This window comes from Ailuropoda melanoleuca, chromosome 15, assembly GCF_002007445.2.
Source record: "Ailuropoda melanoleuca isolate Jingjing chromosome 15, ASM200744v2, whole genome shotgun sequence".
In the NCBI taxonomy this organism is placed as follows: Eukaryota; Metazoa; Chordata; class Mammalia; order Carnivora; family Ursidae; genus Ailuropoda; species Ailuropoda melanoleuca.
Window position 1 is genome coordinate 80225875 of NC_048232.1, and position 70220 is coordinate 80296094.

Below are 70220 nucleotides of genomic sequence, written 5' to 3' on the forward strand. Positions count from 1 at the left end.
AGGGGTCATATTCAAAATCTGTAACCACAATTGTCTGGTCTGCGAGTGGGATCCTGCAGGCCCCCCAGTGGACCAGGCATTAACCCTTCAGTTGATGGATTGTGAGGAGCTTTGGGGGATCCAGGAGGTTAGTGGGGGTGGGGCACAGGCTCCAAGGAGCAATGCTTTTAAACAGGCTGGTTTCGAAGCATCTCAACATTTTAGCAATGGTAGAGCTATACCTGTTACCCCAGAAAGCTCCTTCCCCATCCCTGAGCCCTATTTGCTCCCCTCTCCCCGGCTTCCTCTGGCCCTGTCCCACCTCCAGCCTATCACTATTTGGAGGCTTTTATTTTGAAGCCTGCTCAGCGTCCGGGTGACCCGTTTTTTTTTTCCCCCAGAATTTGTCCACAGGGCTTGGAAAGCCTCCCTCCCCGCATGGCACTGTGGACACCCATCTGGCCTGGTTCTTCAGCTTAAAGGCCCCTTGCCCCCAGGGCTGCTCACTCAGGATGAGCACAGGGAGCTCTCAGCCTGTTTTTCTCATCTCTCTCTCTCTCTCTCTCTCTCTCTCACACACACACACACACACACACACACACACACACACGACCACATGACACAAACAGCAGGGGGTGGCAGGCAAAGTCATGATTTGACACCCGAGACCTTCATCCAAATTGGTTTGCAAATTGCATTTGCCTTTGAGACAAGAGTTTCGTAAACACGTCCAAAAGTGAAGGGTGCTGCTTGCTCCTCAGGTGGCAGGGGTGGTGAGCTCTTGGACTGGACGGGAGCTGGGTGACCTTGCACTGGCCTCTGGGTGTGTCCACGGATCAGGTAGGACACCTGTCTCCAAGGTCATCCCCCTCTGCTGTGTGTCTTCCTGTTCATCGTGGCCTGTTCTCTCCATAAGGCGGCACGCTGGGCCCCAGGCAATTCATTCTCCAACCCAAGCTACAGGTTGCTCATCTATGAAGAGAAGCACAATGTAAAGAAAATGAAAAAAATGTACATGGCCAGTTGGAAAAATGAAATGGCTGTCATGCTTCACTCCTGGAGGATGACTTCCTAGTCCAGGAAAGCGCCTCGATTAATTTTGGGTTTGTTAAAGAGGGGTAGCCTCCTGGGCCGAGTCTGGATGGAAGACGTTTACGCACACACAAAGCAAGAAACCCCTCTGCAGAGAAAAGGTAGGCTTTGGTGTCTTCTCCCTTCTGAGCATTTGCTGACATTGTAGAGAAACAGAAAAAGCATGATCCCGCAGACACAGAGGGAATAGGAAGGAGGTATCAAGAGATGAGAGATTGTGACACACTTTTGGAAGGGGCTTTGTTTGGAACGATGGTAACGTATTTAGAAAGGCCGAAGAAAGTCAGCAGGCAGAGGGCACACCGGTGAGAAGGAAGCAGAGTGAGCCTTGAGCCCCAAGGAGGTCCAGATGCAAGGGGAGCAGGTGGAGGGGATGATGGTGTGAGATGAGACCTGGCGGCCAGGGGCTTCCCCTCGAGCCTCCTGCAGGAGGTTTATGCTCTGGAGATGGTGGAGAGGAAACTCTCAGTACACCAAGGTCGCCGGCATGACAGAGGGCTGGGATGAGACATGGGGCTGAAAACAAGGTATTAATTGGAGGTCTGCATCTCCAATGGTCAGAGCATCTTCCTGGTCCTCCCGCTCGCAGGGCACCCTAGCCTGTTCCTACATCCTAAGCAGAGACTGGGAGCTGCCAGACAAGTTACTGGAGAATTTCCTAGAGAAAAAGACTCATGCCTGCTCTTGTAATAGGAGTTCCCAACAATATAGCTGCTTTTCTGTCCCAGCACCGAAAGGGACACCAGTCAGTCCACAAGCCCTTGCCTGCACTTGCGGGGCTTCTGATCAGCCTTTTTAGTACATTTGTGTTAAATGTTAGTGAACAGCCCAAGAGTATGAGACACATAAGGAAAGCAGCCGAAGCGACCCAGAGATACCAAAAGAAAAAGATAGAAGAAGAGCCTCGAAGAAACTCTGTCCCTCTAGACTGGACTCAAGAGTGAGTCACCTGGATCAGAAGGACTCCAGTCAAACCACAGACGCATGAGAAAAAAAACAAAAAAAAAAACCCAAAACTTATTTTTGTGTGTTGCTGGAGATTTCTGTGGCTCTTTGTTACATGGCAAAAGCTGACTGATACGATCCATAAACCAGAATAGGACGCCATGACAACTGAATAATCAGAAAACTGGAGAGAGGTCTCGGAAACTTCATATAAGGTAGGAAAATAGGAATTCAGTAGCAGATTTGAGAAGTATGTCACAGAAATAGCTTCCAGGCTATAACAGGAAGAAATGAAGATGGAAAATACAAAGGGAAGGAACAGGCTTAGAAAAGCAATCCAGGGGTGCCTGGGTGGCACCGCGGTTAAGCGTCTGCCTTCGGCTCAGGGCGTGATCCCGGCGTTCTGGGATCGAGCCCCACATCAGGCTCCTCAGCTATGAGCCTGCTTCTTCCTCTCCCACTCCCCCTGCTTGTGTTCCCTCTCTCGCTGGCTGTCTCTATCTCTGTCGAATAAATAAATTAAAAAATCTTTAAAAAAAAAAAAGAAAGAAAGAAAAGCAATCCAGGAGGTGTCCCATCTGACTTAGAAAATTTTTTGAAAAGAGAGAGAGAGAACAGAGAAAATTATCAAAAAAAAAAAATCCAAGAAAACTTTCCCAAACTGAAGGTCATGAGTGTCCAGATGGAGTTAGGCCTATCATAGAAATAGGAAAATGAGAGAGAAATAGCCCACACAACACACGTCATCATGTGAGCCCAGAAGAGCACAGATAAAGAGAAGTTTCCAAAAGCTTCCAAAGAGGAAAAAAAAAAATGATTTAATACCGTGCAACAAAAATGAGAACACTGAATCCTCATTTACCATAAGAGGCATCATATCTAACAATCAGTGAAAAATAGCAATATAAGCTTTTCATTTAGAAATACAGAGGAATTTAGAAGGAATAATGGAAGGGTTTCAGTAGTTCCCTTGGGGTGGGAAAGGGGGGGACTTTTCGGTCCTCCTCTTCCTTGGCCCGAACCAAGTGCCTGCATCCTTTATTCAGACACTGACAAGTCAAGAAACAGAAGTAATGGGCAGTCAGAGCCCCTGGGTATGGGGAAGAGTTGGAAGGGAAGGGTCGCACAATGGGCCCATGCTTTGGCCCAAAGACAGAGACAGCCGGCGAGGGGTTTCCTGCACCCAGAGTGTGCAGAGCCCCTCACCCTTCTGGTCATCCCTCCACCTTTCACTCTTCCCTGAAAGTCTATAAATGTGGTGTGGTGGGAGTGAGGGGAGGGGGGCATGCCCCACGTGGTACGCTGCTGGACTCAAGGAGGCGGGGGTTTGGGTGGGAAGGTGTGGCTACGGAGGAGAGAAGGCCCCTCTTCCTCCTCTTACTAGAGGAAGCGGACTTGTGGGAAGAGTTGGGGTGAAGGTGCTGGAGAAAGTCTTGATCCTACTATTAAGTGAAATGGGGACAGGATGACTGGTCCTCTCACTGCTACACTGGTCTGAGTGGTTTGAGCATCAAATGTCATCATGAGAGTGAAAGCAGCACTCAGGGATCATTGTTAGGGTCCCCCGGGGCTGTAGGCCCCCCCATAACAATCCCAACTTCCTCATCTTAAGCACCTACTGTGTGCCAGGCAGACAACACATTTCAATCCTTTGACATCTTTCCAGGGGATGGTAGATAGTCTTTCGGGAGAAACAGGAGTTGGCCAAGCAGAGAAGATGTGGGTGTCATGGGGCACCACCAGCCTGCAACATGGACCCGAGCTGGAAGCAGAGAGGGACGAGGCCAGAGTCAGGAGGGAGCCTGGCCTGGATGACAGCAAGCTGGTCTGGTTCTCCAGAGAGCGGGAGGATTGGAAGCCTCAGTTAGTTCTCTCTAGGAAGGGCCTTCTGCAGCCAGTGGGGAAGACAGAACGCAGGGCTGAGGTGGGACGGGAAGATCGGATAGGTGGCTGCTGGAGCCATGCAGGGAAGACAGGAGGCCGTAGGGATGGCGAGCAATGGGGCACTCGGGGGACATTCGGAGGTGAAACACATTCCTGGGGATTGGATATAGCAGCTGAGGGAGGACGAGGAGGCCACGTGACCTCCAAGTCTCTGACTGGGGTGAACGGCGGAGACAGAAGTTGCAGAAGGAGGGGTGCTCTGCAGAGCTGGGGGGCATCTGCGTGCGGTGGGGGCCCGGAGGCAGTTGCACGCACGGGCCTGGGGCACCTCTGGGGAGCAGCTGGTGATGGGACCGCAGGAGTGGATGAGAGAGCACGGGTGTGGGGGGAGGGGACTGAGGAAGCAGAAGGAGGAGCCCTGGAAGGGGCCCCCAGACGTGGGGGGGGAACTGGGGGGGCAAGTGGGCACGGGGAAACTGAAGCAACTGGTGGAGACCAGGGCTGGGGAAGTTCCCCGGGCGGGGTGCGCAGAGGACAGGAGGCCTAAGGGCCTTGGGGGTGGGAGCAGATTGCCAAAGGGTGAGAGGATGAAGGGCAGTTACAGAACTTCCAGGACCTCCTGTTGCGAAGCTGTCTGGTTCCTGGGTGTGCAGTTCCGGCCTCCGCGGCTCGCTGGGCAGGTGTCGCTCACTGTGGGCTGGGACAGGGGAAGCTCTTCCCTGGACCTGGAGGGCGGGGCCCCGAGAAGGAGACACAGTCTGTGAGCCCACCCACCTGCTTTGTCCCCTTCTTCACGCCCTTCCTCCACCATCCACACACTTGTCGGTCCCGTTTTGGACACTGGAGGTTCACCAATGAATGTCACAGTCCTTGACCCACAGGTGCTCATGGTACAGTCCTTAGCAGGAAGGGGTGGGAAGTCTAGGAGACTAGCTCTTACGGGTAGGGACGCCCAACCCAGGAGAGGTAGAGCTAGAGGCCACCCCCAGCCTCCAAAGAGCCATTGACCAGCTTTGCATCTTAGCTTTTGCCGAGAATCCCAAGGCTGAAAAAAAAGCCCATAGAATCATGGAGGTGGGGGGACAGTGGGGAGAACGCGCTGAGATGCGCTGTGAGAGGCTGAAGGGATCTGTAGGATCCAGAAGACGCAGGAGAGAGGAGGGAGGCATGCCCTGGGGGCTGGGGCTCCACGGAGTGTGTGCAGGGGCTATGGAGCAGCTGCAGAGTGGGGGAGGAGGGGTGGGTAGGGGAGAGGGGCTATGAGAAGCTTGGCATTCCTTTGTATTACTCCCAGGAGGCAGTCCTGGTTTTCCAATAGAGCCCCTTGCAGACATGGGACAACCCGGAGCTGCGGCTTTCCTGAAGGTTAGAGTTTCCCCCTTTTGGTGCCTTCAGGAAAGCCAAGTTCGGAAGAGTCCAGGCTGTGCAAACTGCAGTCAGGGGGCCCCTCCTCCCTGGGGGTCTCCCTCGGCCTCTTGAATAAAGTTTTATTGGAAGACAGCCACCCCCCCTTCAATTATTTATTGCCACGGCTGCTTTCAGTCTACAAAGCAGAATCGAGTAGTTGTGACAGAGGTCAGTGGCCCGCAAAGCTTAAAATATTTACTACCTGGCTCTCTAGAGAGAACGTTTGCTAATCCCTGCTCTAGTGTATCGGGTAGGACACGCGTTCAGCTGTTGTAACAAAGGTCAAAATACCAGTGGCTTGAGCACAATAGAGATTTCTTTCCTTTTTGTGAACAGTCTGAGTATAAGCCTTCCGGGGTTGCGTCAGAGACCCTCTACTTTGCTGTTTCACTGTCCTCTGTCCTCGACCTCCCTCCGCAGCCAGCAGGAAGGGGAGCAGGGGACTAGGGGACACACCCTCTCTCTTTGAGGGCACAGCCAGGAAGTTGTGTCCACAGATTTCCCCCGCATCCCCCTGGCCAGCCCTTGGTCATGTGGTCCCCTGCACTTGCACGGTAGATTGGTAAGGTAAATGTTACCTTTAGCTGGGTGCCCGCAAGTCCATTACCACTCCGGGACTTTCTCACCAAAGGAAGGCTGTGAGCATGAACTCTAGGGGATTTTAGCCGTTTCTGGTCAAGAAGAACAAAAGCATAGAGTAAAGAAGGGGAGGAATTTGCACCCCCCATAGGAATAAAATTTGCAGTGTGTGCCAGCTGGGCAGTTGTCCGTAGTTAATATAAAGTGCCTTCTTCTCCCAGTTCCTTCTGTAAATATTTACTGAGCCCTCAATTATATCAGGCTCTAGCTGGGTGCCTTTTGTAGAGAAAAAAAATGCTGGTCAGAGTGGTTGGGTGAGCTGTCCAAGGGCTCATCCTTCTGCTCCCAGCATGGGCTCCTCCTGTCTGTTGATCCTGCTTCCCTTGGGATGCCCTAGTCAGGAGCTGGGCTTGTGTCTTGCCAGACCAGCTGCCTGTTGGGAAGACAACACGCAAGTTATTTTCGCAGTGAGAACTTAATATAGGGGGTTGATTGAACAGATCTTGGAGGACCGAAAAGCAAAAGGGGACATTGAGGTAACCAGATAGAGTACCTGCTTCCTATGGCTGTGCAAACAGAAGGAAGAGAGTGGGGTTATTGCAACCTAGAAGCTTGGAGGAGGAGCAGGTGGGGGGGAAGTTGTTCAGCTGGTGTTGGTGCCTCAGAAGCTTGGAGAAGGGCCTTCCGGTGGCTGGGACTCAGAACTTCAGACCTCCGAGGAAGGGGTGGGATGAGCCTCATTCTGGGGATATGGAAAAAACTAGAGTTGACTTCCAGGGCAGTGCTGTTGGGTACAGGGAGCAAACAGAAAGGAGCAAATGCCTCCCTCCTCTCCATCCTTCTGGTCTCCTGGTAGGAGCTACTATTGGCAGAAACAAATGGGAATCAGTCTGCCAAGCAGCAATGGGGTTTGGAGAACCAACACCAGCTCCCAAAAGCTGAGCATAGAAGCGTAGATCTGGAGTGGAGAGGAGACAGTTTCATAACCAGCCCAGAGGCTATGACTGCATTTCGATGCCCCCGTGTTTACAGACCTGGAGCCACAGTCTCCGAGCCAGCGTGGACCTGGAACCTTGGCGCATCTGCTTCCTGATACACTGGCTGGTGGGAATGTAAAATGGTACAACCACTTTGGAAAACAGTGTTCTTCTAAAGTTAAATACTGTAGGATCCAGCACCCTACTCTTAGATCTTCACCCAAGGGCAGTGAAACACATGTCCACATGAGCCTTTATGCTTGAAGGTCTGTCGTAGCTTTGTGTCAATAACCCTAAACGGGAGGCAACACAGATGTCCATCAATTTTTGAAAAGATAAGCAACTGTGGTATGTCCATGTAGGAGGCTCCTACTCGGTCATCAAGGGATGAATTAGTGATGTCTGCATCAGCAGCAATGAATCTCCAATAGCCTGATGCTGTGTGAGAAAAGCCAGACACAAAAGACCACATACTCTATGATTCCATTTTATGAAATTTCAGAAATGACAAAATAGAATATAGGAAGCAGGTCCGTCATTGCCAGAGCCTCAGGCAGGGCAGGGAGGTCGGGGGCAAGGGGCCTGAGGAATCTTTTTGGGATCATGGAAATGACCTATATTGTGATGTGGTTGGTTGCATAATTGTCAAGACCCATTGACCTGTGCGCTTTAAGTCGGTGAGTTTTATTGTATGCAAATGACACTTGATGAAGCTGATTTTTAAAAATCGAATCAGAAAGCTGTAAGAAGGGGGCGCTTTGTCTACTTACTTCCAACGCCACCTCCCGTGGGCTACCGTCCACGTGGCAAAGGGATCTCTAAAAAACGTTCATCGGATTCCATCACTCTTTATTTAAACACTGTGCTGGATTCTCTTTCCTTTTTTTTTTTTTTTTTAAGATTTTATTTATTTATTTGACAGAGATAGAGACAGCCAGCGAGAGAGGGAAACACAAGCAGGGGGAGTGGGAGAGGAAGAAGCAGGCTCATAGCGGAGGAGCCTGATGTGGGGCTCGATCCCATAACGCCGGGATCACTCCCTGAGCCGAAGGCAGACGCTTAACCGCTGTGCCACCCAGGTGCCCCTCTCTTTCCTTTTTGAATGAATTCCGGAGGATTGCCATGGCCTACGAGTCCCTCGGCCCGGCTTACTGACCCCAGCACTTGCAGGGACAGGAGCCATAGCACAGATGGAGACCCAGGCCCTGGGTATCTACACGTGCAAAGCTGTAGATAAGCCAACAAGCCACTACAGAAACAAGCTCTAGTCCACCGTGACAGGCAGACCTTTGGGCAAAGCGGGAAGGTCAGGTTCAAACTGAGACTTCTGGGAGTCCTTGGAGTTCTGTGCTGGAAGGTGATGGGTGGAGAGGCAGGCAATAAGCCACCGCCTCCCCGCCTCTTGCCTTTCCACCCAGGATCCATCTGAACCGGGGAGGACACCTGCTAGGCCTCTGGAGACATTCGTGTTTGTTGACCCCCTGGGGGCTGAAAACAGCGTTGGGCGTGGACCTGGGGAAACTGGATTCTTCTGTACCTCCCAGCTTCTCCCGGAATTGTACTTCGTTCTGTATGCGTGTGTGTATGCGTGCATGTGCGCATGTGTGGGCACGCGTGCACACGCACGTGAGTGTGTTTGCATGTCCACAAGTGTGCGTGTGTAGGCATGCCTACATGGTTATGTGTGTATTTCAGCAGCAGCGGGAGCTCTCTGAGGGCCACAGCTGTGCCAGATTCCTGTGTGTATCCTCTATACCCGTGCGGAGTGGATGCTAAATGAACGCCTATGGAATGAATACATGAAAGACTGAGGGCCGGTCTAGCACGGTTACTGACTGTGTTTTGGAGTCCTCGAGATCTGATGTCAAAATCTTACCTCGGCGCTCACTCACTAAGTCATTCTGGTTCAGGCTCCGGATCCGATAAAGACTCAGTTTCCTCATCTCCAGACCAGGGATAAAAGTATGACCTATTGTATGGGGATTAAGGAGCAATAACTGGAGCCGACATGTACTGAGCTGGACTTTGGGCCAGGCACCGTTCCAAGATTTTGCAAGTGCTAACTCATGCACTCCTGCAATTTTATGGTGGAGGGGAGGGTGAAACTCGGCGCATCTCGGTGTCTATTTCTGATTAGTGGAGAGGAGTTTCAGGATCCTTAGCCTCTGGGGGTATCTTCTCACGAGTCCTGCTCAGATTCGGACCGATGGCCCTTCTGGGGAGGACAGCGGGACCCCGCACGCAGCTCTCCCTTGGGCTAGTTCACAATTTGACCCTCTAGCGGGGCTGTTCCTTCTACTGCGGCTCATCACATTTGTCCTCTAGGTGGCGCTGCAGAGCGGGAGCCGAGATGTTGAGTCGCGGCGCCCCCTGGTGGTCTGTCTCCGTCCACATATTGATTAAGTGCAAAGTCCTTTCCATAAAGTCAAGCAAGGCGAGAGTGGGTTAGAGGAATGTGGGGAAAATTAGAATCTAATGTGATAAGTTTTAAGATACAGAGGATCAGAGTGCGCATGGCGAGATAAACCAGGAGAGGGTCCAATCCATACCAAGAAAATTATCATCAGTAATAGCAACATTAACGTTTGTAATTTACTGACCACCTTCTAGGTGTGGGTACCCTGCTATGCCCTTGACATTCATCATCCTGTTTAATACACCTCCAGGAAGTATGTATCCCAAGGACAATTACTTTTATCTGGAGCCAGGCACAGGCTGGGTGTCTGGCACATAGGAAATGCTTGATACATTTTGAAACAATGAGTAATGCAGTAATCCTAGGAAGCAAATACGATCATCTCCACTTAGAAAAATGAACAAGAAAAATGAACTTCCGGTCAGCCACGTGCCAGAGCCAGGGCACCTGAGTTCCGCACCCAGCTCTGCTGCCAGCTGGGGCACCAAAGAGAAGGCAGAGCCCTTTGCCTTCAGGGAGCTTGCTTTCCCATTGGCTTCATCCACACCCTCTGTCTCCAAATACCACTCCCTGAGGACGGCCAGGGGTGGCTATTTATGGCTCAGGGAGGAGGTCCAGTGAAGCTCCCCTCATAAATTACAAGGAGAGACACATGTGGGTCAAGATTGGGGAATTCAGTGTGTGAGGGATCCCCAGGAATCTTGCTCAGCCTAATCTGGGATGCCTGGTCCTGCCTCCTCCCCAGCCCCCGCCTGTCACTGTGCCCCATTTCCTGGGGCTGGGGCTCTCCGGCCTGACCACCGGCTCCTTGGAGGCCGTGTTCCTCATCTCTAAACCAAGGGCCGCGCTTTATCTCAGATACGCCAGCACCCGCATCAGTCAGGGCTGCTAAGAGTGCCATGCATGTTTTGAGTTTTAGAGCCAGCCCTCAATCCCATCCCGTCCTCTGGGAGTCCCTCAGGTGTGGCCTGAGCGTATGGAACCCGTCCTTGGAGATGTGGCTCTGAACAGACATTGGCCATCTTCCGTAATGCAGCGATGCCCCTTCTTGGAGCGGCTCCTGCCGTTTGTTGTTGACTTCTTGCACCTGCTTTCTCTTGCCATTCCATCCTCCTCGTCACTGTCAGGCTGTCCCTTAACTGTCATTTGCTTCCAGCCCGCGCCTCGCCCCCCGCCCCCCCCCCAGCAATTTTCCTTCAGATTCTAATCTCCGGGTTGTTAGGTTTGGGTAGGCTCTCAAAGCAACCTGGGAGAGGGAAGGCCAGAGGTGCTTTCTTCTAGCAATAAAATATCTGAGCTCCAGTGCCTGGGCGGGGAGCTACCGATCCCACTGTTCCATGACTCCTGTTCATTTCCTCCCAGGCTGTGGCCAGTGGAGGTTATCGGAAGTCAGCTCTCGATATGCCAGAGGTCACTTTGGGCATTTCTTTGTAGTCCTCAGAAAGGCCTGGTGAATACTGGCTTAATGGAATGTGTGAAGAGCTTGGCTCCTCTTCCTGGCTAGCCGTCTGCCTCGTTCTCCACCCCTGCGGCAGTAGCAGGACGGGTGCCTACTGCTGACAGAGTGTCTGGCCTCAAATTACACCGTATCAGAGCTCCGGCATAAAATTAGCAGCAGTGTTCTGTGTATGAGGGGCCAGAGAAATGCCCATATTCAGCAGAATCAGGGGCAGGGAGGGAAGGAGCAGGGGAGGGAAGAACTGGCCCCCCACAGGCCCTGGGGCCCTTCCTTAAACAATCTTCCCAGCCCCGCACCCCTCCCCCCTGCACTGCGGAGGCAGCTGTGGCTGCCCAGTGGTTGAGTCAGGGCCACACCGGAGGCTTCTTGGGAGGGAGGAGGGAGTGGGGGATGGCAAGGCAAGACCTTGAGAAATGTGGGAACGTAAACTTGAGGGCTTGTCGTCCCTGAAACACACACACACACACACACACACACACACACAGAGACACACCCTGAAAACTATGAACAAGAATAAGAAATTCCCATGTGTCTAGGCACTTTTCATACATTTTTCTCATGAATTCCCAATATCAACTCCTTCAGTAAGCCTGTTTTACAGATGGGTAAAGAAAGGATCAAAGAGGAAATATGGGTTGCCCAAGTTCATAGGTTATAAATGCATTCATGTTCATGTTCACGATGTGCCCACTTAGATGCCAGCATGTAAACCTGGCCTCTCGTACTCCCAGTCTCCCTACTGTGCGCAATGCTGCTGTGCTCTTGTGTGGACGAGACCTAAACATACTCACACGTCCCTCCACAGAGTCGTATGTGTTTGTATACACAGGCGTGTGCAATTATATGTGTTTCCAATCATCCACACACGATGATACAGACCATCACATGCCAGTGCTGTGTCACCCTTTCTGGCTAAAATGGTCACTTCCTGTCTTTCCTGACCAACTCCAGGGCAGCATTGACCTCAGCCATGGCTGGTTGCTCGCAGAAACCTGCCACATCTGCCCCTTTGCCCAGTCCTGGGACCATGCTTTTCATTGCTTTATCCTGTAGCCCAGGAGCCCTGAGACACCAGTGACAGCATTGGAGTCATTATTTATATTATCTCTAGTTCTCCGGGTGTGAATTCTTCTGTATGTTGTCTGTAAGCTGTCTTTCATAGTGTAGGTGTTCTTTACACAATTTGTCACTTTGATTTGTGAGCTCACGGGGTGGTTTTGTTGTTGCTCCTACAGGCTCGTGGATTCCAGACTGTTTCGATGTAATGCCTCAGCTTGGGATTTCCACACCGTGTGGGTAGCTTGGATCCAGGCCTCACGCTAGTGCATGTTGCAGGCTTGAGGCTCTGATCTGGTGGACGTACCCCTTGTTCCACCCCTGGCCTGGGAGAGTATCTCCATTCCTGCAGTGACCCCAGGCTGATAGCTGAGAAAGGCTGTTCCTCTAATCAGTTCTGACACCTGACTTCACACTGGGGATTCAGATTTGACTTCTAGGCGACAGCAGGACACATAGCCCAGACCTAGTCCCAGATTAGGCATTAAAATCTCAGTCCCAATAACCCATATCCACCCTTCGTTTTCCCACAGAGTATGAGGCACCAGCCCCTCTCTTTGGTCTTGGTTCTCCCTCTCTTAGAACCTGAACATTACACTTTCTTGCTTGTAAGCTAGGATCTATATGTTTAAAATACTTTAAAAATATATATATATATTATGCAGCCTTTTTTATATGTCTGGAGTAGGATGGGGAATTTCAGCTTGTGTTCACCCTGCCGTCTTATCTCTGTCTTCCAAATGCCTTGCTTAGTAAATAGACCTTGATTATCTCTCTATTTTTCTCCTTTTGTGTTCTCTCCTCTGTGTTTCTCCAACTGTCCTTGCCTCCCAAGGAGTCCGTAAAGGATCTTGGTTTCAGAAGAGCCCTTGGCTGGGTGAAGAGAGGGAGATCCTCACTGAGTCAGGAATGTGAGCTGGGCCCAGGCCATGTACCCTCCTGGGGACTCTGGCTCCTCCTTGAACTCTGTTTGGGGCAGAAGGTCGGTTGGGGTGGCTGGCTGGAGCAGGAAGGAGGTTCAGAGGAAGGGCTTGAGGCTGCCAATCACCCTCCATTCTTGCAGCCAGATAGCCCTCGGGATCCTGAGAACGGCTCCCGTCCCCAGTCCCTTCATCTGGGAGGTAATAAAGGGACTGTTGTAGGAGACCCTGGCTCCGGTCTCCATGCAGTTGGCTCTGTCCCCCCGGACCCCTGTCCCAGTCCTAGGGGCACTGCTATGGCATGGGTTTGGGACAGATGGAGTCAGAAGGGCCCATTCTGTGATGCCCGGGGACGGCAGGGCACGGCTGCTTCCCGTCTCTACCCTCTCTCTGCTGTTCTTCTGCATTGCGTCTGCAACGTGTGAGTGAGTGTTGAGTGTGAATGAGAGTGTGTGACTGTGTGCGTGACGGATTGGCGGTCACTGGGTGTGGCGGTGGACTTCTCAGAGAGCTCCCTTCAGAATCCGGTAGCCATACCTGTGAGAGGACCCACAGAATTGCCAGCCAGAAGCAGCCCCTTAATACTGGAGGCAGGCAGGACCAGGAGTTCGGACTTTCTCCTTAAGCACAAGGCGAAGCAGCTGAAGAGTTTAAGCAGGAAAAGATGTGATCAGGTTTGTAACATAAAGCTCACTGTGGTGGGCAGAACCAGCAAGGACTGGCTGGCTGGCCAGGCCTGGGGATCGAGGGATGAGAAGAGTATAGCCCAGAGCTCCTGGGGAAGGGGAAGGCAGAAGCATAAACTGACACTCGCACTCTATACGAGAGAGGTAACTGAATGCTAACTCTCTTGGGGAAACCAGGGAGGCTTCCTGGAGGAGGTAGCATTTGCCCAGAGCCCAAGGGATGGCCGGCAAGGTGGAAGCCAGCACTCCAGGCCTAGGGAATAGTTTGGGCAAAGGCTTGGCAGTGAGGGTGAGAGGGTTGGGCGTGATGAGCCAAGTTCATGAACTCTTCAAGTTCACAAGGCCACTTGGTGGCCGAGCCAGCACAGGGACCCTGTCTCCGATGGAATGGAGCTCTCTGATGCCACACGGCGGCCGGCACCAAGAAATCACATCCAGGAAGTCCTCAAAGCCCCCGAGTCCGTGGATTCCTGCAAACCCAGCATCCAGGAGTGGAACTTCCCCAGTTGGCCGTGCAGCTGGGAGGTGGGGAAGAGGAAGTGTGGGCGGAGGGCTAGACCTAGAGAGCCCAGAGGAGGGACTTCTTCTCAGTGAGAGAGGCAGGGGTGGGGCCTCCCCCGCGCTGGCTCCTGGGGACTCTTGGGACCACAGCAGAGACACAGGGTGGCTAGAGGTGAGTGAGAGGTGAACTCGGCCGGGGCCTGGCCCGGTGAAGACTCTCTCCACCTTCTCCCCGGGAGCACCGACGACCATGGCCCTGGCCCAGCAGCTGCGGGCTGAGAGGTGAGTGCGGGAGCCAGTGCCCTCCCTGGGCCTCCTCGCTGTTCCCGGCAGGCCTTGGGGCAGAGGCCCACCCCTCCTGCAGCCCCTTACAGAGGTCAAAAGCTAAGAGGCCAAAGCTGAGTCAGAACCCGGATGCTCAGAAATGCGGATTCTTAGAAGGGTTTCAAGGAAGCCTCTAGTCGCGGCTCACTTCCCTCACGCACAGATGAAGGCGCCCAGGCTCAGAGAGGGGAAGTGACTTTCCCAGGGTCACACAGGAGCGGGTGTAGGGGGTGGACAGGTGTCCTGGGCCCCAGGCTGGGCTCGCTGCTTCACCCCACCCACCCCAAGTCAGCAATGGCTTTCCATCTTCTGTTCAAACAGAATCACAGGGTCTGGCCTCTTCCTCTTTATCCAGGGCCTGGCTCAAAGTCAAAAGTCTTCCCTTACAGCCCCTGCATTGCTCTCTGACCGCTCACCCTGTTTCCTTTTTCTGCAGAATCCTACCACTTGCATAATATTCTTTTTTTTTTTTTAAGATTTTATTTATTTATTTGACGCAGAGAGAGAGAGCCAGCGAGAGAGGGAACACAAGCAGGGGGAGTGGGAGAGGAAGAAGCAGGCTCCCAGCGGAGGAGTCCAATGTGGGGCTCGATCCCAGAACGCCGGGATCACGCCCTGAGCTGAAGGCAGACGCTTAACGACTGCGCCACCCAGGCGCCCAAACTTGCGTAATATTCTATACTGGCTCATTTGTTTTCTGTATCACGGGCTCCCCCATCAGCAGGCCCCAGGATGGTATTTGTCCCCCCATCACCTGCTGTGCCCCCCGTATATAGAACAACAAGGGGACGGACTAAATGCTCTGGCTATGCTGCTGAATGAGTGAATCAGTGAATGGATCTCTGAACTGGAGAATGTCCTTGGCTCCTTCTAGTCCCATCCTGTCGTGATGCAGATGAGACAAACGAGGACCAGGGAGGATCCAGTACTCCTCAGGGTCACCTGGAGCACAACCTAGCCAGGGCCCGTCTCTCCGCAACACTGTGCCCTGAGCTGGGGGGGACCTGAGGCCACGGGGCTTGGCTCCTGCCCTGGCTTGGAAGAGCAGGTGACATCAGAAATAGAGCGTGCCCACTGTGCTGAGTGACTCTGGGGGCCGCCGGAGATGGGCCCGGCTGGTTCAGGTCCAAGTGGGCAGCAAAGGGTCCACAGTGGAGTCTAGGGGCTGGAAGTGGAATTTCCAAAGGCTGAAGGTCAGAAGGAAGCTTGTCAGTGTTTGTGTGTGTGTGTGTGTGTGTGTGTGCGCGTGTGTGCGTGCGTGTGTGCGTGTGTGTGGGAGCCACAGAAGCAAATGCTTGGAAGGGGGGGTCAAGAAGGGCCTCGGTGAGCTGGGGGGCAGCGCCGGGGCTGGGGCTGCCCCACCGGACAGGTTCTCACTGGAGACCAGCCGAACCCACAAACACACGGGAAGTAGCCACCGTGTGAGGCTCGTGGCACTTCCTATTTCTCAGGGAATGTGTCAGAAGCCATGACACCCACCCAGACCCCCCCCTCCCCGCCCCAGCGGTGTGCTCCCTCCCTCCCACTCCCCGGTTCTTTTCAGCCACCCTTGCCCCTCGGAGGAGGAGGAAAGGGCGCCCTCCTGCCTCCCTTCATGGGGCCAGGGAGCCAGGTCCTGGGGTCACTGGCCTCCCTGCCCCTCAGGTGCCCTGGATGTGTGCTGCTTGAGGCCAGAGTGGAGGATGGAAAGGGAGGGTGAGGGCCCAGCAGGACTTTCTAAGACCCCAGACTCCAGATGTCCAAAGTTTGAAAGGACTGTCTTGGGCTAGTGAGTTTGGTTCCAACAAGCATGTGTTGAGCACCTACTGTGTGCGGGAGCCACAAACCTGAGCTAGCTGTCACCTGAGGGTCTTGCCGGGCCTCAGTCAGCCCCTCCCGTCCAGGCTCCACAGTGGCCTTCGCCTGATGAACATGGGTGCGTATGAACCCAGAGCAGCCGGGCCCCAGAAGGCCCCGAGTGGACTTCAGCTCCGAGGGGTCCTGGCTGAGATCTCCGGGGGCAGCTCTTCTGGGGGGATTTCCAGCTGGGTTTGCTGCTCCCCCACCTCTGCCCTGGGGCAGCAGCCTCCTGGCTCAGCCCCCAGCAGGCAGCCAGACCATTCCCACACTGACCACCAAAGGACTTGCTAAGACACAGGGGGGTGGCCCGGCACAGAGCACCTACAATGTGTCTAGTGTTGTTCTGGGCCCTGGGGGTGCAGCAGTGAGCAGGGTCCCTGCTTTCGTGGGGATCCTGGGGCTGGGCTTGTGACAAATGTGACCTCCTGACCCGTGCCATCCCCCGGTAAGCCTCCCTCGCCCACAGCCCCAGGGCAAGGCTCAGGGACTGTGTGATGGGCCCTGCCTGTGTCTTGTGTTACTTTCTGCCTCCCGTTCTGTGTTCTGGCTGCTCTCAGACTGCCCCCACCCTGAAGTTCCTTGCACTTGCCCCTTTCTTGCATGGCTAGAGCCTTTGCACTCAGTTTCCCTTACCTGTCGTCCTGTGGCCAACTCCTCTTTGCTTTTCCCGCTGACCTGGCCCCACTTCTTCCAGGAAGCCCTCCCTGACCACCCTCCCTCTGAGCAAGCCCTGAACCTCGACATGCAAATCACCCTGCTTTTCTCTCTGATGGATGTAAGCCCCATCTTTGAAGTGCCTGCTTGCCAAGCTCTCTTGCCCGCTGTACTACTAGTTCTCCAGGGTTGGGGGGGGGCGGATATAATAATGACCGGGCTCTGGGATAGCTTAAAACAGCGTGTGCTTTTCCTACACAGCCTCCCTGACCATTGAAATGATGTTATTTCTTTAGTGTCAAACTCCTTTACTCAGCCGTGAGACCCAGGGGGGCAGAGGCCATGTCCAAATGTGCTTAGAACAGTATGTGAGTTACGCTAGGTGCTAACAAGTGTTTGCTATTATTATTACTACCCTGGGTGGGGAAACTGAGGCTGGGGGGGCTAGGATTTATCTACGTGCATGCAGTGAGCTGTTGGGGCAGCAAACCAGGAGCAGTGTGGCAGTGTTTGGGAAAAAATTCTGTTTAGGCTCAAATCCCAGCTTCTCCATTTCCTTGGGCAGGTTCTGTAACCACTCTGTGCCTCAGTTTCCCTGTCTGTAAAAAGGTGCCAGAAGAGCATGGAGCACACTCAGGAGACTGTTAAGTGTAGTTATGACCAACCTGGCCGATCCCCTGCCCCGGGCCATTTCTATGCTCTGGTTCCTTCCTTCCTGCCCGCCCCACCCCCATCCTATTGCAGATGAAATAACCATGAAATGCACAGCCTCTGGGGAGAAAGTGGAGGAGGAAGCTTCTCCTGAGGGTGTTGCCATGGGGGCATGTGTGGAAAGTGAGTGGGGAGGCTGCCAGTGGCCACTAAGTTGCTTAGGAAGTGGTGGGGATTTCCTCTGCCTGCCCACTGCCACCCTGAGTCCCCCCCCCCAGTGGCAGCCACCAGTGCCCTGAGCTAGCCAGAGGTCCCACACAGCCCAGGCCACGTGGGGACCAGCAGCAGCTAGGACTGGGTGTGTAGACTGGGACACAGATCTCCCCCGAGGGCCTGGCCAGATCGCCAGCCAATGTGGCAGCCCCTCCCCCACTCCTACCCCGTCTCCCTGTTGCTGGGGACTCAGCCACCCCTGGCTGCTCTTTCTCTGTCCCCTTGGCTGTCTGCTTTCTCGTCCTCCACCTGTCCCTCTCAGCCCCCTCTGCTCACAGATTGCTCTTCCGGGGGGTCTTTACCACAGGTCACGGGCACGTGGTAACTCCCCGACTCCAGCTGAGATCCACCCTCACGCCCATCCCCAACCACCCCCACTGAGCTCTAGAGCCCCATGAGCTCTTGCTAGACCACAGCCTGGGGGCCCAAGGGCCTCACATTAGCATGGCTGAAACTCAGTCCATCAGCACTGCTCCCCTCCCCCCATCCTGGTCAGCATATGGGTGACACATAGGTGTCACTCTTGACACTGCCCTTTCTTCCCCTCCAAATCCAAACAGTCCCCAGAGCCTGCTGGCCATCAGTTAGGAATGACTCACAGATGGGTAGCGTGTCTGCTGGAAGTGTATACGTCTGCAGGGCACCAAGGAATTCGTGGGTGCTTAAACAAACAGGGGCTTATTTTTTCACATAACAAGAAGTCCAGAGGTAGGCCACAGCTGCCTCAGTGACCTCAGGACCAGAATCCCAGAGATTCCTTTGATCTTCCTCCCGTCTTTGCCTCATGGGGGCAATATGGCTGCTGTGGGACCAGACGGCACCCCTGCTTTCAAGGCAGGCAGAAGGGGGAAGGAGAGGAAACCACGCTGGTCTGTCCCTCCCTCTGGATCAGGAAAACGGACACTCCTAGAGAGGCCCTGATGCAGATTCCCTCTTACATCTCATTGGCCAGAACTGGTCACATGGCTGGTCCTAGTTGCGGGGGAGGCTGGGAGATAGGAATGGGATTATTAGGTTTGGTTCAGACCAATCATGGCCTATCACCTTGAGGCTAGGCACATTGCCACCCTAAAAAAAAATGGAGCTTGACTAGCAGGAAGAAGCAGGGGACACAACAATGAAACAGTGTCTGCCCAGGGTTGTCTCTGTGTCTCTTCTTTCCTCCTGTCCCTGCTGTTTGGCTCGGGCCTCCACCATCTCCCAGCTGTACTACTCCAGGGCCTCGAAGCGCTGCTCTCTCCCTTCCATCTCGGCCCTCCCTTTCCTCTGCACACAGTTGCCTGAGTTGGCCTCCTACAGCTGGGATCCCACTGTTCTTACTCTCTTCTGAAGCCTTCCCTGGCTCCCTGTTGCCTACAGGACCTACATAGCTCAGCACTGGAGACCCTCCTCGGCCTGGCCTCACCTGCCTGTTCAGTCTCTAATCTCAGCTAACTCCGGTCACACTAGACCTGTGCCTACTCCTCAAGCCTTGAAATCTTAGCATATGCTGTTCCCGCTGCCTGGAAGGCCCTCCCCCAAGCCCCTGGGCCTGCTTGGTGGATTTCCCTTTGACCTTCTGTTTGACCTTCTAGACCTGGTTCAAAAGCCACATCCTCCTCTGTGAGGACTTCCCCAGCCTGGGCATGAGGAGCCATTCTCTCTGTGGGACATGGGTTGACTTTGTTTCCCCCTGTGACCCAGGGCCTCGCCCAGGGTCTGACCATGAACGATGCTCCTTAATGCACGGCTCCTGGATGAATCACCACGGGGAGACTGGCCAGACTGTAATATTGCTGCTGATATCCGGCCCATCTCCGAGTGTCCTGGGCCCTGTCACGGTCTGGCCCTGGAAGGGGGGTTGACCGAGGGGTGCCAGACACACCCTTGGTTCCCTCCTGCACACTTAGGCCCAGCGGGCCGTCACGTGGTAACAAGGCTCTCTTTCCCTCCCCCGCCCTCAGCGACTTTGAGCAGCTTCCCGACGACGTTGTGGTCTCCGCCAACATCGCCGACATCGAGGAGAAGAGGGGCTTCACCAGCTATTTCGTAAGACGGACCCCTGACCCCCAGCTTCTGACCTCTGACCCTCCAACTCTCTCGTCCCCTTAACTTCTCTCGCAGAGGTTCTAACAGGGCGATTTCGCCCTCCAGGGGACGTTGGGTAGTAATATCTCGAGACTTGGGGCAGGGGTGCGGGGTGCTGCTGGCCTCTGGTGGAAGAGCCCAGAGAGGCTGCTCGGCTCCGGCTCCGCCCGGCGCACAGCACAGCCCCCACCCCAAAGAAGTCGCCGCCTCCCCCACCGCAGAACACCGAGGTTGAGAAACGCTGCTCTAATCCTAAAAACTTCCAACCCCCGCCCTCCTCCGCCCGTGGCCTCGCTACACCCTGGCCTGTGTCCTCCCTAGGTTTTCGTCATCGAGGTGAAGACAAAAGGGGGGTCCAAGTACCTCATCTATCGCCGCTACCGCCAGTTCTACGCCTTGCAGACCAAGCTGGAGGAGCGGTTTGGGCCGGAGAACAAGACCAGCCCGTTCACCTGCAACCTGCCCGCGCTGCCAGGTAGGCCGGCCCGGCCAGGTCCGCGGCCTGGGGAGCTGGGCGCCCTGCCGCACGACCGCGCTGTCCTGGCAGTCACCGGCTGTCCCCTCCAGCCTCGTGGCCCTTGACCTCCTGCCCCGCCCCCGCCCCGTTGCCGCCATCCGTCCCTAGTGCGTCTTGGGGACTCACCTTCAGCGCCCCCTGCAGCCCTGTCTGAGAGCGGCCCTTTGACGGCCGCCCCAGCTCCCGCAGTTCCCCGGGGCTCCCCTTCCCTACTCGCTCGGCTGGAACACGGTGGGCACCCTAGCTTTTCTTCCCGACAGTCCCCTCACCCCTTGCCTCCTGGCCTCTCTCCCCCGCTCAGTCCACACATGCTCCTCGGATTGGCCCAAATCTCCGGCAGCTCGGCGCCTGCCCTCTCGAGCCGTGCAGGAGTGTGGGGTGTCGGGTGCGTGGGTGGTCTCGGGGTGCCCCCACGCCCTACAGGTCGGGTACAACCACTGTTCCCACCAACAGCAGAGACGTTTCCTGACCTTTCCGTCTTGGGGCTCTAAACTCTGCCTCTGGCTTGCTCTCGATCCCCCCCCCCCCCCCCCCCCCCCCCCCCCCCCCCCCCCCNTCCCTGTCTCTGGGCTGCAGGCTAAGGGGCGGTCTTGCTCTGAGCCTGCCTCCCCTCCAGGCTCCAGGGAGCTTTGCGCCTCCCTCCTCTCTGTAGCTTTCCCCAGGCAACTTGGGCCTCCTTGTACACCTGCCTTCTCCGTATTTACGGACTCTGCCAGGCTCTCCCACAGCCTCAGTGCTCCTGCCTTTAGACAAGCCTGTGCCACGAGGAGGCTTTCTGGCCATCAGCCCCCTCGAGCCCCGACAGCCCTCAAAATCTCCTTTCTTTTAGGAGTCACTCACAGTCCCCCTTCTCCTCTCCCATCCCCTGCTCATCCACTGGCTTGGTTTCTGCTGTCACTGCCCCACAGAATTCCCCTTGGGACTGTGGCCATGACCTGTTAAGTTGGACTTCTGTGGGCATATCCTGGCCTCACCTTCACTGGCCCGCTTCCTCCTCCGGGAAGCTCTACCTGACCTCCTCCCTGGTCTCCTCCTACCTCCCCGGCTGCTCCTCCACTTCTTACAGAATCTGCCCCCTCTGCTGCTCCTTGGAAGGTTCTTGTGTGTTCTCTACAGCGCCATCCCTGACTTTCTTCTCCCTCCCAACACCCTCCCCGCAACCAGGTAATCTGGCCTCTGACCTTAACGTCTCTCTTGTGCTGCTAAGTCCCAAGGCCTCCCTACCCCAGACCTCGGATGCTGCCCTCCTACCACGTCTGGACACCAGCCCCTGCCCATCTCACGGCAACAGGAGCCAGACATTTGCCTTCTGCTGGGGGTTCTTGGGGGAATGGTTCGACCAGGGCCCCCACCTAAGGCTCTAGGAGACGACATTTGTCTTGGGTCAGCCAACATCTGTTTCCCTTTCCTTTAACCTGCTGTCTGGCTTTTGAGGAACGATTTATTCATCTACTGAACGAATACTGATTGATGGGGGCCCTATGCTAGACCCTTGGTTCCTCACCTTGGGAGGCATATTAGAAGTACCTTGAGATTTAAAGAATTCTGAGGCCCAAGTCCCACCCCCAGAGATTCTGCTTTAATGATTCTGGGGTGAGTCCTACACAATGAGATTTTTAAATGCTCCCCCGGTGACTTAAATGTGTAGCTGGCATTGAGGACCCCCGTCCTAGGTGACGGGCTACAGCTGCGGGCTAAGCAGAGCTCCTCCTCTCTTGGAGCCAAGAATCGTGACTCTGTGTGTGTGTGTGTGTGCGCGTGCGTGTGTGCATGTAGGAAAGGGCAATAAATAAGTAAAACAAGAAAAATATCAGCTGGCGACAGTACAACCCAGAGAATGCAAGCTGAGAGTTGGGGTGGCCCGGGGTGGCCCCTTCAGCACGGCTGAGCCGATGGGGAAGATTCCTGGCCTGGGTGGGGGGCTCTGAGCCCAGAGCCCACGGTCTTGGGCCAGGCTGCCAGGGCGGCTCTTTGCGTTTCCGCAGCCAAAGTCTACGTGGGAGTGAAACAGGAGATCGCGGAGATGCGGATACCTGCCCTCAACGCCTACATGAAGGTAATGGCGGGGCCGTGTCACCTTGGTCCCTGGGAGGGTGGCATCCCTGAGCACGGCCTGGGGGCTGGCTCTCTGGCTCCGATGGCCCCCATCTTCAGTCCTTAAAGGCCAGTCCTGGGGAGAGAAACAGGATGTGTTCTCAGGGCTCCAGAGGGTGGGGTGGGAGCAGTGGAGAAGGAACAAGGAACCACACTTTGAATCGACAAGTTTGGTGTCTGTGCTGGGCGTTCTGATCGCAAAGGGAATAGGATCCAGTATCTGTCCTCGAGGTACCTGCTGCCTGGTGGGGACACGGACAGGGAGTCAGGAAGTCACAAAACCACGGCCTATGTAACAGGGGCATGATGGGCCAGGGCCTCACCTCGCTCACACAGTGCCTTTGTACAAACCGGAGAAAGGCTCTTGGGTAATTCCCAACCTGTAAACTGTCTGCATCCCTAGGAGATGAGAGCACAGAGAAAGAAGCGTCTTGAAGGCAGAGACCAGACTGGTCAGGAAGGGCCTGCTACCAATCAGGACTGTGCAAGAAAGGGACCGTGTGCCTCATGAGGTAGTGAGCACCCCATCACTAGAGGCATCCAAGCTGAGTCTTGATGGCAACCTTAAGAAATTAGCGAGGGAAGCCCACTTCAGAGCACAAAGGCACCCTCACAGCCAATGAGGGCTCCCCTCCTCTTCTATTCTCATGGCTGAAGGGCACAGAGCTAGGGGTTGTCAGTCTTCTGTCTGATATTGACTGGGTGATTTGAGGTGAGTTGCTCATCCACTCTAGGCCTTGGTTTCCTCACCTATGAAATGGGGCAATGCCTCCAGCTCACTGATCTCACGGGAGGGGAGTGATGTTGGGAGCATCCAGAACGTGAGAGATCATCGCTCCCAGTGGAGTGAGCGGCAGGAGGAGTGGAGAGGAGCTGGGAGGCAGGAGAAGACGACCGGGCCCTGGCCCTCTCCAGTGGCTGCAGGAATTCTAGGCTCTGAGCAGAGGGCGGGTGGGAACTGGAGGCATCTCCCCCCAAGGGGGCGCTGTGACAGCTGTTCCTTCAGGGCAGCTGGAGGCTCCTGTCTCCTCCTGCAGGGCCAGGAGAGGGGAGAGCTCTGGAGGGAGGGATGAGGCCATGGAGCTGGGGGCTCTTCCCCCCACACCTGGGCTTAGCCACCAGCCGCCTGGAGCATCCCATCTCTGCCTATCTGTCTGATTTGGTTCCTCAAAGCCCAGGAGTCAGTCACTGCAGGAATCTCTGCTATGGGTAACCCCAGCCTTTGCTTGAAATGTTCAGGGACGGGGAGCTCACTACCATGCTTCCCTGCGCATCCCCTGTTGGACAGCTATTAGAAAAATCCGATTCCCTGTAACTTCCACCCACCAGTGTCACCACTGTCCTCATGGAGAATACGGGTCGTGTGATAATGACACCTGCCTGGAACCACGTGGGGTACTTTGACCTGCAGCCCGAAAGCTCTTGACATACATTTGTAGGATAAATGAGCAGGCTTATTTATTTCCCTAAATGACTTGTGAGTTAGATGCTATGCTCCCTGTTCACAAATGAGCAAGTGGAGCCCTCACTCCAGGTCATAGAGCAGCTGGATCGGAGGGCTGGGATTCGAGCTCGCGGCTCTGTGTACCCACCGCGCTGCGTTGTAATGAAAGCGGCAGTGACAGCGATCATCTCCAACTCTGACGGCACACTTGCTGGATGCCTGGTAGTGTTCTAAGTGTTGCGCACACATCGCTCATTTAACCCTTACGCCATCCCACAAGGCAGGCACTAGGCTCATCCCCGTTTTATTAATGAGCATAGGGAGGCGTGCTTGCCCGAGGTCACCCAGCTGGCGAGTGGTATTTGATCCCAGGTGCAGCTTGGCTCAGGGTCTGTACCCTTAAACCCATCTCTGGGCTGCCTCCCAGCCCTCCCCATGTGACAGCCGTGTCCTTTCCGGGCTCTGCATTCCCAGTTCCTCTAGGATGGTCCTCTGGGCCCTTCCTGCTCCTGCTGCCTCCATGGGATTCTCCGAGGGGGTCTGGGTGCATCTGGAGTACTCCTGGGGACCTGTGCTTTGTGCAGCTTGGGGGGATGACCCTGCCGGGGTCCGGGTACATTGCGTCCTCACGGAGTGTAAGTGGTGGGTATAACCAGCTTGAGATTGAGTGAGGGTCCTGACTCCACTGCTCCTTAGCTCTGCCAACAGGGTCAGGTCCTTTGCCTCTCTGAGCCTCAGTTTCCCCAACTGTGATATGAGATCAAGTAGCAGGAAGCAGTTTTTAGGCTGTAATACCACTAACCATTATTGTTCTGGGTCATTTGAGGTATTCTTCCTCCCACTATTGTCTCATTTTTATCTCAAGGCTGGGCCTTGGGGGCAGATGGCTCTGGGTGGCCCAGCTCTGTCACTCCCTAGGCCAGGTGGCCTTGGGCAGGTCCCCTAACCTCTCTGACACTAACTTTCAGGTGGTTGTGAGATGGAGTGAGGTCACCCAGTGTGGCGCTCAATATGGTGTCTGGACTGTCACCACCGCGTCATTTTACCTGTTGTCACCATTATTGTCTTCTCCAAATGAACTGTCCTCAAGCAGTTGGTCCCCTCTGATCTGGAACCCAGGAGGAAAGCTTATGCCACGTTGAGCAGCCAGAGAAAGCGTTACTAGAGAGAGAGGGACCAGCGTGGGGGACGGGGATGGGAAAGACGAGCTGGGATGTCCAGACGTTTCTGTTGCCCACCCCTCGTCCTGCCTCCTCTCCCAAATGCAGAGCCTGCTTAGCCTGCCCATCTGGGTGCTGATGGACGAGGACGTCCGGATCTTCTTCTACCAGTCGTCCTATGACTCGGAGCAGGTGCCCCAGGCGCTGCGCCGGCTCCGGCCGCGCACCCGGAAAGTGTAAGTGCCCGGCCCCTGCGCTCCCGCTCCCACGGGACAGGCCCTGGGCCCCTGGCCAGGTGCTCCTAACCGCTCTGTCCCAGATGCCCCTGCGGCAAAGGCACTTCTTTTCCCTGGAAGAAGAGAAAAACTAGATATCAATTCCATCCCTGAACGCCCCAGGATGTGCAGCTTGTTAGGTGAGCTTGGAAAACCAAGCACAGGGCCTGGAGGGATCGAAGGTGGGTGCATTTTGATGTGTGTGACAGTGAGGACCGGAGGACAGGGGCTGGGCCACTGACGGGGAGAGTTGGGTGCCCCAGCATCCACGGGGGATGCCTCAGGACCCGGGGTGCCTGGGGAGGGTGGAGAAGGGGAGAGAAGGGAGGAGCTGCTCTCTCCACAGACACTCCCAGAGAATGTCCTGGGATGCCCTGTCCCTCGATCATGCAGTTCCATGGGGCTGGCTGTGGCTTCTGGGGTGTCACACTGGCCCCCAGGGGACACTGCTGCTTCCTCACTGATTCCAGAGAGCCCACCACTCCCTTCCAGCTCCCTCCTAAGCAGAAAATAATCACGGAAAATCCAAGCCACTGTGATAGGGCTGCGCTTCCAAGGGCCAGGCTGCTGCTGCTAAGAATTCCAGGGACAGTGCTCCCGAGCCCCGGCCTCCCTCCCAGGGCCTCCCTCCTTCCTCAGGCTAGTATCTCCGAGTGCCCTCTCGGTGCCTGGGCATCTCCCGGAGGCACGCGGGCAGGCATGGTCTCCACTCCAGCTGAGCCATGCGGCAGCCCTGTGCCCCGAGCCCTGGCTCAGAGGGCCTCTGCAACCCATTTCCTTGGCTGAGAAATTAGAGGTTAGGTGCGGGGAGTAGAAGGAAGAGCAGACGTGAAAGGGTTGGTAAGTTAGGGTGCTGAGCAAATGCGTATCTTCCTCCCCACCTCCTTGCTGATTCTCTGTTTCCTGGTCCACAAAGGGGATACAGTCCCTTCCCCGTAGGCAATGGGAACTGTGTGTGTGTGTGTGTGTGTGTGATGGCCCAGAGGAGCAATTGTAGCTGCATTTTTAATGTCCTCTCCCTCCCCTGCCTTTCCTGCCCCTAATGAGGGGCTCCTTTGGGGGCAGAAGCAGGGAGCCCGGCCCTGAGGGAACCAGGCCTCCCTTTTGTCTCCACAGCAAGAGCGAGTCCCCACAAGGCGCCATCTTTGACCGCATGGCAGCTCCGCGAGCAGAGGTAACCCCACTGGGCCAGGCCTCCTACCCCACCTCTGGGGTCCTCCCTTCGCCACTGTCCCCCTCCTGCTGGGTGCCCTGTGTGTGCCCACAATTGGCGCCGGGTGCTGCGGGTTGGAGGGGCCTCAGCCTCGGCCCTAAGGGCACCCAACGCAGCTGACAGGAGGTGATATGGGGAGCACTCAGGTAGTGGGGAATGCGGCCATCCGTCATCTGGCCTCCTCCAGGCCAGCCCCACCGTGGTGACTGAAGCATCAGAGATGACTCAAACCAGGCCCTGGCCTCAAGGAGCTCCCGGCTCCCTGGGGACACACAAGGAGAAACAGTGTGGTCGGTGCCCTGGCTTATGGGAGCACGGGAGCCCACACGGAGGCCTGGGGGGCTGAGGAAGGTGCTCGGCCCAGGGAGTTTGGATCCTTGCCCCTCTGTGCTCATCCCAGCAGGTCTGAAAGGAGCACCATTCTGGAGTCAGAGAGACCTGGGTTCTAATTCTGGCTCCTCCACTAACACATGGAGTGGCCTCTGACAAGTCAGCGGTGCTCCCTGAGCCAGTTTCCTCATCTGTTAACTGGGATACTGAAGTATGCAAAGCAGTTTCGTAGGAATTCAGTGAATGCTCCCTTCCTCCTGCCCTACTGCACTCTCTCCCAGGCCCTGTTTGACTTCACTGGCAACAGCAAACTGGAACTGAATTTCAAAGCTGGAGATGTGATCATCCTTCTCAGTCGGATCAATAAAGACTGGCTGGAGGTGAGGGGGGGTGAGCATGGGGGTGAGGCTGGAGGTGGGTGGGGTGAGCATGGGGGTGAGGCTGGAGGTGGGGGGGGGGGCATGGGGGTGAGGCTGGAGGTGAGGGGGGTGAGCATGAGGGTGAGGCTGGAGGTGAGGATGGGAATGAGGATGGGGGTGAGGTTGGGAGTGAGGATGGGGGTGAGGATGGGAGTGAGGATGGGGGTAAGGATGGGAGTGAGGTTGGGGGTGAGGATGGCTGTGACGTTGGAGGTGAGGATGAGAGTGAGGTTGGAGGTGAGGATGGGGGTGAGGTTGGAGCTAAGTTGGAGGTGAGGTTGTTTCGGGTCTAGTTGTGGGGGGAAATCAGAGGGGGCAGGGGCAGGGAATGCCCCAGGGAAGAGATGCCATCTGAGGATAGTCCTGGAAATCAGAGCAGCCAGCTGGGGGCAGTGTGAGGAACACAGCCACAGGGCAGGCAGGTGTGTGGCTGGAACAGAAGATTCTGGAGACCACACTTGGTCTCCAGTTGCTTCGGGCAAGTCGGTTAACCTACTGAGTTTAGCATCTTGGCCTGTCATGGGGTTTCGCAGCTGAGGCACTGTTGACTTTTGGGGCCACAGTTCTTGGTGTGGGGCCAGCCTGTGCATCGCAGGGGTTTAGCCACATCCCTGGTCTCTGCTCGCGAGACGCCAGCAGCAGCCCTGCAGTTGACAATCAGGTGTCTCCAGACACTTGGCCCTGGGGGACGAAATCACCCACAGCTGAGACTCACTGGTGTGTCACCTGGGATGATTTCCCTTACTGTGTGGGCAGCGAGAAAAGACAGTGATGCGGACCTTGAGTTCTGGAGTGGGACTGTCTGCTGTCATTTCCTAGTTGTTTTTAACTAGCTTTACGTCCCTGGGAACTTTGCTCAACCCTGTGGTTTCCTTTTCCGTAAACGAGATCGCTGTCGGGCAGTTTCTTCATCGCGGTCCTGGGAGGGCTGCCCGAGGCGCAGCTGTTCCGGGCTTGGCCCATAGAGGGCCTAGATGTGTCCGTCGGGCTGGCACTGGGGCTGCTGGGAAGGTCACAGGAGACTCTTGATGCCAGGGCCTGTCTTGATAGTTGCTTCGTTCCCACGCGCGGCATGCGTGGCCCCTATGGGGTTCATGTTGACTCAGTGAATGGAGATGGGAAGTCCTGGCCCTGGCTCCAGCTGTTTGGATTGGGTCCTGTTGTTCTTAAACAAGATTCCCTTTTGTCGAGGCTCCTGAGGCAGAGGGTAACTAAAGGAGGTGGTGGGGCGGGCCCCAGGGGGACTGCGGGGAGGGGAGGGTCCCTGGCCTCCAGGGGCTAGAGAGATGCGCGGACCTTTGGTCTCACGGACTTGGCAGCTGTGATTGTACCCCGGTCCTGGAGCCCTGTCTTGGGACCTGTGGCTCTTGCAGCTGTAGGGTATTGCTGGGAAGCTGCCCAGAAATAGGAAATGCCTGTTACCTTCTTGTTTTCCGAAAAGTTCTCTATGTGAGTAGGCTGGCCGATTTCTGGCCTTGGGTTAAGGAGAAGGTCAGGGGAGCAGCGAGGGGACTACTTTGAGGAAACTGGGATGTGGATACTATGTCTTCTCTAGGTTTGTGAAGATTAAGAGAACATTGCTTGGCTGGGGCTGGACAGAGCTTTCTGGCCGTTGGCTCTGCAGCACGCGCTCTGTGCTATCTGCAGAATGAATGAATGAACGAATGAACGAATGAATGAATCAGTGAAGAAAGCCACCTCTTCATCTCCCTCCCCTGTTCTGTGTTCCTCCTTAACACCGTGGCCGCTGGCTGAGCATGAAGCTGACCCATGTCCCTGCGCATGGCCCGCATTGCCCGTCACCCATTGTAATACGCGCTCCCAGCCGGAGGGCAGGGACTGCCATCCACTCTGAGTCCCAGACCTGCCACGTGGCTGGTGCTCACGAGGTCTGTGAATGAGTGACTGAATTAGATCAAAGCAGCTTTCCAGATAAAGTGAGATCTTGACCTATTCTAGATCAGAAATATGTCTTTTGGGGTGAACATTATGGCGACCTTGGTCACTTTTTATTCTGCCTCTGCATACGACCTCATCTGCATCATCATAAGGGAGTGGGGGGAGCGAGGTTCGGCTCCGCTGCCTCTCCTCCCACCGACAGGGCAGCCCCTCCTTTCCTCCTCAGGGTACTGTCCGGGGAGCCACGGGAATCTTCCCACAGTCGTTCGTGAAGACCCTCAAGGACTTCCCGGAGGAAGAAGACCCCACCAACTGGCTGCGTTGCTACTACTATGAGGACACCATCAGCACCACCAAGTGCGTGGCCTGGCCCCCTCCCCTGCCCCGCCCCCCATCACGCCCTGGGCACCGAGAAGCAAAGCAGAGCTCCCCTCGCCCAACTAAAAGCCTGCAGTGGCTCGTCCTGCCCTCCAGACAAGCCATAGCTGGGTAGCAAGATGTCAAGATCCAGCGTGGTCCTGCTGGCCTTGTTCCCATGTCCCCCTTTGGCTCGATGCCCCCTCACCGCTGTCTGTTGTCCCCTTAGGGACATCGCGGTGGAGGAGGACCTCAGCAGCACTCCGCTGTTCAAGGACCTGCTGCAGCTCATGAGGTGAGAGGTGGGAGGCGGGAGGGCGGGGGCCAGACCCCTGGAGTAGCGAACGGAGGGAGGAGCAGAGCCAGTGAAGGCATCTATGTTTGATCCCTAGCGGGGCAGATATCAGCCCCCCATGGCGGAGATGAGTGGGGGTCTGCAGAGAGACGTGCAAGGGCTTAGAGGAGGTCACACAGTTTGTGAGTGAGGATTTACAGCCAGAGCTAGAGACTTCCCAGCCAAAAACCTTGGACTTGGGTCCTCCGCCGTCAGAGAACCACCAGCTCCCAAGAGCCAGCCTGGTCCCACAGACTGGAAATAACCTGGATCTCTTCCTGACTAGGAAAGGAATTCCTATTCATTAATTAAAAAACCAAGAATGTCAGAAATCACAGAAAGGTAGAAAGAAGTGAAATATAGATATTCCTCCTCTCATCGTTAGATACACATCCAGATGGGCTCCGTGCACACCTCCAGCCTCACCCCATAAATATGATGTCAGCGGGCTGCGTGGTGTCCTTCTGGGGACGCGCTGTAATCAATGTAGCCATCCCCTTCTTGGCCATTTCTTTTTTTTTTTTTTTAAGATTTATTTATGTGACAGAGAGACAGCCAGCAAGAGAGGGAACACAGCAGGGGGAGTGGGAGAGAGAGAAGCAGGCTCCCAGTGGAGGAGTCCAATGTGGGGCTCGATCCCAGAACGCCGGGATCACGCCCTGAGCCAAAGGCAGACGCCTAACGACTGCGCGCCCCTTGGCCATTTTGATCATCCTCCCCTTTCTTGCTACCAGAAATAATGCTGGGATTCTCATATTTGGTGACTTGCCTGATTGTTCCCTTAGGATGAGTTTCTAGAAGTGGAATTTTGGAATCAAGGTGTTTGCAAGTCTGTTAGGCTTCCAACCGCATTTGTTGAGTTACCAATAGGAAGGTTGTATCAGTTTTTACTGTCACCAGCCACGTGCACCCCACATCAGACAGTCCCAATCCTTCAAGAGTTCTCCTCTGTAGTGGCATGCAGCTAGCTCTGGGGACTTAATTCTCTCTACTGTGTGCCTGGCCAAACTCACTCCTCTTCCCCACGATGGCTCTTAACTCTGCACATTTATACACAAGGCATTTCAGGCTGTGCCACTAATTTATTGTGAAGGCCCCTTCATCCCCGTAGGTCTTAGTTTCTCCATCTGTACAATGGGACGTTGGACCACACGGGTGATAAGGCCTGTGTCAAGTTCTGACCTTTTCTGATTCTTAAATCCTGGCTCTAAAACTCCCTCAGCCCCCACTCCCTGTCTCCCTTAGGCTTAGGTCTAAGGCCCCTGGACCTTTTATTAACCCTGATCTTTCCTACCCAGACGGGAGTTCCAGAGGGAGGATATCGCCCTAAACTACCGGGATGCCGACGGGGATCTGGTGCGGCTGCTCTCAGACGAGGACGTGGCGCTCATGGTGAGGCAGGCCCAAGGGCTCCCCTCCCAGAAGCGCCTCTTCCCCTGGAAGCTGCACGTCACCCAGAAGGATGACTATGCCATCTACAACACTGTCCCCTGAGCCGATGGTGTCCCTGGGGCAGGGAGGGACCCTTGGTAAGAAGCCCTCCGAGGAGATTAGGACCAGGAAAGCCTGGGAGCATGGGACAGACTTCCTGGTTTGAATCCATGGACCGGCTGGGCTTGGCTTGTATTCTGTTTATCTGCACACTTGGTCTTGAAGTGAAATAAACCCTTTCATCTCAAAGGTCCAGACTGTGAAAGACAATATCTTTTGAGGAAAAAAGGAGAGGGAGTAAAATCCCTATTAATGAGTGTCAATTAGGGGTCATTTATATATGAAAGGGGGCCCTGGCATTGGGCCTGTATTCCAGCTGCCCCATTCCCTTGCCCTGTCCACCAACATCAACACGTTGGCAGGGCCGTGCTCCCAAGAAACCCGTTGGGATATCCTTCCTTGCCTCTTCCTAGCTTCTGGGGGTTTTCTGGCATTCTTTGGCATTCCTTGGCTTATGGATGCGTCATTTCCATCCTCCATACTCACACAGTGTTCTTCCTGTGTCTCTTCACATCTTCTCTCTGTGTGTGTCTGTCTCTGTGTCCAAATTTTCCCTTTTTTATAAGGACACCAGCCATATTGGATTAGGGCCACCCTAAGCGCTCCATTTTGACCTCACTTCTCTCTATAGACCCCATATCCATGGAAAGGCACATTCTGATGTCCTGGGGGTTAGGACTCCAACATATATTGGTGGGGGGGATACAATATAACCCATAACAGCACACTAGAAAATATCCATTCAGCAAAAATTCAACAGAACTTGAAAGCTCCATTGTAGCAAATCCAATTGTTTGGCTTCTAACATGTTGCTTGACCAGACTGATTGAGGGGCCCTAGACAGGACAGTCTGCAAAGAATCACCACCTCACAAGAAGGGGTGGGGTTCTTCAGTGACCCTCCCTCTCCCCTTTCCCCCCAAGCCCCCCATGATCACAGCTGGGGCCAGAACCCACAGCATGGAGGGATGGGAGTTGTTCTGAAATGCAGAGGCGCTGCTGTCAGAATGCTCGAGCCCCAGGGAGGCCATGTTGTTGGGAGGCTGGACCAGGGACTCTTGTGATGGGTCAAGGCCCTGGGAGTGAGGGCTGAGGTGACCTTGACAGAGCGGTATCCCTGGCTCCAAGTAGAAGCAGAAGAAAGCTCCCTCTGGAGTGAGGTGTCCTCAGTTTGGGTTGATGGATTCAGATGAAGCAAAGGCTCATAGTCAAAGATCACTAACTCTTTGTGAATGAGACTAGGCAGTGAGAACAAGCAATAGCTTTAGAGCCCCAGGGATGACAAGTGTTTGAACTATGTGACTAAAATGTTTAAAGAAATAAAGAATCAAAACATAAAAATGAACAAGCCAAAGAAAATGATCAGGCATATTTGCAAAAGGGAGCTGGAATGCAGATACATGCTTATGTGTGTACCCACCTGCAGGTGTGTGTGTGTGTGTGTGTGTGTGTGTGTGTGCATCTCCTGAAACAGAAAACCCAGTGGGTGGGTCAGACAGGATCCTAGAGAGGAGAAAACCAGTACATTGGAAAAGAGGAAAATCAAAGAAATTACCCAGAATATAACACCGAGAGACAAGTGGTTGGAGAATATGAAAATGAACTTAGGACATACAAACAACAGAACTTGGTTTTTAAAAAATTGGAATCTCAGAAAGAGAAAATACAGAGAATGGAGAAGCAACATTTAAGGAGATGGCAGATGCTGTATTTCAAAACTGATGAGAAATAAAATCTGTGGGTCTAAGGAGCAGGTCTGGACAAGCAGGATAGATAAAAAGTGCTCCATCCCTGGCTACATTTTGAAACTGTAAAAACTCTGAAGTCAAGGAGAAGATTTTAAAAGTGGAGAAGGTTGAGGTCACTACAAAATAACAATTAGCAGGATACGCGGACTTCTCAACAGTATCAGTGGAAGCCAAAGTCAACAGCATGGTATCCACATTTTGGAGACAAAATAACCTTCAATAAAGAATTATATGCTCAGCAAAACCATCTTTCAATAGTGGTGGTGACATGAAGACATGTACGAATAAAAACTGAGAGGTTGCCACCAAGATCCTTGAACACAAAGTATCTTTAAAGCACATTCTTCAAGAAGAAGAAGATCCTTGAGGGACGGTTTGAGATGCAAGAACACATGATAAACAAAAGCAATGATAAGTATTGTGGTGGATTTGTCTTACGTTGACTCGCTAAGCTGAAACGGTATTTCCAAGAACTTCCTTCCCTGCGTGGATCCAGATGGGTGGGGGCCATCAGAGCCATTCTGCAAGAGATTCAGAAGGGGGATGTTTGCAGCAGGAAGCTTCTCTGTAGTAAAGAGCTCCTGCTGCAGCTCATGCACGTGTCGCTCGTCTGCTGGGTCACAGGGTGGAACTTCGGAACACAAAAGTCAAAGAGAAGATCTTCAAAGCAGTGAGCGAAAGTTGAAATGGCCACAAAAGGACAGCACTTAGAATGACCACAGGCTTCTCGGTAACCCCTTCAATGGCAGGTCCCAGCTCCTGTGCTGGATGTGTGTTTAGCACCAGTCTCCTCTGCAGCTCACCCTCACTGGAGTCTCGGAGGTGGTGAGAGGCCGATGTGGTTCCAGCGCGTCCTCATGGTTCCAGCTTGCACCTGGAGGTTTCTGTTTGCCCTTGTTTCTCTCAAGTCGCACGTGTCTTCTATTTTTGACAGCCTCCCCTGCAGACCTGACACAGATTCAATAGCATCGTATAAAAGGTGTAACCAGTTCCCACGATTGAGGAAGATGGGATCCTCAAGGCGAAACTTTTTTTTTTTTAAAGATTTTATTTATTTGACAGAGATAGAGACAGCCAGCGAGAGAGGGAACACAAGCAGGGGGAGTGGGAGAGGAAGAAGCAGGCTCATAGCAGAGGAGCCTGATGTGGGGCTTGATCCCATAACGCCAGGATCACGCCCTGAGCCGAAGGCAGACGCTTAACGGCTGTGCCACCCAGGCGCCCCATCAAGGTGAAACTCTTGTTACATCTTTCCTAGTTTTCAGCTTCTCTGATGGAATCCTGACTCATACACATGCATATAAATTCAAAGACATTCTCAATATAAATTAATAATAGTGTCTAATGTCTAGAGCTAAAAAAAAGGACAGAATTAATATATTGGATGATAATAATCATACGTGCATTGGGAGAGGTGGAATTAAAGTATTCTGAGGTGCTTACGCTATGCACAACCAGAGTTAAAAATTGTCTAACATTAGTTAGGCTTTACCAAATGAAATGTGCAGGGTAAAATTTCAATGAAAATCACCCAAAGAATAGGAAAAGAACACATGTGTTTCCTAATATTTACGTCAAAATGAATAAGAAGAAAGGAAACCAATTTTTTAATTGGCACAGTCAGAAAAGCATGTGACTCTTGATCTCGGGGTTGTAAGTTGGAGCCCCACATTGGATGTAGAGATTAATTAAAAATAAAATCTTCAGAAAAAAAAAAAAGAGGCAAGAAAGAAGAAAAAAGAAGGAGGATTGAAAAAGTGACTTGGCAAAAAATAAATTCAAATATATCAATAATTTTGATACTTTAAACAGTATATGGACTCAATGCACCAATTACAAAATTGTCAGATTAGATTTTTTAAAAATCTAAGTCCATGTGAGTGTCATACACATGAGAGACTCACATAAAATCTAAGGACATGGAAACATGGAAATTAAAAGCATATAAGAAGATATGCCTGACAATTACTAAGCAAAAGACAGCTTGGTGGTGGGGGTGGGCTGGGGGTGTCTCTAGAGACCCACAGTCTATTTTTGTGTAAACTTGGCACAGAGTTAGTGACAGTTCCTGACTCTGAGCTGCATAGTTATGCTCACCAGCCACACTTGTCTCTATTGTTCCCTTATACTTTGTTGCTTTGGGTGTGTGTGTGACTTTTTATTTTTGGCTTTATGAATAACCGAAGTACAAAAATGTCAAAATTGGAGATGAAAAAGCTTTTGCTGATAATGAAGCTGCTGAAAATTGCATCCGTGGGTTTGCTATGATATTAACCGATTTGCACTTTGACACCGATCAATTGGTGGTGGGGAGAAAACTTCTCTCTAGAAAGGCTGATGAGGAGCCACCATTTGGTTACACCATGTGGACTCTTCTTGGTCTGCCAAGTGCTGCAGGTACACACAGGATCCATGTAGAACTAACTGGAAAAAAACCAACATGTGCCATCTTTGAAAGGTGTCCATTATCATGCCAACAAGGCAACACGGGTAACCAGAGATGTTTTCTGACTGACTAATAACTACTTTGTACCAGTTGCAAACTCATTGCAGGCACTCTGGACTGGAAAAAAAGACTTAGGAAACATTATTGTCATTCTTGGAAAAAGGCCATGTACACCTCCTTCCTGAACTTCTCATGAACACTACTGTTTCAGCGTTTAAGTCTCCCCAGTGAGATATGTGTGTCATAGCCCGAGTACAAAGAATTTTAGAATGAAGATAAACACTGCTTTTCAAACTGTGCACTTGCTATAATCACAGAGCCCAAGACTCATGACTCCCCAGAAGAGTTTACCCTTCAGAATGTTATTTACGTGATGGCCAACGTGTGGAATGATGCTGACAAATCAGCACTCACAGAGACTTGACACAGCCTCCGTCTATGGTATTTGAAAAATGAACCTTTCCATAAGGGCTTTAAAGACTTCTCTTTGGGACTAGGAAGAAGATGGTGATATGAAACTTCATTCTTGCACAAGAAATGTATCGGCCTAAAATGTAAGTAAGTTAGAGGAGTCAGTAAGTAAAGAAACGGTAAACTCTATGATTCATCTAGTGCTCATGCCTTGCGTGATGGGGAAATTCTTGAAGTGGTGTTTAGTACAGGTAAGGCTTGGCTGGTCATCATGATGGTGCTGATGACATGAACGCAGATGAAAACATTCCGCTTGCCAAAGTGGTGAATATCTGTGATCAGGTAATAGCCTTGAACGGTTTGCAATTAATAATGTGTAGAAGGTAATGACACATTGCCCAATCCGAAACAGGCTTCTTAGGAAGAAATCTAAGTTAATGGAATATCTCTGGAAAAAGTCATTACTTCCTCCCACCACTCATTTCATTGTTCCCGTACTCTCCTCCAGCACATTGCCCAAATACGGGCCAAATGGTGGGATGACCCAGCACTTCATTCTATGGGATCTGAGTTCTTGGAAGTCTTGTCTTTATTGAGTTGCCTCAGTTTGCCACGGACCAAGACTAGAGGATAAGAAAATAGTGTCAGGCATACACATGAATCACTGTGGTTCCAGACATCACCTCTCTTGCGTAGAAACAACTTAATCTCCTCTCTGGTAATAGGCATCAATAGTTCCAGCCAATATAGTGACTCCTTTCTCTGCCTGTTGGCTCAGTGACACAAGGACCCCAAATGGCTCTAATTTTTAAAAATGTGACTTTATCATATCCCACAAATTTTGATATCTCCGTGTTACTCAGTTGTAAGTGTTCTTTTAATTCAATTATGATTATATTCTTTTTTTAAAGATTTATTTATTAATTTGAGAGAGAAAGAGAGTATGCAGTGGGGGGAGGGGCAGAGAGAGAGGGAGAGAAACCCAAGCAGATTCTGTGCTAATCACAGAGCCTGATGTGGGGCTCATTCTTACAACCCTGAGATCATGACCGGAATCAAAACTGAGAGTCAGACACCAAACCAGCTGCACCACCCAGTTGCCCCATGATTATATTCTTTCAGTTATCAGTTACTTAGTGTGTTTTTAAATTTCTAAATGTGTGAAGATTTAAAAAAAAAGTTTTAATGGTTAAATATAACAATACAGAAAGTGCATAAAAAGAAAAATAGCTGGAAATTAACAGGCTAAGCTTACAATAGCAGAAGTTAAAAAAGGAACAATAGAATTAGCGCAAGGAGAGAAGGAAGATATAACAAAGATAAGCACAGAAGTCAACGTCAACAGCAACAATAAATACAATAGAAAATGATGAAAAAAAGCCCCAAATGGGTTCTTTGGAAAGACTCTGGCAAGACCGATGAAGAGCAAAGAAAAAAAAATGGATAAAAGAAAACAGTGTTAGGAATGAAAAAGGACCATAATGACAGATAAAAGAGAGATTTAAAAGAAACTTGCAGAAATCCATCAAAAGCCATAGATCCTAATTTTAAATTTTATACAAAACAAATACTTAGAAGAATTTATCTTGGTAAACAGGTTTTTTTGTTTGCTTGTTTTATTTATTTGTTTATTTGAGAGAGAGAGAGAGAGAGAACGAGTTGGGGAGGGGCAGAGGAAGAAACAGACTCCCTGCAGGGTAGGGAGCCCGATGCGGGACTCCATCCCAGGACCCTGGGATCATGACCCGAGCTGAAGGCACATACTTAACCGACTGAGCCACCCAGGCGTCCCTTGGTAAACCAATTTTATCAAGAGAACTCGACGCCTGCATTTTCCCTTAAAACTGTTAAATCAGTTGAAGCAGAAGTAATGTGCCTCACTAGGCATGTGCTACAGTTTATGGGTGAATATACCAAACAGTCAAGGAGCAGTTTATGCTAATATCACAAAAACCTTCCAGGAAATAGAAGCTAAAATACTTCCTCAGTCATCTATGCAGCCAGAATTATCCTGATGCCCAAACAGACAAAGATAGTACAAGTAGTAAAAAGAATAAGCTAATTGCATATATGAATATGGATAAACACTTTAGCAAATGAAATGCAGGAGGGTACAGAAAAAATAAGATAATACAAATGACTACATTAGATTTAAGCCAGACGTGTAAGGGAGGTCAAGCATTTAAGCATCTATAAATGTGCGCCACTGCCTAAGATGTTAAAGGAGAAACATTATATGGTCATCCCAACAAATGTGGGAAAAGAAAATTGATACAATTTAGAGATCCATTCATGATTTAAATCACACAAATATGCACGCACACACACACACAACTCTTAGTATACTGGGAATAAAGAGACTTTCTTAAGCTGATAAAGACTGTCTTCAAGAAAACCTATAGGAGCCCCTGGGTGGCTCAGTCGGTTAAGTGTCCAACTCTTGGTTTTAGCTTAGGTCATCATCTCAGGGTCCTGAGATGGAGCCCTATGTCAGGCTCCCTGCTCAGCTTGGAGTCTGCTTTTCCCTCTCCCTCTGCTTTTCCCCGTGCTCGCTCTCTCTCTCTCTCTCATAAACAAAAAAACCCTACAGCAAACATCATTCTTAATACAAAAATATTGGAATATTAGCAGCAGTTTCTTTGAAAGGCAGGAAGAAGGCAAGAACACCTGTTACTGCCCATTTATGCAACACTAGAGGTCCTAGCCAGCTCAGTAGGGCATAAAAAAGAAATTAAAGTATAAGGACTGCAAAGCAAAAGCGTATCTGTCATTATTCACATTTGATATAACTGTCTATATAGACAACCCAAAAGAATGTACAGGCAAATTATTAGATCTGATACTAGAGTTTAGCTATGTGGCAGATGATATTAATCTTAAAAGTTGATTGCCTTTTTATATACCAACAATAAATAATTTAAAAAGAATTTCACATCAATACAATTTTTAAGCTACTTGGAAATAAATCTAAAGGTGTACAAGACCTATACCTATAAGATTACAAAACTCAACTGAAGGATTAAAGACCAAAATAAATGGAAAGACAGCCCATGTTCATGGATAGGAAGCTAATATCATATAAAGTTTTCATTTCTTCCCATTGACCCACAGATATCCATAGGTTAAATTCAATTAGAAAAAATACTCCAATATTTTTTGTTTGTTTTTGTTGTCTTGTTTAAAGTTTCATAAGTTTATTCTAAAATTTAAATAGAAGAATAAAGGACTCAGAATAGCCAATGTACTCCTGAAGAAGAATAAAGTGATGAGACAGGCTTTCTAGAAAGCAAGATTTGATATAAAGCAATGGAAATGAAAAACAGTGTGATATTGGTGCAGGAATTTACAGTCTAACAGTGGAACAAAATAGAGAGCCCAGAAATACCATGCACACATGGTATTTGATATATGAAAGAGGTACCTTTGCAAATCAATGGGGGAAAGCAGGAGCAAAATTTAAAAAAGGTGGATGGACAAATTGCTCAACTGTCTGGAACACAAAATAAAAGAGATCAAATCCCTAATTCAACTATCCCAAAAGGCAATTCTAGATGTATTAAGTCCTAAGAAGGAAAAGCAATACTTTGAGAAGATACATAGGATACTATTTACCTAATCTTGGGCTAGGGAAGGATTTCTTAAAGAAAACAAAAATAAATAAACATTAATACATTTGACTACATTAAACTTAGGATGTCTGTTCATCAAAGACACAGGGAAAACATAAGCCAAAATCTAGAAAACATTTGCAAGACGTATAACTGACAAAAGACTAGTATTCAGAATATATAAAGAATTCCTAGTTGTCAATAAGAAAAATGCAGACAAATATATTTTAAAATGTGCAAAAAACATAAATAAGAATTCCATTACAGAGAAAACAGTCAATAAACATATGAAAATAAACTGTGTAGAAATAAGAGGAAAGTAAATTAATTCAATCTCTTAGGAAAACTGTCATTAGTTTGTGAAGCTGAACATTTCTGTATTTCATGACCCAATAATGAACTCTTGCATGTGACCAGGAGACATTAGCACGAATATTCGGTGGCAGGTCTCTCTGCAAACCCCCCCTCAAGTGCAAACAACCCAAAAACCCGTCTGGAGAACCGTAGTTTCATCCATTAATTACAACACAGTGGTGAAACACACATGAAGACATGAATGATTTTCAGAAACATAATGGAATGAAGAAATCAAGTCTCCAAAGATATATTTCTATTTTGATAAAGCTCAAAAACTATGAGCAAAAAAATAGCAAACACAAAATTCAGGAGAGTGGTTACTTCTGGGAGGGAGGTAAGGAACGCATAGGGAGGAAGACAGATACAAGTGGCTGGTACCGTGTTCTAGTACTTGGGTTTGAGTGATGGGTTCACAGTGATTTGTTATATTATACTTTACAGCTTACATACACGTGACACATATTCTTATCTATGCATCAAGTATGACATTAAAGATACAATTTAGATTAAAAGTTTAACATTGGTTTCCATGGGAAGTTCTTGTTCTCCAATGTCCACAACTTTGGCTTCATTTTGTGTGAATTAAATTACTTGCTACCTTTTTAGATGTTACGTGACACTGATCAGTTCTTTCTTTCCTGGCTCAGATGGGCCATGGCAGGAGAGAGGATGGCAATCGCCCTTCTCTGTGATGATTGGATGGTGCCAGTATTTCCTGGAGGGAGCGGCTTCTACTGTGTGGGTGCCCACGGCTGCAATAGGCAATCCATTAATTTATTGAACCTCAGTGTGTTTTTTGACATTCCGTCTGACAGATGTGATGGAAGCGGGGCTTTCCTGAAAGATAGGGCAGGAGGAGGCTGTGGGCTGGGGAGGCTGGCCTTGGAGAAGAAAGGCTGGGGCAGGAGTCCAAGTCAGCCCTGGGCTGGGGAAGGGTTTCGAAGCTCTTCCCAGGCTGAAAACTTTGGGACTTTCCACCTTTGCGGATCTGGTCAGTGTTCTGTTTCCCTCCAAGCAGTAAACCCTGACAGTAGCCTCGGTTTAGAGGTTTGACTTGAAGGGCAAAGGGGAATGCGAGTAGAGGAAGGAAGGGTGGGTGCTGCTGGGCACAGGGCGGGGGAAGGGAAGTTCATGCTAAAAAGGACAAGGAGGCAGTTCTCCGCCTGGAGGCTGCTGTGAAGAGCAGGGAAGCAAGGGAGGCCCTGAGGCCTGCATGAAAACATGGTCCTGTCACTATCACCTCTTAGCTGGGTAACTTGGGTAAGAGACTCAGTTTCCTTGTATGTGAAATGGGCTAATAAGAGTATCTTCTTTGTCACAGGGTTTTGTAGAATAAGGAGCTCTGTTTTGTCCGTTGCCGGGCACACAGCAGCCACCTAATAAATGCAGACTTCATAAAAAGAAGACCTAAAAAGAACTGACCTAAGCTTTAACGAAAAGCAAAGCATTTGAGCTGGGGACCAGGAAGGCAGGAAGTAAGGGCACAGGGAGGGCTGGCTGGAGCTGGAGGCCATCACAGACACCCTGACCAGATCACGCTGTCCCACGACCCCCTGCCCAACCCGCCCCACAGCAGTTCCTGCAAAGGGAACACCAAACCCTCCGGGAACCGTGTTTGTGGCCTAGCTATTCCCTCTCACTGGACTTTTTACAAGCTGTGTGCTTTTCCTCCTGTGCCTTACGAGAACTTAGCAGGACGTTTCCTGTAAGACAGGAGTGACTTGCTCACCCATTTGACTTTTAAACAATGTACACTTGGACCCAAGTAGCACCGGTTGGGACATCTGGTCTGGGGCGTAGGTGCTTCCTGCTTGGCCAGTGAGGCCTTTGAGAAGCAGCATTGGCTCTTGCAGATCCTTACGTTTTATAAGCGCAGACACCTGGGCAATCGGAATCCTAGAATCCCCATGACTGAATCATAGAACCTCGGAAGATCAGTGTGTGTGTGTGTGTGTGTGTGTGTGTGTGTGTGTGTGTGAGTGTCAGGACGAGGGAGGCAGAGAATGCCAAAACAAAACCTAAGTTGGGTGGATAGATCAAAGTCTTGCACAAAAGCACAAAGCATTTCTGAAGGCTGAATTAGAAAGGCACCCGGGGCTACCTATCCCCATGTCCCAGGGAAGACAGAGGCCATCTGGTAGACACCATGATTGCTAGTCTTTCTGCCCTGTCAGGGAAGGGGTGACCCAAAGATGAAGTCAGATGAAGCCAGATGCTTAATTAACAATTGTTTATGTTCAGATCTCTTGGGCCAAATAACTAGTGTGAACTTTGTGTCTCTGGATTGGACCCTGCTTTATACGATAAATATAAAAGTTAATTATATGTATTGTATTGGGATATAGAAGTCATTGTCTGGCACTTAGAAGATCTGTATTCCAGACCTAAGTCTACCACTAGTATATAATCAAGTAAACGATCCCATGGATTGTCCTCTCTTTTTTCTGCCCCCATCCTCTTGGGTTACAAAGTTCTACCCACTCAACTGCTCTTACTTCCAGGAAATAATAATAATGATGAGAGCATGTATGATGAGTTTATTACGGACCACAAAATTCCTTATTTGCATTTTCTGATTTCGTCTTCAAAACAACCCCATAAAGTAGATACTAGTATCATCTTCACTTTATAGATAAACACTGATACTCACTTAGAGAGGTTAAAAGACTTGCCCAAAGACCCAGAGTTCTGGGTGGCCAGGCCAGAAATCAACTCCATAGTCGACGACTCCAAAATCCACGTGCTTCACCTACTGGCTGCAGTGTTGTGGAAAGAACTAGGCTCTGAGTCACAGCTCTGCCACCAGTGCAAGGAGTGGCCAGGAGGCCAAGAATTGGGTGGCATCATATTGTGAAATGATGACCTGAGGCAGTGGGAGTAGGGGTGAGTTGGGTACTCAAGTCAGCAGTGAAGGGTGGGGGTTGACTGGAGCCCTGGCCATGCCAGCAACACAAAAGGGCACAGTAGACTCTGTGCCAAGAACTTCAAATGAGCTGGGGTTGTGTAAGGAACAGAAGGAACCATCCTCCGCTGGAGAGAGCTGCCATGTCTTCAGAGGCGAGCAGCCTGGAGTCAGAGCTCAGGGTATAGATAGTAGTTCCCTGGGGCCGACCTGACAAAGTACCACAGAATGGGCAGCTTAACTGACTAAAATTTATTGTCTCAGTTCTGGAGCCAGGAGTTGAAAATCAAGGTGTCAGCAAGGTTGGTTCCTTCTGAGGGGTGTGAGGGAAGTGTCTTGTCTGTCCTTTCTTCTTCTTGGCTTGTAGATGGCCGTGTTTCAGGTTCACGTTGGTGCTTTCTGTATGTGTGTCTGTCTCCAAATTTCCTCTTTTGATAAGGACACCAGTCATATTGGATTAAGGGCCTATTTGACCCCATTTGGCCCATAATGACCTCATTTTAACTGAATTACCTCTGTATGAACTCTGTCTCCAAATAAGGTCACATTCTCAGGTACTAGGAGTTAGGACTCCAACATACGAATTTTGGTGGGATGCAATCTAACCCATAACAGGCATGTAGGGAGCAGGCATCAAACAGCCCAAGAGAGAGTGGGCCCTAGCTAGACCATGAGTCCCCCTGGGTACTGGGAGGGGTTTGGAAAAGTTGAGGGGTCAGACAGGGGCATGATTAGGAAGTGTACAGAAGAGCTCTCTGACATGAAGGCCCAGACTTCCGGCGGTGATTGGGGTGAACCAGGAAGTGGATGTGCTGGGCTTGTCCTGATGGTCTCTCGGGGAAGGTGGTGACCAGTTCCAGCTGCCACCGACAGCCGCCCTCTCTTCCACTCTTGGTAGTTCAGTGTCAAGTGGGGAGTGAAACCGCCTCAAGAACGCTCTCAAGAAGCCCTAAAGGATGGGGCACCTGGGTGGCTCAGTCAGTTAAGCGTCTGCCTTCTGCTTAGGTCATGATCCCGGAGTCTTGGGATCAAGTCTTGCATTGGGATCCCTGCTCGGTGGGGAGCCTGCTTCTCCCTCTCCCTCTGCCACTCCCCCTGCTCATGATCTCTCTCTCTCAAATAAATAAATAAAATCTTTAAAAAAGAGAGAGAGATTTCTTAAAAAAAAAAAAGGAAGAAGAAGGGTTAAAGGTGAGTGGGGTTCCTCTTCCTAGAAACAAAGGAGTAGGAATTCTCCCGCAAGGCCATCAAAGCAGAATTAGCATCACTGGGCACCACTGACCATTCTGTACAAGATAAGGGCAGGGTCTATGGAAGTTCTGGAACCTTTGTGACTTCCCTCAATTAACCAGAGTTATTGCCCATTTTTCTTTTGTAATCAGTAGGAAAAAAAAATCCTGGGAACGTAGAATCCCCTCATGGCAGTTTTGAAGCATCCTGCCTCAATGGGTATTGGGGGAACAGGAACCCCTGAGGCTGCAGAGGGAGTGGCCATGTGAGGAGATGGTGATGCAGTGAATTTTAGGAGTCTACAGAAGAAGCACCTGCAGAGAGGACTGGGCTAGAAGGAAGGAGCAGTGCAGGGGGTCAAGGTTCCGGGTCAGCTCCCAGATGGGGGAGGCCCTGATGGCCTTGACTCCTAGGGCTGATGGATGGCCCTGGCCCCAGGATGTTGACCCCACACAAGCTGAATCTACTCGGTTATCTTCATCCGCCTCCCCACCAAATCCCAGCCCCACCCTGCTTCGTCACCTGAGACTGTCTGGTGTGAGAGAATGCATGTGTCTGGTCAGCACCCCCATTTCCATACTAATCACCCCAAGACACATGCTTACCACTTCCTCTGTCAAACTCAGGAGTATATCAGTTCAAAGGAAACAGTTACCCAATAGAGAGAGAGCGGTCTAGAGACCTGAATGAAACCACAGTCTAGAGAGCAAGAGAATCTCATGCAAGGAAGATGCATTTGAAATCGAGAACAGAGTCTGAGCAGTCCATGAGTTCTAGGCAAGTCCCTGCAATGGTGAGGTGGGGTAGCGATTCCCAGGATGGGGTTAAGGGGCCATGTGGGCCTCAAGCCCCCTCTTATGCTTCTGTCAGCTCCCCCAACCAGGGCTAGTGCTCCAGGTTTACCATGACTGTGCAAGGTCCCAGCCCAGCCTGCCTTCTCTGAGCCCAGCACCCTATACCCACCTCTTCTGGCTCCTCTATCCACACCTCTGCCCTCAGGCTGCCCTCAGTTGGAGGCAGCTCCAGGCCTTGAGTCACACTCACAGGATCTGTCTGTCCAGGTATCTCTCCAAGATGCGTCCTGGGTGGGGGGGTCCCTGCATTCTTGTCTTGGGTATGGCCTTCAGCCCCTCAGGACAGGGTTCTCAGTGATGCCCCAGGTCCTCCTTTCCCATGCATGAGGCACTGTCTCCCCACTCCCCAGCTGGAGGTTCAGCTCCATCATTGGCCCTAGGACTAGAGCTGACCTAAGACAGGAGGGATTCACAGGGTCACAGCTATTCTCTAACCCTCCTTGAGACTCTATTCTCACCCCTGGGTCTAGCCTTGTTTTTGAGAACCAGGGCCCATTTATGTGTGGCAGCTGAATTTCTACATACCTCTCCATGCCAGAGGCCGTATCCTAAAAAAGTTCAAGATGATCCTCAACTTGATAAAGAATATCTACAAAAACCTACCAGGCACATAATACTTAATGATGAGAAACTTGAAGCTTTTCCACTAAGATCAGGTATAAGGTATAAGGTATAACACCCTGCTCAGTTCTCCTTTCCAACATTGTACTGGAAGTTCTAGGTAATGCAATAACACAAGAAAAGTAAATACAAGATATACAGATGGGGAAGGAAGAAATAAAACTGCTTTGTTTGCAGATGGCATGATCATCTATACAGAAAATCTGAAAGAATTTTTTTAATCTCCTGGAAATAGTAAGTGATTATAACAGGTTTCAGGATACAAGGTTAATATACAAAAGTCAATCATTTTCTTATAACCAGCTATGAACAAGTGGAATTTAAAATAGAAAACACAGTACCATTTACATTAGCACCTATACAAATGAAATACTTAGGTGTAAATCCAACGAAATATGTATAAAATCTATATGAGGAAAACTACAAAACTCTGATGAACAAAATCAAAGAATAACTAAATAAATGGAGAGATATTGCATGTTCTTGGATAGGAAGATTCAATATTGTCAAGATGTCAAGTCTTTTCATTTGATCTATAAATTCTATTCAACCCCAGTCAAAGGGGTAAAAAACAAAACTGTGAAAGTCTTATAAGATAACATAGGAGGAAATCTAGATGACCTTGGGTTTGGTGATGACTTTTTAGGTACTACACCCAAGGCATGATCCATGAAAAAAATAATTGGTAAGCTGGACTTCATCAAAATTGAGAACATCTGCTCCACAAAAGACAATGTCAAGAGAATGAGAAGAGAAGCCACAGACTGGGAGAAAATACTCACAAAAGACACGTCTGATAAAGGACTGTGATCCAAACTATACGAAGAACTCTTAAAATTCGACAATAGGAAAGTGAACGATCTGATTTAAAAATGGACCAAAGTCTTTCACAAGACACCAAAGATGTACATGGCAAATAAGCATATGAAAAGATGTTCCACATCATAAATCATCAGGGAAACACAAATTAAAACAATGATGAGGTATTACTACCCACCTCTTAGAATGGTCCTAATCCAGAGCACCGACAATACCAAATGCTGGCAAGGCTGTGGAGCAAAAGGAATGTTCATTCATTGCTGGTGGGAATGCTAAATGGTATAGGCACTCAGGAAGACAGTCTAAGGGTTTCTTCCAAAGGAGTAAAAAATGTATACTCGCACAAAAACCTGCAAACAGATGTTTCTGGCAGCTTTGTTCGTAACTGCCAAAACTTGCAAGCAACCAAGATGTCCTTCAGTAGATGAATGGATAAATGAACTGTGGTCCATCCAGACAAGCGGAGTATTTTTCAATTATAAAAAGAAATGAGCTATCAAGCCAGGAAAAGCCATGGAGAAAACCTAAATGCAAATTGCTAAGTGAACAAAGCCAGTCTGGAAAGGTTACATACTGCATGACTCCAACTGTGTGACATTCTAGCAAAATTAAAAGGAGACAAGGGGGGATAAAAAAAAAACTTTCTCCAAAAAAAAGAAGGAAAGACCAAACAATGGAGAAAGTAAAAGGGTCAGTGGGTGCGAGGCATTGGGAGAGGGGTGAATAGGGGGAACACAGAGGATTTTTAGGGCAGGGAGACTATTCTCTATGATACCATTATGGTGGATATGTATCTTTTTTTTTTTTAAGATTTTATTTATTTGACAGAGATAGAGACAGCCAGAGAGAGAGGGAACACAAAGGGGGAGTGGGAGAGGAAGAAGCAGGCTCATAGCGGAGGAGCCTGATGTGGGGCTCGATCCCATAACGCCGGGATAATGCCCTGAGCCGAAAGCAGACGCTTAACCTCTGTGCCACCCAGGTGCCCCAGGTGGATATGTATCTTACACATTCATCCAAACCCTTAGAATGTACAGCACCAAGAGCGAATCCCAATGTAAACTATGGACTCTGGGTGATAATGATGTGTTGACGCAGGTTCATTGATTTTAACAAATGTTCCACTCTGGTGGGGGGGAGACGGAGTAAGGATGAGGTATGGCGGTAATGGGAAATCTCTATACTTTCCCAATCTTTCTGTGAACCTTAATCTTCTCTAAAAAAAAAAAGTCTTGGGGCACCTGGGTGGCTCGGTTAAGCATCCGACTCTTGGTTTCGGCTCAGGTCATGAGGTCATAAGATCGGGTCATAAGACCGAGCCCCACGTCGGGCTCCACACTCAGCACAGACTGTGCTTAAAGATTCTCTCCCTCTTCCTCTGCTCCTCCCTCTGCTCACACACTCTCTCTCTAAAATAATTAAAATTTAAAAAAAATAAAATCTTTAAAAAATAAAATAAAGTCTTAAAAAAATTTTTTTAAAGCTCAAGCGGGAAGCCTGGCTGTCCTGCCCCTCCCGACCTGGCCTCTTAACCTTGCACCTGCTGGTCCTAAGCCCCAGCCCTGAGGCAGGGGACCCAGCTCCCCGTTGACAGCTTGTCCCTCGGAACAAACCTGCTTTCTGTGTCACTGTAATCAGCCTGGGATGGGGACACGCCTGTCCTTGGGCAGCTACGACTGCCTGCCATTAGTAATTGCCTGGAGTCCCTTAGCTCTGCATCTCCTGTTGGGAAACCTTGTGAAACAGGCCCACCTCTCAGAAGAAAGTATCGCTTTTTGGGCAGGGATTTTCCTGTAAACTTCTCACGCGAGGGCAGTTGTTTTATCTGTCTCTGCACAGATAAATGCTGATGGGCTCTTATCTTCCTCATGACTCCAAACCACACAGTTCGGTTCCTGGTATCCCCTTTACCACCTTGGCCCATCCTCAAAAAACAGCAGGCAGTTTCAGGACAGAGATTTGGGTTTCTTCTGCAGTTCTCGATTTGGGGCTCAGAATGCCCCACTGGTGAGTTGGGTGTTGGGTGCTTTTCTGGCCTTGCGAGGGCTAGTGGTCCAGGGCAAAGCCACTGAGATGGTCCACTGAGGGGCATAGGCAGGAGGAAGTGGAATCATCAGGTCTCAAAACATAAATTCTCTGGCTCCGGAATGTCAGACCAGCTTCTCTCCTGCCAGGGAAGCCAATCCCTTGCACAAATCCTGAAAGGGCATCTTCCATGTGCCAACAGCAACTGCCCTTGGAGGCCGCATCTCCCTTAGACCTGGTGCTGCCCTCCATCCATCCCTCCCAGGACTCTGGGGTTACCATCACCAGACCCTGTGATTCTCTCCTTTAAATATGTCCAGAATCTACTTACCCTTCTCTCCTCCTTGTCACCACCAGAGCCCCAAGCATCCTCTTCCTCCTGGTGACTGCCTGCTCAGTGGCGTCCCTGTCCCCGGTGTATTCTCAGCATGGCAGCCTGAACCATCTGTTCAAAAACCAAATCTGGTTGTATTACTCCCCTGATCGAAATTCTCATAGCTTGTCAGTGCCTGTAGGATAAAGTCCCAAATTCTCACTGTGGCCCCAAAGCCCCCCAGAACCTGAGCTGTCACCATATCTCCATCTCCTGACATCCCTGCTCTTCCCTCCTCCCTCTGTGCATTTCACCCCCTGCTCTTCTCAGTTCCCAAATGCCTCATCTCAGAGACTCTTATCCAACACTTTTCCCTCCCAACCAGTTCCTATGCACCTTTCCAGCCTCAGTTTAAATGAAACTTCCTTCGGGGTGCGTTCCCTAAACCTCCAGACGAGATTAGGCAGCTCTGCTCTCTGCTTCCCCTAGCAGCTACACTTTTCTATTACAAAGCTTTGAAAGGTTCATCACACTTTCGCTTGTTGTCTCTGTCTTAAACAAAACTTTGGGCTTCACAAAGGCAGGATCATAGCTGTCTTATTCAGTGCTCAGTTCTCATGCTCTGCATAGTGGCCAGAAAATTGTAAGAGCTTAATAGATTGTCCGGTTAGGGTTGCGTTAGTCTGCAATGGCTTCATTTTATTTTCACAGAATAAATCTGGAAGTGAGGGATACCAGTGTTGGTCCAGGGCCTTGATAATGCCTGAGCCAGCGTGTGAATCGTTCTCTTGGTTTTTCCCTCATTCGTGTTGCTCCATGGTTGGAAGATAGCTATGCTCCAGGCTTCAAGTCCATGTTCAAGGACTGAAGGAGGCAGAGGAAGGGAAGGGCAAAAGACCATCTCCTTACAAATCTATGTCTTTTTATTGCGAAGAGGAGCTCTTTCCAGCTGACTGCCGTTTTTGTTTTGATCAAAACAGGGCAGATATTCATCCTTAGGCTAATCACTTCCCAAACAGAAGGAGGCTTCCAAAACTGCTTTATTAAATCATTCCTCTTCTTCTTTCTTCTTCTTTCTCTTCTTTCTCCGTCTTCTCCTCCTCCTTCTCCTTCTTCTTCCTTCCTTCCTTCCTTCTTCCTTCTTCTTCATTTTTAAAATCATGGTTCTTCGTGTGGATGGCAATAAAGAATCACCTTCCCTGAGCACAAGACATCTTCCCAGAGACCAAAAAAAGAAAAAAGACAAGAGAAGAAATAGGGTGAAAAGAATACAGAAATTATCTATTACTATGTATTGAATTACCCTAGTGCTTAATGACTTCAAGCAATAGACATCATCTCACATCTTCTGTGGGTCAGAAATTTGGGAGCAACTTGGTTATGTGGCTCTGGCGCAGGATGTCTTATGAGGCTTTAGTTGAGCTGTCGGCTGGGGCTACGCTCGTCTGAAGGCTGGAGCTGGAGGAGGCCCTTCCAAGCTGGCTCATCTCTTTGTAGGTAAAAGGTTTCAGTTCCTTGCCATGCGGGTTTCTCCATAGGGCTGTTCATGACATGGCAGCTGGCTTCTCCAGGCTGAGCTATCTGGATGGGGGTTTGGGGTGTGAAGAGAGAGAGATGGAGAGAGAGAGAATGAGTAAGCAAAGATGGAAACCACAGTGTCTATTATAATATCAGAAATGACACGTCATCTCCTGCTGTCTTCCATCAGTCAGACAGACCAGTCCCGGTGCAGTGTGGGATGAGACTTCCTGAACGTGACTTCAGGAGATGGGAATCATTACGGAAGAAGCTAACACAAACCCGTAGAGTAGACAACAGACCTCGGCTGCCACAGTGTGTGTTTGTTGAGTTGAACTGTATTGAAAGGAAGGAAATGAGTTGAAATTAAGTGTTCCTGTTTTCGGGGTGAAGAGAAGGAACAGATTAAGAAAGCTCACAATAATTTCATGCCTGCTAGATGCTAGCCATCTATATAGGTAACTTCACGGGCTTTCCCCAACAGCGTTATAGCAGGTAGGTGGATATCTCCATTGTCTTGATAAGAGCACGAGGGGGGGCCAAACCTCAGTATGCCGTCTCTGCATCTGACCCTCCAAAGCCATCCTAACCCACAGCTGGCTATGTATCTGTGATACTTGGATTCACTGAGTCTGTTTGATTCTCCTTCGTGAACTTGAACAAAGGAGGCATAGTGAGAGAGTGAAGATCTGCTAGTGGGAATGGAAGTTGACACTGGTGATGGACACTGATATACCCCTGAGATGCCCCGTCAATGAAGGACTGGTACCCCAGGGGCTGGAAGTGCTGTTGCCTTGACCGACAACTCCTTCAGGGACCGTTCAACAGAATCTATGATACCGGAGCTATCAGTGGTGGGAAAAGGTGCGTGTGGCAAAAGCCCCAATGAGAGAATCATAATGGAGACCCCTGGGGCAAGCTTATACCAACTGCAATGGAGAATGATATGCCTTTTGGAAAATAATTCTTTGCATGCTGTGGGACCCTAGCAGACTCTGCTTGATTATGGGACACCCCGTGACTGTGTGGCCAATTCATGAATTGTTCTGTCAAACACACCAAGTCAGGATGTAGGGCCGGCCCAGGGTATTAGGTCATCAGATGGAAGTGGTCTACCTGGGATCAAACATGAACAGGACTGGGGGGCATAAAATAAGCAAGCTGCATGAGCACGTGGCTTGTCTGCACCAATGCCTCTCCCTTAGCTCATGCTTGATTGCACAGCTTGGAAAGGTCCCTTAGGACGAGCCAATAGAGGAAGAAAACACTAAGCTTGATTCATAGATGGGTCAGCTGGGTATGTGGGTGCCAGCAGTAAGAGCATACTGTTTGCACTGCAGGCGCACATGGGAGTGGTCTTGTAAAACAGTGGCAAGGGAAAATCCTCCAATGGGCAGAGTTTTAGGTGGAGCATTTGGCCACTTACTTTGCATGGAAATAAAATAAATATAGACTTATGGGTGAGGCTGTGGTTGGACGTGCATCACAGCTCAGCTTCGGCTGCCAGCCCTGCTTCCTCTCCTTCCTTCTTATAGGTTTTGATCCCAAGGGCACATCTTAATACGCACGCTGCAAAATACCAAACTCCACTGAGGGTCTGTCTGACAGGAAGCCCAACCTGTGACAAAGCGAGAAGGCGGCTAACAGAGACTCTGAGCTGGAAGAGCCCAAGGGAGCCGTGGACAGTGGTTCAGGGAGTCAAATCGGGGTGCTCATGGGGAGTGGCAGGAGGAATAGGGACAGAGATGGGGGGGTGGTCACAGTGGTGGCAGGTGCTGCTGCTGAGTGGATGATAGTGAAACCAGAGCTGCTTCAGATTCTCAGCCACCTGCAACTCCCCAGTGGCCTCCCCAATTCTGTAAAGCCTGGCTCTGTGGGTTCCCAAGAACGCCCATCGTTATCCCCCAGTGTCTGTACTTCCTTATTCTTAATAAAAGAATTGGTGCTGGATACGTAATGTAGTGGGTCGAATGGTGGGCCCCCCCAGAAGATATGTTTACATCCTAACCCCCAAAACATGTGAATGTGACCTTATTTGGGAAAAGTTTTTCCAGAGGTAATTAATAAAATTTCTCCCTGGGTTATTCAAGTGGCTCTAAATCTAATGACAAGTGTCTTTATAACAAAAAGGCAGAGGATAGACACAGGGAGAAAGAGGGAAGACCATATGAAGATCAAAGCAGAGATTGGAGTTGCCCAGCCACAAGCCATGGAACACCGGGAGCCACTGCGAGCTGGAGAGGCAAGGTTGGATCCTCCCTAGAGACTCCAGAGGGAGCATAGCCCTACTGATGTGGCAATTTTGGACTTTTGGCCTCTGCACTGTGAGAGGAAAGATTTCTGCTGTCTCAGGCCACCACGTCCGTGGTAATTTGTCACTGCAACTCTAAGAAACTAATGCACGGGGTCGCCGTGTTCAAGGCTGCGTTTCCCAGTTTTCCTTGAAGCTAAGTGTGGTCATAAAACAAAACCCTGCTCCGTGGGAGTAAGATTCTGCATTTCTGACGTAACGCCAGGTGATGCTGCTGCTGGTGGTCTTGGACCCACACTTGGAGCAGCAAGGGCCTGCTTAGCATCACCCTGGGGGAAGACCTGGGAGGGTTTGTGGAGCAAAGACATCACAAAGGGGAAAGAACATAAAGGGGTGCAACAGTGAGGCCCTGTCAGCTGCAAGCAACCAAAAACCACTGAAAGTAGCTGGGTTACAAGATACAGAGCTTGAAGTTCGGGCAGCGCTGTGTGAATCTCAACAGGTCTCAGGGTCTCAGCCTCACCATGCACCCATGTGCTGCCCCTCCTCCTGCTCTCACAGACCAGAATTTGGTTGATGACGGCTGGAGTGGTTCCAGGTGTCATTGGCAGAGGACTGGGGGCATGCCCAGAAGCAGGAATGATACTTTTTATCACAAGAAAAGGTTTAGTCTCATGCTCATTGGCCAGACGGAGTACACATGCTCCTTTCTAAGCCAATCACTGGAAAGAGGAGAATTATCATCAGTAACTTAGATTAATCAAGCTCTGCCTTCTTGGGACCAGGGGCAAGAATATATCTTATAGCCAAGATCTGATTAATCCACTATCTTTGGTTCTTGGGGGTCTATGTCTATTGCTTGTTGTTTCTGCTGCTCTCTCCCACGGTGACTTGTTTCCTTGTGGATTAGGTGATTATTACTCATGGGCTTGTGTATGAAGGATATGTGGAAAGTCAATGTGCTTTGGCCAAAAAAAAAAAAAATTGGTGTTTCTTACAAACATGTAACTATAGCTTGATGCCTGAGAGACACTCGGGGTTGAGCTGATTCATTGTGCCTCCTGATGACTGGTCATGTTGGTATGTCATGTGATTTCATGTCTGCTCTGTCACACCTGCTCCCTTTACCAGATGGCTGCTAGACGTAAATCATGGGCAGGAACCCAGGGCAGGCAGAGAAGGGTGTTCTCTCTCCTAACACCCTATGCTAAGAGTCAAGGCAATCTAAGCATCCTGCTTTTGGCATGATTCCAGGGCTGGGTACACTCAGAAAAGGCCATCACTGCCAAAAATGGCCATTTCCAGCCCAAGAAGCTCTCACTGGTGGTGTCTGTCTTTGGGCTTATAACCATATTTCCAGGGCCTCTACACCCACCACAAGCCTTCTGTTCCTTCTCTTACCCCAGACCTCAGGCCCTAACCCAAACCCTCCACTGCCTTTTTTTCCCGTTCTGCCAAGGGGCCCTCCAAATTCCTGAAACTTAGTTATGCTGAGCAAGTTTCTGGTAGGAGCACAGGAGACTCACCCTTCATAAGCAAAAAGGAGCCTGTGGATCTCTCCAGAGGTCAGGGTTGAAACGGATTTGGGTTTCACAGCGTGTGTGTGTGGATGAAGCTTTCTAGGGGAAACACAGCTTGAGATGAGCCAGGAGTACAGAGGGGTCTTGGAAACACCATCACTAAAGGGATGGGCAGAGAAAGAAGAGATGATAAAAGAGAAATAGAAGAACGCAGGAAAGTGTAGTATCCTAGAGGCCACGGCACAAACGTGTGTCAAGCATGGCATGTTGACTAGTCTCAAGCTATGCTTCCACGGTGCTGGAGGGTGACCCCACATCTGGCAATATGGAGGTCTTTGTTGGGCTTGTCAGAAGCAGTGTTTAGGGAGCAGATTTCCCTGGGCTGAGGAATAAGTGGGAGGTAAGAAGTGGTGACAGTGAATGTAGACAAGACACTTTAGAAATGGTGAATGTCTCCTCTGCCCAAGGAGATGTACCCTGATCATCCCATTTAATACTGCAACTAGCTCTCCCCATGCCCACCCAATTCCCTTGCCCAGATCTACTTCTTTCTTCCATAGCACTCACCTCCTTCCAAAATACTATATGCATTCTATCCTTTACTAATTTATTATATTCCCTGTTGATTGTGTATCTCCATTGGGAGATTGTGAGACTCCTGAAGGCAGAGACCCTTGTCTGTTTCATTAACCAATAAAACCCCAACTACCTAGAACAAAGGGTTGGCACCCAGTAGGTGTTCAAAAATATTGGTTGAATGAATGAATGAATGAATGAATGAGAAGGATGGGGATTGAGAAGAATGCCCGGGCAAAGGAGGGTTTTGTCTTTATAGATGGCAGTAGCCTGATTATGTGTATGGCTTAGGCAAACTCTCCAGTTTGAAAACACGGGAGAGAAATGGGAATTAATGACTCAAGGTCTTGGAAATGATGCGTTTCAGGGAGCACTTGGAGAGAAGGATCAAGTTTGGGCAAGTTGTGAGTGGTGACACATAAGGCTGGGAGTGTAGCTTCATTGAGTGTCTTAAACAACTCCAGTAGGCTCAGAGCTAATGTCCTGGGGAATGGAAATCCCAGACTGATGGTCTTTTTGAACAAAGTAGTGACAGTTCACTGTGCGGACCTCTCAGGGTCACCGTGTTGCAGAACTCAGGAGACACCACTCACAAACCCATAGAGCACAACCTGATGGGTGTCCCCTGACGTTGTGCAACGTGGCAGCCCCGCGAGAAAAGGCCAGCACCGAGAGCAATGCAAGGCAGGACTGTTTGATGGCAAGCTCTTAGAGACACAATAAGGCCTGAAGAGAAAGTGGCACAAGGAACAGGTTGAACGTCACAGAAGCCCGAGTTTTTGCCAGAGCAGAGTTAACACAAATCCAGATCTAATAGTAGGTGGGAAGGTAAGAAGGTCAGAAGTACTGAACATACATTGTTTATGGAACGACCTTCAGGACGGGATGGCTGTGCTGGGGAGATAATGAACTGAGGTTTTGGTAGTTGCAGTTGCTCAAGAAAGAAGAAGGAAGTCCACTTAGATATCATAAATTTTTTAAAGTACGATTATAGATAAATTACCAGATAAGACCCATAAAGGGAGTTCAGTATTTACTCTTTAAAAAGGGGGCTATTGGAAGAGTCTGTGACTTTTGAGGTTGAGGCAGGGAGGCCACCTGTGTCGTACTGAGATCATCTTTGGCGCCTGTACCATTCCTATGGGATCCAATAGCATTCTGTCCACTCCTTTCAATCCAACTGTGTTCCAGTCCATTCAACAGGCATTCACTGAGTATCTACAACTTCTCAGCATAAGTATTAAATGGAATGGTCCCTATTCCTGACTGGCTGTCAGGCTGAAAAAGGGGAGAGAGAAAAGCAACTACAACAGAATGTGGAAGGTGCTAAATCGATCTGCAGGGGATTGAGGGAGGCCAGAGGCAGAAGTTTGGGAGGGTTAAGGCTCCTCCTCTCTCTGAGTTTCCTATGGAGACAAGACACCATTGAGCTTTCCTTGGTCATCTTTCTTCGCAAAGTCCCAGGAGCTGGGGCATCCAGGGGCAGGAAAGGGTACAAGAAGCTCAGGATTTCATATTTGTTCCTGGATCCCTTACTGCGCTCGAAGTCATAGAGGTAACATCGGACTCGACTCAGTCACTAGCTGGCTGTGACCTTGGGGTGTCACTCACTACCTATGAGCCTAGAAGAAGGGGTGTAGGCCTGCTCCTACGTGGAGGCCCTCTTGACGGCTTGGTGTCTACCTTAGCTAGTCAGATCAATGAGTAGATCCCAGGGAGGATGAGATCTAGTGCAAAAGCCCTCACCTCCAAGAAGGCGGCCCAGATATCCCTTTTCCTCTGTCTGGAAAAAGTCTCCCTAAACTCCAAGATCCAGCTCTGGGAAGGCCTCTAACCTCCCAGGAGATGAATCAATGCTCCACTTGCTTCCACTGTGGTGGTAGTGGCGGGGGGGGGGGGGGGCCNGGGTCTCAGTTTGCACAGCACCCTTCCTAGATTGTGAATTCCATGTGGTTAAGCACTAGGTTTTACTCCTCCTCCTATTCCCTTACCTAGCACACAGCAGGTGCTCCGTGCTTATTGGATGGATAAATAAATGATTGAATGTCAAAGTTTTATAACCTCCTTCACTACCCGGAGCCAACATTACTGCTCCCGGAAGCCTTCCCTTGTCTCCCTAGGTAAAAGTCACCTTCTTTCCTCATACTCTCATTGTGTGCTCTGAACATCTACTAACAGAACAAGGGCTGGCAAACTTTCTCTATAAAGGACCAGATAGTACATACGGCTTTGCAGGCTATAGGTCTCTGTTTTAACTACCAACTACCACGGCAGCATAAAAACAGAGTGCAGCCAGGGACAAAGCATGAATGAATTAGCATGTGTTCCAATAAACCTTGAAATTTGAATTTCATGTAATTTCCATACATCACAAAATATTATTCTTCTTTTGATTTTTTCTGACCCCGTAGAAAAATTAAAGTCATTTTTAGCTCATGTGCTAAACAAAAACAGACTATAAACCATATTTGGCCCGCAGGCCATTGTATGCCAACACCTGCTATAGAACGTATTTAGATCTGCTTGCTAATAGGTTTATTTTGCCATCTCCTGTTATTCTATGAAAAGAGTGAAATAATTAAGAACCCAGCCTTTGGAGACAGTTGGGCCTATATCCTAATTCTGATTCCAGACTCCCTCCCCTCCCTTCCTTCCTTTTAAGTCAGTCACTAAGGAGGCCTGATAAGGGCAGGAAGGTGCCAGGACAACTCCAACGAGGGGGCGTTGCGTTTCTTTCCTAGAGCTACTCTAACAGAGCCTGTTACAAGAGCCTGGTGGCTCAAAACGACAGAAATGTGTTGTCTCCTAGTTTGGGAGCCTAGAAGTCCAAAATCAAGGTGGCAGCAGGACCATGCGCTCTCTGACATGACTGCCCTAGGGGAGGACTATTGCTTGCCCCTTCTAGCTTCCGGTGTTGGCCCCGATCCTGGTGTTGCTTGGCTTGTACCTGTACCCCTCCCTGTGTGTCTAGACATCTTTTCCCCTCTGCGCACGTCTCTGCATCCTAATTCCCCTTTTATGAGGACACCAGTCATATTGGATTCAGGTCTACCCTCGTGAGCTCTCTTGAACTTTGTTATCCCTGTAAAGACTCTATTTCTGAATAAAGTCCTGAGGGTTAAGATGTCAACGTATCTTGGAGAAATGTCTGAGCCTAAAGCTGGGGCTGAAGTCCAAGATAAGACGGGAGTGTCTTACGGTGCCTGGAAATCAAGAAGGCCTAAGGAATGATGGGGATATGTCAAAAGGACACGAGAGCCACTTCGAAGGAACTCTTCCTGGCCAAACCTGGGGGGATGAAAACACCGAAACAAATAATCAATCATTGTGATTGATGGTATTCACAATAAAATAGGAATCCATAAGTTTGCATTGATTGAACAAGTGAATAAAAACAAGGGAAGAAAACGAAGATCTTTCTTACGGTGGAATGTCAAGATATGTGGAAGGAAGGAATGATACCGTCTAACGGGGCAACCAATCTGATTGTATTTAATTTCATTAAGGAGCATCACTGCTCGCTGAATCGGGGTTGAAGGAGATTGATGATGGGATTTCATACAGTCTCAAGGTATCGCTCCACAAAATACTTACTGATTTAAAGGGTCCGTGGGGGACTAACTTTACAATAGAGAAGCTAGTAGCCCCTCTTTCCTGGCCTGCAGACTTCACAGAAGGAAAGAGGGGCTACTAGTCCAGAGAGACGTGCTGTCCACATGCGGCGTGTGGTCCTGGGTTGGATCCTTTGTTATAAAAGACAGTGAGGCTTCAATGGGGTTTTCACACAAAGGGTGTATCGAGGTTCTCTGTGCTGTCCTTAACACTTTCTGTATTTTGGAATTGTTTTGGAATTAAAGAAAAAGGAAAAAATAATGCAGTGTTACCATAAACTGGCTATGTTACTTTTGGCAAATTATTTCACTTTCTTTTTTTCTTTTTTTGAAATGAGATATTTATTAATTTTTTTAATAATATTTTTTATTATATTATGTTAGTCACCATACAGGACAACCCCAGTTTTTGTTGTAAAGTTCGATGATTCATTACTTGTGTATAACACCCAGTGCACCATGCAATACGTGCCGTCCTTGATACCCATCACCAGCCTATCCCAATCCCCCACCCCCCTCCCCTCTGAAGCCCTCAGTTTGTTTCACTTTCTACGCCTCAATTTCTTCATCTGTAAATAGGAAGACAATCCTGGCTACTTAAAGGATATTGTCAGGAGTGGAGGAAATCGTGTGAGTGAAGCACAGGGTGTCCACTGTCTGGCCACATCGTGAAAACACTCGGGCTGTGGTCATTATTTGTGTTACATTCTTGTCGATAATGTAGTGTGTTTCATAGAATCTAGATGTCACCTAGTGTAAGACATGTTTTTGCTTTATATGCCACGGGGAAAGTAAAAACATGCCCAATTAAACTGATAATGTGATTCCTCAGTCAGAAGGTTTCATATTTATTTATTTTTTTAATTTTTTTATTCCAGTAGAATTAACATACTGTGTTATATTCGTTTCAGGCATACAATCTAATGATTCAACAATTCTATATATTTAAACAGAAGTACCGTACGAGGGCACCTGGGTGGCTCAGTCTGTTAAGCGTCTGGCTTTGGCTCAGGTCATGGTCTCAGGGTCCTGCGATTGAGCCCTGCCTCAGGCTCCGCACACAGCAGGGAGCCTGCTTCTCCTTCTGCCCCTCCCCATCCCCCCATGCGTGAGTGAGCCCTCTTTTTCTCTCTCTCTCTCAAATAAATAAAGCAAGAAAATCTTTGAGGGAAAAAAAAGTGACACCAAAAATTCAGTAGGAATGATATACCAAGACGTTCATCACAGTATTATTTAAAAAAAAAAAAAAGGAAGTACAATTTGATCAGCGGTTCATTCCACTTCTGGGTATATTCTCAAAAGAATTGAAAGCGGGGACTCGAACAAATGTTTGCACACTCATGTTCACAGCAGCATCGTTCTCAATAGCTGAACAACCCAAAGGGCCATCAACACATGAAATGGTAAAATGTGGTTTAGCTGTACCATGGAATACTACTCACCTTAAAAAGAAGGCAGTTCTGACTCATGCCACAATGTGAATGAGCCATGAAGCCATTACGGTAAGTGCGATAAGCCAGTCACAACAGGACACATATTGTACAGCTGTACGTACGTGAGGCACGTGGGATGGTCACATTCCTAAGGTTGGAAAGTAGAATGGTGGTCACCGGAGGAGGGGAGGAGGGGAGATGGGGAGTTATCGTTGAATGGGGACAGACTTCCAGTTGGAATGGGGACAGACTTCCAGTTTGAGACGACGAACAATTCCTGGAGGTGGGCAGCGGTGATGGTCGCACAGCGTATGAATGAACTTGATGCCGCGGAACTGTGTGCTTAAAAGTGGTAAAAATGGCAAATTTTATGTGACGTATAGTTTACAATTGTAAAAAATAGGCACTACGAATTTACAGGGAGAGAAATCGGAGTAACAGAGACCTCTGAGAGGCAGTGATGGGGAGGGGGCACAAAGGGGTCTTCTGGCGTCTGGGAATGCTCTGCATTTGATCTAGTGGTGGTTACAGGAGTGTATAGATTTATGAATATGCGCTGCACGCTTAGGACTGGTGCCCGTTAGGGTATGTAACTTGAAAATATTTTGGGAGGAGGAGCGGGGGTGGGGGGTGGAGAGAGAATTTCAAGCAGGCTTCGCGCCCAGCACAGAACCCGACGTGGGGCTCGATCTCATGACCCCGAGATCATGACCTAAGCTGAACTCAAGAGCCAGACACTGAACTGACTGAGCTGCCCAGGTACCCCTGAAGATTTTGGGGGTTTTTGTGTTGTTTTTGTTTTTGTTTTGAGAGAGAGAGTGCAAGTGGGGGGCGGGGGAAAATCTATTAAATGTAAATACGATAGAGAATTTTTTTAAACTGTATGAGCAAAACTTCCTAAGTCCCAGGAGGAGAGGAACATGCCGGGGAGTTGTCCAAGAATCACAGAGTCGAGAAGAGCAGGCTTCCAGGGACCTAGGTGGGATCCGTGCATTGTCCGCCTCCTTTCATCAGAACCGCGCTGAGTAATCACGCGCCCCGCTCCCCTGTGGGCTCTCACCCCCGCATCAGAGGCACCCCCTGGAGAACATGATCAACTTTTCTTGTTTTATATGCTTGTCTGGTTGTTTGCTTGTTTTTATATCATTGGCAACTTTATTTTTAAAAGGTGAACACTGTTCAAATCTGATGTTGTGTTCAGGCCACCTCACTGTGGAGCCCTGGTCATGCCTCCCCGTCCGTGCTGGTCACACAGGGAGCCTGGAGGCTGGAGGGCACTTGGCCCACCCCAGGAAGGGGTATGACCTGCTGTCAGGAGCTTGGCCCAGGGGCCCCAGGGAAAGAGGTGTGTAAGTCTCCATCCCTTGTGGATGTAATAAGCCTGGCTGGACATCCAGAGAAAACACCGACTCCCCTGCTCCATTTTCCTTGTAGAATGGAGTGGAAGGTGCAAGGACCCTCTTGCTCTCAAGGGAGCCAGGGAAAAAGGCCATTTTACGGAGGCTGAGGTTCAAGGGTGAGGGTGAGGGTTTGGAGTGGAAAGAACGGGGAGTGAGTCAGAGCGGGGGAAAGTGTCCTCCAGGTGCCCCTCGAGAAGAAGACCTTTGCCCGGGGCCTGCGATGCAAATATGTGAATGAGCATGACCGGCGGGGGCCGCACCTCCCTCGGAGGCCCCCTCAGAGCAGGCACAGTGGCCCCGAGTCTGGTGGGGGAGGGCGGCCTCCCCCGCGGGCCTGCCCGGGAAGGCTTTGTGATCGCCTACGGCCGGGGCCTAGGAGTCACACACAGGTTGTCAACCAGGACCAGTGTGGGTCTCCTGCCCAATCTTGGTGGGCAAGGGGGTGGGGGTCCAACCCCCTCCTCCGGGCCACGAGACAGAGCTTCTCAAGCTCCTGGCAGCAGAATTCCTGTGGCCTGGAGAGTCCGGCGTCCACGTGGGCCTCCTTAGGCCTCAGCGCTCCCGCCCGCAGGCGCACGCGGCCTCACGCAGCCCCCAGGAGGGCCTCTCCCCTCCCAGCTAGGCTGCCGGTGCCCAGGGACCAGGCCTGAGGGAAGAAAGGCCTGGGACACTACTTTGACCCCTCCTCTCCAGCCCTGGATGCACCCCTGTATGATGTTTCCCCACCAGGAAGGGAGTTCACACGAGCAGGAGCCTGGGAGGACCCAGGTCCTACGGGTGCCACTCTGCCCTCCAGCATGGGCTTTTCCCCCCTCCCCCCACCCCGTGGGCCATTCCGAGCCATTCCTGGCCAGGCGAGCCCTTCCTGGCAGGAGGAAGGCCAGGAGTCCAGTGGCTTTGTGACAGGGTCCCGGTCCCTCGCCCCTCATCCCCGCCCCTGCCACTGCACCCTCTTCCCTGGGCGGAGTCCTCCACTCTGCTCACCAATCTCTCCTCGGGAGAGACCGCACCACTTTTTCCTTCTGCCCCACTCCAGTACGGCTCCCGGAGCACTGTCACTGAGCGTGTCTTTATTTAAAATTTCATATTTTGTTTGTTGTGGATTTCTTGTGTTATTTTTTTTACAATATTGCACTAAAATACGATTCATCCTAATTACCGAGTGTTTGGCTGCCACCTTACATTTTCTGCCCAAGGACATACCTCCCACGCTTTCAGCCCCAGGCCTTCAGCCCCAGGCCTGCTGTGCTCAGAGTCACTCATTCCTCTATTCCCCACACGGTCACTACAAGCCTCCTCTGTGCTGGGACACCTGCTGGGTGGTGGGCCAAGAAACTCGAGCCACACACGAGGCTGCGCTGGGGAGAGACAGCCACGCACATTGAGGACTGTGGGACAGTATGGGGGTTGCAAGACAGAAGGACCCCAGGGAAATCACAGGAACACAGGCTCACACCTGGGGGCTACCCAGCGCCCGGCTCTGAGCATCTCGTCCAGCATTTCATTGGATTCTCTGGACAGCCTTGTAAGTGAGGAACAGGTGGGGGTCCTGAGACCCCGTGAAGTCAGGCGCTGCCACTGGGTGATTTGCACAAGGTCACACTCCGCGCTGTCGGAGAGGTGGGAGCCCGCCGGGCGGCGCTGTCTGGCTCTCGTTAGGGCCGTCACCTCCCCCTGCATCCCCTGGGGCTTCAGGGAGGGCTGCGTGAAGCAACTTGGCATGGAGCTGACTGACGGAGGAGGAGATGCGTAGGAGTCAACAGGGAGCAGTACTTGTGGCCGAAGGAACATTTGCAAACTGAGGAAGGCCTAGAAAAAAAAAAAATCGATATCTTGGTGTCCACAGTTCTCAGAAGCTGGGCAATCTTGTGAAGAGTCACAGAAACCGGCCTGGCCTGGTGTCGCTTCCTCTTTCTGCTTCTCTGTTTCCTAACGACGACGTCAGCATAAATAGGAAGCGCGAGAGGCCCCCTGTCGCCTGGACACTCCGGCAGAAGAAGGCTGAGCTGTCCTACCACCAAGAGGTACGGTCTGGCTTTCAGGGGCAGGCTCAGGAGAGGGCTTGTGGAGCTGGGGTGTGTCTGGGCTGGGAACAGAGGACGAGGAGAGCCTGGGGGTGTGGAGTGGGCAGATGTGGCTCTGGGACTCCGGGAGCCAGGGGGCGAGGTGACAGCCAGTGCTGCCACCTTGCCTGAGTGTCCTGTGAAGGGCTGTAGGGGCGGGGGAGGTCCCCCACGGGGTCCGCCTGTCCTGGCAGCAGGGAGGACACCAGGGGAGTGGAGAGCTCAGGCCTGGTAGTCACACACCTGTGCGCGTCCTCGCTTTCCCAATAAGTGTTGCGAAGATATTGGTGGCGGTGAGAACATCCTCTCCCTGCCCCCGGTTTCGGCCTTCTAGTCTCTGGAACGGGAAGAGCTCCGATAGTCCCTGACACGCTGGTTTAGAAAGGGAGAGTGGGAGAGCCAGGGCGCGTGCGCGCTTGCGGGGGTGGGTGTCCATGGGGGTGCAGGGGTGCAAAGAGACTGGAAGGCAGAGCGGGAAACCTGGAACTTTGTCACGCTCCGGCCTAGAGCTTGGTGTGGCTTTGGAGGCTCACTCTGAAGATGAGAAAGGGCCCAGTCCCCTGCGCAGGGCCTATTTTCCCCCCGGAAGAAAGTTTTTTTGGCTCCATACTCGACCCTGAGCCTCCGTTGCTTCGTGGGGTTCAGGCCCAGGCGTGGGTGTTCTGCACCCAAGTGTGCGGGACGGCGGGGTGCAGGGGTTGGTGTGGGGGCGGGGAGATGTCTAGGGGTAGCTGCCTCAGGGTGTGCCCGGGCGCGTGCATATGGCCTGTGGATGGGGGCGCAGGGCTTCCCCTGGTCCCCACCACGGTCCGAGCCGGTGGGGCCTCGCCAGTCAGGCCCCGGTGACAAGTTGTCAATGTACAGTTGCTAGTCTTCAAAGACCTGTAACAATTTCGTATCACCAGGTTCTGATCTTCCCTACGTCTCATCTTTCCTGCTTTCTAATCTTTTATAAGGAATGAACCGTTTCCTGTTCGCTTTCGATCACTCTTTTTCTCAGTCACCAGTTCTTCCCCGCCATACCCACCAAGGCTACAGGATCGTTATTGACTTATTTGATGAGCGTGTTGAATACTTAGTGAATACATGGGTATCTGCTTTATCAACAGTTAGAATGATCCAGAATCATGTAACGCAAAACGGGTGCCAGCTATCTCTGTCCCCTGGTTCCAAAGCATCTTCCTGAGCATGTTACGAGTATGTAGTTTCCCTTTGTACATAAATGGGATTAAAATATACATATCGCTCTATGACTTATTTTTTCACCTAATATTACATTTAGGACAATGCTTCGTAATAAGACATATAGATTGAACTCATTTATTAACTCTAAGAAATAGGGACATGTATTAGTAGGGTTACACCACAGGTTACCCGATCCCATATTGATACCCGTTTAGGTTCCTTCCAATTTTTCCACACCTGTGAAAATGTTTCTTCCTCAGCCCACATGCCTAGAAACAGAAATTGCCAAGCAAGAGGTTGTGCGTTTAAAAATGTAGTAAATATTGTCCGCTCATCCTTCAAGCAGCTGAATTAACATGTATATAGTCCCACAGTCTTGCATAAAAGGCCGATTTCTCTTTAGGAGATGACCAGTCTTTCAACCGTGTCCACTGGGTGGATGAAAATGAACTGACTCTTGCTTGGATTTTTCCTTTCCCTGATCATGGGTGAAGTTATGCATTTGCCGTATGCTCGTTGGCCAACCAGGCTCCTTTTATGATACGTATGGAGATGTTGTGTCCTTTCTCTTATGGGTTCTTTGCCTTTTACGTATTTACTGTAGGAATGGCTCATTTATTAGATGTATTAGCAATGCATTTACATATGTTTTAAATATGTTTCCAGACGATCACTTGGCTTTTTCCTTTACCATGTTTAAGATATCTTGTTTCATATAAAAGTGTGTTAGTCGCTTTTATTTTTTTTTAAGATTTTTTTTTTATTTATTAATTTGACAGACATAGAGACAGCCAGCGAGAGAGGGAACACAAGCAGGGGGAGTGGGAGAGGAAGAAGCAGGCTCATAGCAGAAGAGCCTGATGTGGGGCTCGATCCCATAACGCCGGGATCACGCCCTGAGCCGAAGGCAGACGCTTAACCGCTGTGCCACCCAGGCGCCCCTGTTAGTTGCTTTTAACTCAAATTTCTTCTTCAACCTCTAAGGTTAAGGAAATACTTGTCACGCTTTTATCATTTTATCATTTTGGTTTTGACTTCTAGATCTTTAATCCGCCTAGGATTTGGAGGGGTGGGTAACACATAAAGTAATAATCCAACTTTAAAACAATTACCAGCTAACTGTGTCAACATCATAGTTGTGAGTACGTAGTCCATCCTTTCCTCCGTGATTAGAAATGCCACTCTTACCTCCCAAATTCCTACTTGGTTATTTTCCTTACTGTTTTCCATTCCATCTGTTGACGATTACATTCCCCATTATTTTTCCGGCTAATAGAACCATCTCTCATGTTTGGGTTTGTTATCATCTGGAATCAGTTGGTCATGCACATTAAAAATCCTTTTGGAGTTTTGATTCGGAGTGCGTCAGATTTAGAGATTATTGGAGGGAGGATTGACCTCTGGAGATGGCGGTAGTGGACAGCCTTCCCCTGTTTGTCCCTTTGACCAGAAGAACACGAACATTTTCCTTTCGATTCTGACGTCACTACAGATTGGTAATAGATGCCCAGAAACGCCAACGTTCCCTTCGATGCCTCCTTTGTAGAGGTTCATCTGAACTTTTGTTTCATCGCGAATGGCTTTTGTATTACCAAATATTGAGAAGCATCTGTCAAGATAAGCTGGTCCTTTTTTCACTTTTTTTTTTTTTTTTAGATTTTATTTACTTATTTGACAGACATAGAGACAGCCAGAGAGAGAGGGAACACAAGCAGGGGGAGTGGGAGAGGAAGAAGCAGGCTCACAGCAGAGGAGCCTGATGTGGGGCTCGATCCCATAACGCCGGGATCACGCCCTGAGCCAAAGGCAGACGCCCAACCGCTGTGCCACCCAGGCGCCCCCCTTTTTTCACTTTTAATCTGTTGGTCTGTTTCTCTTAATCATGAAGAGATTTCTCAGTGGCTCTTCACCCCTTTCTGGAATAATCCCCATGTGGCCATGATGCATGCTTCTTTTAAAAGTCTTTGTCAGATTATTCTATGACATTCTTTTTGTCTGGAATGAATTTGTGTTTTGTTTTTTTGTTGTTGTTTTTTTCATTTCCAGTTTTTATTCCTACCATTAAATTTCTTCACAAGTTTGGGAATTTTGGTGTGCGTGTTTGTTTTGAGTGAAAAGCTGTTTGCTTTTTCTCTTCTCTTTTCTCCCTCTCCCTCCTCCTGTCCCTCTCCCTATCAGTCCTTTGCTCCCATGCTTACCTCTCACTCTTAACGGTTTTTGACCCTTACGTTTTTAACACATGTATTTAATGTATATTTCCCATCAGCTTTTTGTTGTGATTAACACACATATGCTCCTCCAAACAAGACATGATCTTTACCTTAGCTGGCTTTTAGTTCTCTGCTTTCCACCCCTAATCTCAGCCAACTCCCACATTAAGATCATCTACGTTTTACTTCAATATTGTGATTGTGAATTTATTTTCACTTTATAAGTAACAATTCTTTACTTAGTATAAGTTTTATTGGCTTCTTTTCTCACCACTAATTCCAGTACCATACACTATCTTTCTTGGACAATTATTTTTCCCTGAAATACATCCTAGAGTAATTGTGTTCCTCAGAAAAGATCTGAAAACTTTTTTTGTTCTTACACCTCCAAAATGTGTTTTTCTGCCCTCGAGCATCAACGTAACTTTGACTTTTTCAATGATTCTAGTTTTAAACATATTTTCCCTCAGTATTTTCTTTTTTTTTTTTTTTTTTTTTTTTTTTTTAAAATTTTTTTTTTTTTTTTAAAAGAAAAAAAAAAACCCCACTGCCCANGCAAGAGAGGGAACACAAGCAGGGGGAGTGGGAGAGGAAGAAGCAGGCTCCCAGCAGAGGAGCCTGATGTGGGGCTCGATCCCAGAACGCCGGGATCACGCCCTGAGCCGAAGGCAGACGCTTAACCGCTGTGCCACCCAGGCGCCCCTCCCTCAGTATTTTCAAGACATCATTATCTATTTAGAATTCAGGGTCACTTGTGAGAAAATCTGGCCAACCTGACACTTATTCCTTTGCAAGTAATGTCTGTTTCCTTCTGGAAGCTTCTAGGAGTATCCTTTTATTCTTGGATGACCAAAAGTTTACCAGCAAGTGGTTTCATATGGCACTATTAAAAATGGAGTTTGCCCTTCACTTAGTGGACTGTCGTCTCCTTTAAGCCCCGTGAAGTTTTCTTCTATTTCCAGTTGCATTTGTTTGGTCTCCAAACAACAGTTGCTTAACAATATGGAAGTTTGTTTTTTTTCTCACATTAAAGATGTCCAGAGGTAAGCACTCTCAGGCTGGTATGGTTGCTCCACAGTGACAAGAAGGATCCAGGCTTCCCTCTTTCTCTTGCAAAGGTCTCCGTCCTCAAGGTAAACTTATGGTCCAAAACGGCTTCTGGAGCTCCAGCCATCACTTCCAAGTTGTAGGCTGGAAGAAGCAGGAGAGGCAGGAGGGCAAATATGGGTGCTCCTACCTCCACCAACTCCCTTTAAGAAGCCATTCCTGGGGCGCCTGGGTGGCACAGCGGTTGGGCGTCTGCCTTCGGCTCAGGGCGTGATCCCGGCGTTGTGGGATCGAGCCCCACATCAGGCTCCTCTTCTACGAGCCTGCTTCTTCCTCTCCCACTCCCCCTGCATGTGTTCCCTCTCTCGCTGGCTGTCTCTCTGTCACATAAATAAATAAAAATCTTTAAAAAAAAAAAAAAAAAAAAAAAAAGAAGCCATTCCTGGAAGGCACACCCAATGTTTCCACTCCCATCTCCTTCGACAATATTTAGTGACGTGACCACGCCTAGCGATGGAAGAGATTAGGAAATGTAATCTTTTATTCTGTGTCGCACCAAGCCCAGTTGAAACCGGAGTTTCTTTTAGCAAAGAGGAAGGGGACAGCTCAGGAGTTGACGCTGTCTGCCACATGATTTGCAAGTTTAATATGATTTAACTTCTTATATTTAAATTTGCAATTAACCTGAGAGTTGGGGATGGTGCGGGGTAGAGATTTAGGTGGGGGTGTTTTACAATTAAGTATCTTAGCACTTTTTATATCTGTCCCTTCGCATCGGTTCACGAATCCTCCATCGCGTACTACATTCTCAGGTAGAATAGAAGTGGCTGGTCAGTATGTCCATTGATCTATCGTGTGTGTGCGTGCAACACACTGCTTTACTTACCAGATATTGGTAATAAATTTTGCTACTGGGGAGACCCTCCTCATTTTTAAAAATCTCATTAACTGGGGCGCCTGGGTGGCACAGTGGTTAAGCGTCTGCCTTCGGCTCAGGGCGTGATCCCGGCGTTATGGGATCGAGCCCTACATCAGGCTCCTCTGCTAGGAGCCTGCTTCTTCCTCTCCCACTCCCCCTGCTTGTGTTCCCTCTCTCGCTGGCTGTCTCTGTCAAATAAATAAATAAAATCTTAAAAAAAAATCTCATTAACTGTTATCACATATATTTTTTTTTCTTAGGTCCTGCAAAAACCATCGTGGTAAATTTTGTTTGGAATTGTATTAAACCTCTAACTTATTTTAGGATGAATCGCTCTTTTTACATATGTAGTGTTTCTACCTGTGGTAAGACCCAAATAGAAGCTCTGGGTTTGTAGACTAGTCCCAGGTAGGCAAACCGAGCTGTACTGGCTACATGGACTCATACCCCTTCCCCACGGCCTTGCCCCCATTTGTAGGAGCTGAAGTGGGCAGAAACTCCCCTCCCCCAGTTCCAAACAAACCTACTCTTCTTTCCTGAGCCTCTTTTTTTTTTTTTAAGATTTTATTTATTTATTTGAGAGAGCGAGTGAGCACATACACGAGCTGGGGGAAGGGCAGAGGGAGAGGGAGAAAGAGACTCCCCGCTGAGTCTGACTTAGGGCTGGACATGGGGCTCCACTCGGGCCTCCACTCAGGGCTCGATCCCAGGTCCCTGAGATCGTGACCTGAGCTGAGGTCAGATGCTTAGCCGACTGAGCCACCCAGGCGCCCCTTTCCTGACCTTTTATCGGACTAACCGGTCTGCAGACATCACCGCGTTGGGTTCTTCTCATGTGAGATTTGTGTGTTTGTACCCATGTTACTGGTGCAGAGAACAAGGTTCAGGGTGCATTGGAGGGCCAACCCAGGCCGCTGGCATGGGAGGGCCAGAGCCTGTGCTGAAAGTCATCGGCTGCGTCCAGAGCTGTGCTTTTCCCAGGAAGACAGTTGCTGCTTTGTGTGTGTGTGTGTGTGTGTGTGTGTGCATATGTGTATCTTGAAGTTTCAGACAATCTCACAGGGAGAAAAGGAACCGCCGTCCTCTGCTCTGCTCTCCTGGGTACTTCCCAGGTCTAGACAAAATGAAAAGAGGAAATCCCCAACCTTCTGCAGAGAAAAGGGAGCGGGCATTCTGAGGGTGGTGTGGGAGGGATGACAGTAAATGCAGGGAGGGCGGGACAGCACCAGGCCCCAGTGTGTGCGCGCCCGGTGTGAGCACGCGAGGGATCCCACCCAGGGCAGGAGCCCGTGGATGCCACACTCGGTGATTGCTCTAAGCAGGTCAGGTCAGTGGCCCTCAGGGAGCTCAGAGCAGATCAAATACCAGGGCTCCCTCCCGGGTCTTCCCGTCGCCAGGGGCTTGCACAGGAGTTCCTGATGCACGACCAGGTGGGGACCCATTTCTGTAGAAGCCATTAAGTGCCTCTCCCTCACAGTCGAGCCCTAGGCACTGAGGCTAAGAGGAAGGGACTGCCCTGGGTGCCAGACTGAGGTGGCAGGGGGTGCGGGAGCCCATGCATCACTCCTGGGCTCGCTCTGCAACATGGGCCGAGTCCTGGGGCTACAGGAAGGGAGGGGCCGGCTCTCAGCTGATGTCTCTTCTGCAGGCAGAGTCCTAGAGAGAGGATTCACCGGACCCGGGGACATGGGTCTGGCCTGCCCCCCAGCCGAGGAAGAATCCAAGATTCCAGGCCAGTGAGGACCCCCAGCCCCTGCCCAGCCCTGGACCCACTGGAGCCGGCCCCCCATTCATCCAGAGCTGCCCCAGAGATGGTGCTGACCCGGGGGCTGCTCCCCGTTGTCTTGGTGGCTCTGTTCTGGGGGCCCAGCGTGGCAGGGGCCCAAGGTGAGCTCCATTGCTTCCTCCCCTT

The 70220-nt window shown here is 50.2% G+C and overlaps 2 protein-coding genes and 1 long non-coding RNA gene across 3 annotated transcripts in view; 2 read left to right on the forward strand and 1 right to left on the reverse strand.

The window, feature by feature from the left end:
- The first annotated feature begins 13961 nt into the window (after positions 1-13961).
- On the forward strand, positions 13962-31435 carry NCF4 (neutrophil cytosolic factor 4). Its single transcript, XM_002914526.4, has 10 exons — positions 13962-14183; positions 19586-19670; positions 20031-20184; positions 22212-22282; positions 25033-25160; positions 26316-26373; positions 27024-27122; positions 29287-29417; positions 29647-29712; positions 31050-31435. The coding sequence occupies exons 1-10, from the start codon at positions 14152-14154 to the stop codon at positions 31243-31245; spliced, it is 1020 nt and encodes a 339-aa protein (XP_002914572.2). The 5' UTR covers positions 13962-14151; the 3' UTR covers positions 31246-31435.
- Positions 31436-38415: 6980 nt separating this feature from the next.
- On the reverse strand, positions 38416-50013 carry LOC117796336. The gene is made up of 4 exons (XR_004620741.1): positions 49879-50013; positions 48594-48707; positions 46416-46467; positions 38416-40648 (listed from the first exon to the last, which is right to left on the reverse strand). It is a non-coding gene; the product is annotated as an uncharacterized LOC117796336 (long non-coding RNA).
- A 12694-nt stretch (positions 50014-62707) lies between these two features.
- Positions 62708-70220, forward strand: part of CSF2RB (colony stimulating factor 2 receptor subunit beta) — a 24938-nt gene continuing 17425 nt past the window's right edge. Inside the window, exons 1-2 of the mRNA XM_011218805.3 lie at positions 62708-62908; positions 69957-70195. Of these exons, the coding sequence (XP_011217107.1) occupies positions 70120-70195 (76 nt within the window). The 5' untranslated portion in view covers positions 62708-62908; positions 69957-70119. The remainder of the gene's footprint in view (positions 62909-69956; positions 70196-70220) is intronic.

Excerpts from the sequence above, each read along its gene's own strand:
- NCF4 (XM_002914526.4), top strand. The coding sequence starts at position 14,152 with ATGGCCCTGGCCCAGCAGCTGCGGGCTGAGAG. Across the intron at positions 19,671-20,030 it reads GGGGCTTCACCAGCTATTTC|GTTTTCGTCATCGAGGTGAA; the intron begins GTAAGACGGACC and ends TGTCCTCCCTAG. Across the intron at positions 27,123-29,286 it reads TCAATAAAGACTGGCTGGAG|GGTACTGTCCGGGGAGCCAC; the intron begins GTGAGGGGGGGT and ends TTTCCTCCTCAG.